General features: G+C 43.6%; 3 protein-coding genes across 12 annotated transcripts; 1 reads left to right on the top strand and 2 right to left on the bottom strand.

The window, feature by feature from the left end:
* Window positions 1-5,310: 5,310 nt before the first annotated feature.
* On the bottom strand, window positions 5,311-39,612 carry CBX5 (chromobox 5). 5 transcript variants are annotated; one of them, XM_057701740.1, is made up of 6 exons: window positions 39,471-39,608; window positions 35,754-35,855; window positions 23,664-23,842; window positions 19,154-19,340; window positions 15,761-15,861; window positions 5,311-14,102 (listed from the first exon to the last, which is right to left on the bottom strand). In XM_057701740.1, exons 3-6 carry the CDS (start codon window positions 23,798-23,800, stop codon window positions 13,952-13,954), a joined length of 576 nt encoding a protein of 191 aa, XP_057557723.1. In that variant the 5' UTR covers window positions 23,801-23,842; window positions 35,754-35,855; window positions 39,471-39,608; the 3' UTR covers window positions 5,311-13,951. The 5 variants fall into 5 exon arrangements, with proteins under 5 accessions (XP_057557723.1, XP_057557721.1, XP_057557722.1 ...); XM_057701738.1 differs by lacking the exon at window positions 35,754-35,855 and having other exon boundaries at window positions 39,471-39,612; XM_057701739.1 differs by lacking the exons at window positions 35,754-35,855; window positions 39,471-39,608 and adding an exon at window positions 25,796-25,868.
* Window positions 39,613-40,176: 564 nt separating this feature from the next.
* Window positions 40,177-46,695, top strand: HNRNPA1 (heterogeneous nuclear ribonucleoprotein A1). 5 transcript variants are annotated; one of them, XR_009048480.1, is made up of 12 exons: window positions 40,177-40,296; window positions 40,859-40,975; window positions 41,250-41,396; window positions 41,553-41,763; window positions 41,861-41,953; window positions 42,038-42,130; window positions 42,375-42,449; window positions 42,668-42,826; window positions 43,357-43,512; window positions 43,794-43,859; window positions 46,277-46,351; window positions 46,554-46,695. XR_009048480.1 is itself a non-coding variant. In XM_057703101.1 (11 exons), exons 1-10 carry the CDS (start codon window positions 40,282-40,284, stop codon window positions 43,847-43,849), a joined length of 1,122 nt encoding a protein of 373 aa, XP_057559084.1. In that variant the 5' UTR covers window positions 40,177-40,281; the 3' UTR covers window positions 43,850-43,859; window positions 46,277-46,547. The 5 variants fall into 5 exon arrangements, 2 of the variants coding, with proteins under 2 accessions (XP_057559084.1, XP_057559083.1); XR_009048481.1 differs by lacking the exon at window positions 42,375-42,449; XR_009048482.1 differs by lacking the exon at window positions 42,668-42,826.
* A 1,708-nt stretch (window positions 46,696-48,403) lies between these two features.
* NFE2 (nuclear factor, erythroid 2) lies at window positions 48,404-55,541 on the bottom strand. 2 transcript variants are annotated; one of them, XM_057703186.1, is made up of 3 exons: window positions 55,246-55,541; window positions 50,900-51,068; window positions 48,404-49,686 (listed from the first exon to the last, which is right to left on the bottom strand). In XM_057703186.1, the coding sequence occupies exons 2-3, from the start codon at window positions 51,011-51,013 to the stop codon at window positions 48,679-48,681; spliced, it is 1,122 nt and encodes a 373-aa protein (XP_057559169.1). In that variant the 5' UTR covers window positions 51,014-51,068; window positions 55,246-55,541; the 3' UTR covers window positions 48,404-48,678. The 2 variants fall into 2 exon arrangements, with proteins under 2 accessions (XP_057559169.1, XP_057559170.1); XM_057703187.1 differs by lacking the exon at window positions 55,246-55,541 and adding an exon at window positions 51,260-51,488.
* Window positions 55,542-59,558: the final 4,017 nt, after the last annotated feature.

Genomic DNA, 59,558 nt, shown 5'->3' with positions numbered 1-59,558 from the left:
AATGGTACACAATGTAAAAATAGGAATTTGTCTCCTGTGGACAAAAATCTGATCAAGCACACAAACATGAAAATGTGTATCATATTAACGTGACAGGAATATGATTTTCCTACTTTTTTCTTTTATCAACTTTCTGTTTTGATTAAAATAAAAGATAAAATATTTGGTGAAAAAGGAAATAATTATTCAACATTTGAGCTGACTCCCCTCAGTAAACTGACACCCAGAAGGGGAAATTAATTTAACCAATATCCCACAGCCTGTGAATGACAAAGCCCAACTTGAATTCTCACCTAATGATTTTTCTCCAGTTCCCAGGCGGTTCTAGGCTGGTACTTTGGCTAATTCCAGAGCAAGGTCAGTTGTGAGCTTCTGTTGCTTCCTAACCTCTCTCAACCCACAATTTATCCTGCCACTCTCTGTGCCCTTGACCTTCCCCCATGCTTGCTAGCCTTGCACTAGCACACTGCCCCTGAGGCCCTTTCTAGGCTCCCTGCCTTTCCACCTGAACAGACTCAGTACCTGCAATTTCTGCTTCTGATCTGTATGGCTGTCCTGGTGCAGAGCTAAGAGTAGCTTTCCTTTGCCTCCATTAATGACTTTCTCCTCTTGGCCCACAAGGCAAGCCTGTCCCTACCGCAGTCCAAAGCACATTTCAATCATATTCATAAATGTTTGGGAGATTATCTGCTGCCTGGAATTACCTAGGCCATTGTTTCCTCTCTGTTAGAGTGACTGAACTTGGACGCCATGGAATTTAACATATTCAGATGAGAAAAACATATAATCAGAGAGTTATACTCAGATTAACACATCCCTCCAACTCTCACACACACAGACCTGCCACTTCCTTGGGGGCAAAAGGGGAGCTGTTTGCCCCATCCCTTCTTTGGAGACAGCCATAGCTATTCAGTTCTGAGAAATCTCTAATACACATTATGCACCCCTATCTACAGCGCATGGGACCCCTGTACGGCCAACCCAACCCCCTCCTCACCCCCAACGCAGACCCTTCCTGGGACCACCTGAAGCTGGATTGGGGACTGAAGGAAGAAACATCAGGGTTCCAGGCCCAATACCTCCCACACCAGTGAGAAATAGAAGTCATTCGGGATGCAGAAGGGGCTTCTGAAGCAATTGAAAACATGTTTTAGATTTTCAGGGCGGTCATCCAGTCCAGAGCAAAGACTATTCTAACTTAGAACACATGAGGGAAAACACTGCGTTGATTTATTGCCCCGAGCTCTTCAGAAGTGAAGTTGCAGTGGGCGGCATCAGAGTGAAGAAGACATTATGCCTGGACACAGGGGATGCAGCCTCGGAGGGCCTCGCATCCTCTGTGCGCATCCACCTCGCATCCTCTGTGCGCATCCACATTCCTCGCATCTGTTTTGGCACATGGCATCCTCGCACGTGCACACACGCATCCACCCCCTGCACGACATATTTTTCCAAGCCTCTCATCTCCCATCCTTCCTCATTCATTTCCAGTCTCCCAGTTTTTCACAAGGACAACTTTGTACGCCCTTCTCTCCCTCTCTCTCTCCCCCACCTCCTCCATCCAAGCTTGCAACTTCATCTCCAACCATGCCTCCTAACCCAGCTCCTTAATCCAAACCAGAAACCCTCTTCTCTGATCCAAACCCTCAAACCTTTAATGATTGAAAGAAGCATGGGATGAAGCAAAGGGAGGGGATGAGAGATCAGATCCCTGTTCCTCACCATCCTCTACAGGCAGGCTGGGTCAGCCTTTTAGGAGTGGGGGAGGGAATTAGGGAACCAGTTCGAATTTGACCTGCCCCATGATCCCCTAGGCTGAGGAATGGGGCAACAGGAGTCCCCCAAGAAGAAAGATTTTACTCCCATGCTGAAAGGCTGCAACAAATTCACACAGAAATAAGGATCCAATTGGCTTAGCTGGACACTAAAGATCAGTGATTTCAGCCTTGTTACAACACTCCAGACTCCAATCATCTCAAGGAGGGTTATGAAATTCGCAAAAGTGATTATCTTAAACATTCTAATGGAAAAATATCACACAGTGAACTGACTTTGTAGGGATGGCAAGGTTTTCTCTCACCTACAAAATCATAAAGAAACCAATAAAAATAGAAAGTGTTTTTCAAGGTTAAGAATCCCTGTTTTAGACATCATTGCTGAGAAAATCAGAAGGGCTGAGGGTGGAGAGGTGTCCCAATCCCAGAAAGAGAAAAATGGGCAATATTCCTCTTCCCCACATCTCCAAAGGGCAAGTGAAAAAAAACTTATGTACTTTTCTTTCCCTCTCAACCCCTTCCCTCAAGCCCTCTTACTAGCTGTCTACTCTTAGTAACATGAAAATAAAAAACAGGGAGAGAAAAAAAGGGAAAAGGAACTGAAAGGATGATTTAAAAAAAAACACGGAAAAACAAAAATTGAGAAAGGATGATGAACAGGAGAAAAAGTCAGAGAGGCAGGTAGTCGAGGAGAGGCAAGAAGGGTGGAGAACACAGGGAAAGAGAGAGCATCCCGTGTCCTGGTCCAGAAGCAGATGTGCCTGCGCCCTCCCCAGCACCTTTGAGGGACAGGTAGCCCCAGCCCTGCTCTCTCCCAGGATCAAAGAGCAAGAGCTCCATCCCCTCTACTGCCCAGCTTCTCCTGCAGACTGGACTGGAATGGTGAGGCAGGAACTAGGGAAAGGGGGTCTGTGATAGAGGACAAAGGAGTACAGTCAGGCTCAGGTCTCTGGGAGCTGGCTCTCCAGCTCTTGCCAGGAAGAGTTGAAACAGAAAGCAGCAGAGGGTTACAGCAGGGGTGAGAAGTAAGGCGGAAACAGGCTGCACAGAGAGGTGCTGTATGGTACTGGAAGTAGCAGGAAGGAATGGTCCATCCCATTCCCACACAGCACAGGCAAGAGTTTCAGTGCCCCTGCCCTCCTCCCCTTCCCTGCAGAACTCACCTGCCCCCACCCACATCCTTGCTGCAGATGTAGAAGCAGAATTTCATAAGAAGCAGCAGCAGCAGCTGTGACCAATACCTCAGCTCCCTACCAGCTTCCTTTCCCAGAAGCCAGCAGCAGCAGCGGGGGGGGGGGGGGGGGGGGGGAGGAAAGGGTGCAATAATAACCCCAAACCTTTTCATCTCAGCAGCCCCCATATTTATCAGCAAGCGCAATTCTCAGCAGCTCTTTCTCTCTCCTTGGCTCATAACCAAATGATCGCACAAGGCTTTGCTAAGAAGAGGCATTGAGGCGGCTGAGCCGACATCCCCTCTCCTAGTCTGGGAGGGGGCATCACATTATACAGAGGAAGAGATGCACCTGTTTCCAGAGGTGGTGTGGGGTAGAAAGAGCTCGTAAAGAGTCCCAGGTTGTTGCAAGAAAGATAATAATTTGATGGAGTTGAAATTAAATGTCCAAATTGAGGCTGCCTATGGACTTTGATGGGGGTGGAGAAAACATAGGGTGCCAACACCAGAAATGAGAAGAAAAAAGACAAAGAAAGAGAAAAACACACAGGATAGAGTACACAAAGGGGAGAGAGAAATCATAAAAAATACAGACGCACAAATAAAGGCAGAAGCTGAGAGAGGAGGGAGCTGGCACCTGGAAAGCAAGATGTTAACAGCTGCAGAGGGGGTGGGGGAAGCAGGAGAGCAGTGGGGAGGAGGAAACAAAGGCTGAGGAGCCAAGGAGCTGAGGATCAGACACTTCCATTTGTGTGTCTTGGCCGTATCCACGACTTTAAGCAGGGGAGTCCATGAGGGTTCTTGCTCACCCTTTACCTCCCACTCTGCTGGAATAACAGAGCCTCCGGTACCCAGCTGGCCCGGCTTTGCTTTGTTTGTCCCCCACCCACCACCCAGGCTTGGGGAGCAGCTTGTGGCGGCGTATCCACAGGCTGTGACGGGCTCCCCTCTGCACATGTGCTGTGCAGCAGCTCTCAACACCGGGGCTCTCAGCCACCCGCTCATGTTTCCTTCCAAAGGTCGGAGGCTGCCTGGGGGGCTGCGTCCTCCCAACAGGGCGATTTCAAGCTGTGCGCTCAGCCATCCAACTAAGCGCAGACTCCCCCACTGAGGTCCTCCATTTTCCCCAGGCTGTTGGGGCTGCATCGATTTCGCGAGCTCTGCAGCCCTTTTGTGGAGACAAAAGTGGAGGCACAACTGGCTGGCTGTGGCCTGGTCCAGCACACTAAGAAGCAGGGTTCCCAGGAGAACAGTGATGAGGGGTGGTGATGAGCTCCTGTCAGTGAGTGCCAGGCAGGCATACCCCGACACACCAGAAAGAACCAACATCAAGACAGAGTTGTTTAGGAGTTGGAGTGGGTGTCAAAACCCCAGTTGTGCTTTCTGATGGGCCCAGGCAGACACAAAGCGGCGAGATGGTGAGAGAATGAGAAAGAGATCGAAAGGGAAGGGGGTGAGCAGTCCCAGGCTTCAGAGGTAGGAAATAAATAATGTCCAGAAAGGTCTGGCTCTGAAGTGGACCAAATGGCTCTCCTGTCCCATGTTTATGGGGTCACGGACCATTAAACCAGCCAACCTACAGATGTCTTCATAAGACTTTACGAGATTAGACTGGGGAGATCCTATAACTCAGCAGCAAGAAGGGAAAACAAGAGGGAGAACTGCAGATAAGAGATGGTGGAAAACAAGAGGCAGCGCCTCTCAGTGCGAGGATGTCTGGGTTCTGGGATCCCTCCGTCTTCACGTCTCACTCTTCTGAGTTTTTGCCCACGTCTCCATTAGATTCAGAACTGCATCAGGCTCATATTACCCAATAAATGCTTTATTATCGACACTTTTTCCTTCCTAATCCAACTTCTAATTGCCCCCCCACCCCCACCATTGACCTGCAATCATTAGATCCTCAGTTTCTTTGGTATTTGTGAAGCAAATCAAAAAGATAAGTTTAAAAATATAATTCACATGTATTGGGAATTTCAAGCCTGATTCAGATTGTCAGTGTGGTTTTCCACAAATTCTAATAACCAGGAGGTGACTTTTCTAGAGGTCCCTTGGTTCCTAAAGGTTAATGTTTATTCTCTGAGCCATTTCAAGCAGACACAAGGGAGACCAGGAAGGCATACCATCTGAAGGGCGTAAGGGAAGGAGCAGAGAACAGGATACACATTCTCTTATTCCCTCAGGCTTGCGCCACCCTGTGGCTATTTGCATAAAGTCAGAGACCAACAATCCTTAGAAAAAAGCCCTTGTTCTCCAAGTCTCCCAGCTCTTTCAGAAACGCACATGCAACCACTGGCTGACATTCGGGCTGAAATTAAGGAAGGAGTGTAAGACTGATTTTCAAACCACCACTCAGGATCCGTATTTGAAAAGCAACCATTTATTAGAACCAATACAAGAGTATGAAAAGAGGGAAAAGAGGAGGGTGGAAGAGGGGGAGAGAATGAGGTCTGCATCAGATGTCAGTTGTGGAAACACATAAATTGCCTACTTTTAAACATTTACATTTAAAAGGCAAACATATATATATATATATATCACTTATCCTAAAAAAAAAAAAATCAAAAGCAGACAAGTTTGGCTGAAATAAAACCAAGAAACACAACCAAAACTCCCCCACAAACCAAAAAGGTCCATAGAGAATTCAATTTCCCATTTCCCATTTTTCCATTCAGAAATCTGGCTACAAAGTGTGATTTGTTTTGCTACTCAGGATGGTACCGAGTGCTGAAAGAAACCCAGCCTCTGGAGTCTCTCAGATCCCATCCTGTGGGAAGGCCTGTGGGCCGTGGGCGAATCAACTCCTGGCTACTTGGCAGGATGTCAGACCGTGCTCTCCATCCTCCAGGACTCCACAGAACTGCCTGGTGCGGCCAGTGCAGTGAACAGAGAAGAGTCCACAAAACACCGAGAACCAGAATGTGACCGCAGCGAGGGGCCAGGACCTTGTGCTTTTTCATGGGTTATACATCTAGGGCCAAGGAGAGGGAAGGAAGAAAGAGCCCTATTGGGAAGAGGAGCTGGCCGAGCCCCTAAACTGAGATGGAGAGTAAGGCTCTCGAGCCCACACCTGGGCAAATAGAAAGTGTCCAAAGTTTTCCCAAACCAGAGGGGAAAAAAGGTCAAAGTCAGGTTCAGACTGTGGACATAGAGAAAGAGAGGACATGCTGAATACAGTGAATTGGATGAAGCTTTCAGGAGTATCAATGTCCAATTCTGGGTGTTAAACTTATTTCTAGAGAAAAAAATTCCAACGTGGCTCTCTTTTGGTGGGGGATGGAGGAAATGGTTGTTTACTGGACCAGCTGGTTCCTAGGGGAAGGTGGAGGCTTGGGTACAGATACCACGAAGGGGTGAAGTGACCCAGCCATCCTGGACTCAGTTCAGGGAGCGATAAGCAATGATACAAATCAAACCCACTGTGTGTGCTTTGCTCCTGAGACAGCCCAAGTCTGTTCCAAGCCCATGGGGTATGGGACCTTCATTCCCAACCTGCAGAGAAACAAGCAGTAGCATCCCTGATTCCCTAATCCAATGCTCTTGGGTCTCAAATAGTCTCTCTTGTGGATGCAAGACAGAAAATACTAAGTGCCTTCCTCCATAACATCCCAAGTAAGTCTGGGCTATTAAGACTCCAACATTCACGAAAACACTGTCAACATCTGAACTAGCAGCTTTGATGAGGGGTGGGGGGCAGAGAATTTGCCGAGGTCACTAAGTAGTTCCAACCTTAGGACAGCTCAATGAGGACAAAAGCCTATGGCAGGCCTAGACTTCGGCTCAGGGCATCCTCCATCGAGGACCCTAAAGTATTCTATCAACTTTGATTTACAATGCCTCACAACACCCCTGTGAGGTAGGTCAGTATTATTACCCCCATTTGACAGATGGGGAACTGAGGCATTGAAAGGAGTGACTTGCCCAAGGTCAGCCATTATGAATCAGTTGAGGAGGTTGGCACGTACAGTCAGCATCCACTCAATTGTTGGTCTACTCCCTGGAGCATTTTACATCTTAAGAGTGCACTTGGAAGCAAAAGGAAGTCAGTAGGCACACCACACCCTACAAACCAGATGAACTCAACCCACAAGTATTAACTGATGGCCTATTATTTATCTAGCATGATGCAAGGAACCTTGGAGAAGAAACAAACTGCTTCTGAAAGTCATGTGTTAATGGGTGTCTTGAAAATAAAATTACAGTTTAAACATTAAGGTCATGAATTCTTTTGTAAAGAAATACTCACTTTACCCTAAGAGGTGAACAACTAAGTCACACCAATTTTTCAAAGTTCTATACTGAGTAACCCAAATTCCTAAAATTCAGAATGAAGCAAGACCACGCTCAAGCAGAAAGCTAAGAACCACTTCCTCAGTGGTGGTCTGAGTAGTGCTTTGAGCTCCAAGGTTGGTGGGGAAAGGCCTGCAACAGTGGTGGCAGCAGCGACATTCTCTACAGGCTAAGCTAGGAATCCTGGCACCGCCAAACCCCCCCTGGGGCCGCTCATCCCTCCCCACAATACCCAGGGCCAGCATCTTTCCAACCCTTCTTCTTCAGCTCAACCTCAGGAGTTGCAGTTTCTTCACAAACAGGTAAGGATATATAGATGGTGACACTTTTCCATTCAGGGAGAGGGTATGAAGTGACCTCTATAACCTAAAAGATGCTTGTAATATTCTTACTTCCTGCCAGAGGCATAAATCTTTAACAAGAGAAAGGCAAAAGAAAACACACTTTTCCCCCCTCCTTTGGATTTACACTGGATTCTGGCAGAAATCACTATGACCCTTATCCTAAAACTAGGGGGAAAAAAAACTAAATCCACAGTCAGTTCTGGTTTAGTATCAAATTGTAAAGCTACTAGAAACTGCAAAACACTGACTTAAGCCTTAAAAGTGCTGTGACATGATGAAACTCTATCTTCTAAGGTCTTCTGGAAGAATCTCCAGGCAGGAAGCCCATCCCTTCCTCCTTACCTACTTGCAATAGCCAGAGCAACAGGATCCTATGGACATCAGAAGCTCGAAGAATTATTTATCAACACACAGTGTAATGTTCACCAGGGATACTCTAGTTCCAGGAAGGACCAACCATGCCAAGATCTAAACAGAAACATTTTTTCATTGATTGCTGATCACAATGGGTAAGACCAGGTGATGAGAAAGTTCAAGACTGATTAAAGCAGCAGTGACAGTTCAGGTTCAGTCTGTGTTGGAATTTCTCAAAAAGCATGACAAAGTGGCCGCTGGGGCCTGGGTCAACTGTGAGGGTTGCACCTGCCAATGCCAGGGGACATCACCAAATTAAAAAAAAAAAAAAAGAAAAAAAGGAGAGGACAGAGAATGACAAGATAAAAAGTTCACTGCATTCAATTTGGCCTAATTTCTTGATAATAGTTTCCTATTAGATTTTCTGATTAATACTGATGGCTCTTACCTAGCCTGTGATAATTAGGTTTTGATCTATTGTGACATTAATGATCACAATAAGTTGACTCTGAAATTGTTTTAATTAATGGCTCTTCCCTTGTAGGCTGCCTCCAGTGCAGGTTCTGTCCCCTCCCCCACCTTGTTTTAACTCCTTCTCTTACTGACCTCAGAGACAAATAGCACTGGAGGATCACTTTCTTCCCATGAACCAAGATTTTAAACTATCTTAAAATATTTCTCTGACAGAGGAGCAATATGAGATGATGTTAGGTGAAATGAGGTTCAGGATAAAAGGCAAGAAAACATGCTCTCAAAGAATAGGAAACATTCCATCCTAGAAAATCACAGTCAAGCATGATGTCAAAGTGGCAACAACAAGCTGAAGTAACTCTAAAAACACGAGATGAGGTAGTTTAAAATTCAAGAAATCCAGCGCAAGCAAAAAGAAACTACGAATTTTATGAAGCTATCCAAAGAATCTTCACACTAGTCAACTTTCAGTTATCCAACTCTCAATTATATAGGTAAAGTATCATTTTTCCTATGGTCACATGGTCAGAACTAGGCCATTTCTTAAGGTCAGACTGTTTCTTGACAGGGCTAGGCCTCACCCCAGACCTCCCTAGACTGATTAAATCCGAAACTCTAGATCATGTGTATTTCTAGGAGAGGTTTCCTCATAATCGAACTCTCTGCTTAAAAATCACCATCTTGGGGACTTCCCTGGTGGCACAGTGGTTAAGAATCTGCCTACCAATGCAGGGGACTCAGGTTCGATCCCTGGTTTTGGAAGATCCCACATGCTGTGGAGCAACTAAGCCCACATGCCACAATGAAGACCAATGCAGCCAATAAATAAATTAATCTAAAAAAAGAAAACATTAAAAAAAAAATCACCATCTTGCAGTGTTAAATAAAATTACACTGCCCAGAAGCCCAGAATAGATGCCCAGGTGTTACCAGATGTGCCCCAGGCCTTCTTTTTAGCAAATCTTTTTTGTCGTTGGAAAGTATGTCCCTGTTTTTTTTTTTTAAATTAATTTATTTATTATTTTTGGGGGGTACACCAAGTTCAATCATCTGTTTTTATACACATATCCCCGTATTCCCTCCCTCCCTTAGTATGTCCGTTTCAAGCTTCAAGCCAGCCTCATGTTAATTCCTTCAAAAGGAATGAGAAACTAAAAAACGTGTGAGCAACTCTGATAAACTACCCATAAGGAATACATTTTACAGAACCCACAATAAAGTAACAACGCATAACTGGATCTGCAATATAGGTAATACTTTCCACAAGCAAGAATGAACTACACCCTTAAATACTTCTGCAAAGAGCCTAGAGTAGAGACTGAAGCCAGGGGTTCTCAACCCCCACTCACCTGTTGTTTTCTTTCGTAGTAGCATTTCTAACCAAACCTCAGCTATCTTTATTTTCTGGAATAAAAACAAGCCCTTGTCGTGGTCCATCTATGGCCAGTTAGATCTGTTCATCCAAGGTTATGTCTTTTCTACACATGAACCAACTGTCACCCTCCTACTTTAGGGCCACAGACTATACCAACCATTTATCTCTGCCCTCAAATCTAAAATGTGTGCCATTTATAGCATTTATCACACTGAACTATTAATAGTTCATCCCACATCTGTATGCAAATTCTGAGGTCAGGGACTGCATCTTTTTGAACTTGGTATCCCCAGGGCCAAAAAATGATTGTTGAATGAAGTGAATGCTGATGCACACTAACATAGCTGGAATGCAGACAGCTCAATACAAATCCACCATGATCAACTGGGGGGAGGGCGGCAATTTTGAGCATATGCTCTTGGGGGCAACGCTGGCAACGTCTCTGTTTTTGAAAGCATAATTTTTATGATCTAGTGGTAAAACCAAAATGAAACTGGAATACACTGGGTCCAGACCTTTTCTCCCGCTGCCCTGACACAGGTATGCTTGCTTGGGAGTCTAATTACAAAGGTACAGATCTCAACACTAACACTCTAAAAACCTAAACCAAAAGGATGACGTCATGCATGCAAAATGAGCTTTTCCTTTGACCTAATTTGTGAGAAACCATTTCCACATTTAGAGTCTAATGACACAACCCTTCCTGAGGTTCTCATGTCACTGCAAACTTATTTTAGGCCCTCAAATTCGAACCCTAAGGGCAAAGACAATCACTTCCCAGACCAAACATGGATCCTTCTGACCCCTCACTGTACCTTAGGTAAGCTGGGCTAAACACAGACTAGACAAAATGACAAGAGGAAAATCACAAGCACCTTCCCCAAGGCCCTAGGATTTGGCCTAAAGATAAGGAAATTGGACTGCAGGGAGGCTACCGCACAGGTGCAAAGAGTTAAGAATAATTTAAAAGTGCAGGAACTACAGGAACAAGACCAACTTTTCTTCAACAACAAAAAGTAGATATATGGCTGGGGGACAGCCAAGGACCATCCAGACTTTTGAGTGTTAAGGAACACCACAGGTCCAAATGCTCCCTTGAGCAGACGAAACTGGACTGCAGGAGGAAAAATGATATGGCTCCCTCTAGGTTAAAAATGGGTGCTTTATCAGGGCTGATGTTCTCTAACAGCTGATCTTAACGTGAGGGCATCTGCCCAGCCCAGGGCTCAGAAAAGCAGCTTTGCTGACCTTGGTAGACTCTGCTGGTCAAAGCTCTGCTTCATTCTGTGGAAAGAGAAATCCTTGAATGCTGATTATAAAAAGAAATGCAGCATTAGAAAGATGTTTTGAAAAAGGAATTTACATAGGAAAAATATACTTTGAGCACCTGAGACCTAAATGTTTTAAGAGTGCTTAGCCCAGGGCTACTAGCTCTTTTGAAAGGAGAAAGCCCCATGAAAGCAGGTTTCTGTTTGAGGCTGCAATTCTCCAAGGGCCTAGACAGCTACTCAACACTAACAAATGCCGGAGGCACAGGAAGGCATCTTTTTTCCTTTCTGCCCAGGGCTGAGATCAGTACTGGCCACTGGCTCCCTCCATTCCTATAGAAGTTAGTAGCTGTGGGTAGGCAGGGAGAGAACAAGTTGTTTGGGAAGCACTCAGTACAAGACCATGATTCAGTAAACTCTGGACAGAAAAAGATGAATGGAGTGAAGGCTAAAGTATTAAAGGGGTGATGAGTAATAGATGATACCGAGGTTTTTTTGTTAAAAGAAATCAGATTTTGATGAATGTCTTAAATATTAACTATAACCCTGGCAGGCAACCATGTGTCCCAGGTTTCTCAAGACCAATCTCAGTACCAAATAATTCGGTCATGTTCTTTGTCCACGGGCTAGATTTGGACTCTAAATACATGGTCACTGTACTTCGTTTAGATGCCCACTGCTCCTGGGAGACACACACTGGCTACATGGATAAGTTGTCATTTTCTCCACCTGCAAACTGAGAGACCTGGATCACCTCCTCAGCAGCTCTGGCCTACTTTTGTCCTATTCCAATACACCCTAATTGACATCCTTAGTTACTTGTACAAAAAATCTCTTTTCTGACCATCCTTTCTTTCTTTCAGACGCCCATCAGATTAAGTACTAACAACTGTCAATTATCCAGCACTTGATCTAGGCCTTTAATTCCTTCAGAGTTAAGGAAGACGGAGATAAAACTCCCACCCACGTGAGGTATGGGTTATGTGTTCTCACCCAATCACATTACCATTCAGAAGGATTTTCCTGGATGGCTGAAACCAAAAGCTTCATTGTTCCAGTCTGTCATGTCACTGCAGCAACAGCTGTCTTCTCAACTGTGCAGTATAATTTTTGACACAATTTATACAAGCACACAGAATTCAATCAGCAGCCGAGCAGGGAAGCAATGTTAAATGCTATGAATGGGTATATGATTTGCATATTATTCAGCTCATCTGTAGACCGGAGCAATCTCTCCAATCCCCTCATCACTCTGAATAATCTAGAAATGGTTGAATGCTCCTGGCCAGACAGCTATATGTTTTAAAAATCAAAAGCAACCACAAAAACAACCTCAGTAGCTGGTGAACTCTAGAGTTAAGGCTATTTCAAGCATTTATTCTTATCTCCTCAGCTTCGGGCTGGAACAAGGATGCTCAAAACCCTGCTTTTTCCTTACTTTTAGTCTTGATTCTCTAGCCCCCTTCAACTACAAGAAAAAAAGGATAAAGAGAAATAGGGCGTTTCTCTGGAGGAACAAATGGAGAAGGATATAATCAGAAAAATAATCTCTCAATATAATGGTAAAGCAGGAAGAAGCCAAAAGGGAAGTATTTTGCTGAGTAAGGAAAGGCCGTGTCAACATGCTAATGCCAGGGCCTGTCACTCTCTGAGGTTGATAGTCTTCCATAGAAATGCATTAAAAAAAAAAAGATACAACTAAGTTTGAGGGTGGAAATAGGGGAGAGCACTAATACTCTGGGGACTCTTGGTGGCAAAGCCAGGAGTCAACAAAGCAGGAAATTTATGATTATAAACACTATGAATATTTAAAATTGATACTGTGGCCAATGGCTCCCCTCCAAGAATTCCCCACTGAAGATAATGGCATGGAGGGGAAACTTGGGTCCACTAAGAAGTGAGGGTCAGGTTTGAAGCCTCTTTGGTAACAGGAATGCTTTGGGAGGCCACAAAAGTTGGCAGGGTTGGAGGGTGCCTAGCACCTTGGCACAAGCAAGCACCAGGCAGTCACTCACACCTACATAAATATATAAGCCAAACGGGAGGGATGGAAGGAAGTAATACATATATACCATATGTGATAATAAAGACGATTGTATCCTACCCCATCATCCTCAAATACTAATAAGCTACAAATCTCCACAGTTAATAATCTTGTCATTTTATGACAGACTACACCAACTTGCAGAAGCAGAATCAGGGATTGCTAAGAAACAAGGCCAAAAGTCCTAGGGCTAAAAGGAGTGCCTTGACACATTTGAATGTAAAATTTCAAGCCCTCCAAAGGATGGAGTTATTCTGGGAGGATGGGTGAGGATGAACAACAGAGGGTGGCCCAGAAGACCACACCAGGAACCCTGTATTCTCCTGGGTAGAGCTGAATGAGGTTGGGAGAGCCCCAACAGGTAGGCAGTTGCTATTGGCTTTTTAAAAAGATGGGCAACATCTTTTCCATTCCAACATCTCAAAACAAAGGCTAGTTGGTCATCAACATGTTCTAAGAGCCAAAGCAAGAAACCAAAATTCACCATCATTATAACAAAATCCCCCATCTAAAAAGCGACCAATTCCGAAAAGATCAAGACTCTAAGGTGATTAAAAAGTTAAAACTCATCTTGAGGTCACAGGGGAGCAGAAGGAAGAGAGCAGGGCAAAGGAAAAAATGGTGGGAATTACACACAGTATGTAAATGCCTGGTCTTCACAGAGAGACACTTATCATGAATCAGACCATCAGTATGTTACAAGAGAACCAATACCAACATTTCTCCTGTGGAGCACAGTGATAAGCACATTTTTTATGGATGTGTTTAGGATAGAAGGGGGGGGGAGGGTAGAAGGGAGAGGAGGCAGGGAGATGAATGTATTATGTACAAAGAGAAATGACAGAGACCACCCCCTCCTTTAGCTCTTTGCTGTTTCTTTCTCTTTGTTTTCCGCATCCTCAGGATACGCATGCCACGTCAGTCTCTCTTCATAAAATGCTATCACAATTTGTGGACATTTAACATTAGCTTCTTTTGCAAGAACCAGGTCTGCTTCATCTGTGTCTTTCCTGGAGAGAAAGAACACGAGACTTAGAATGCGAGGAAGAGTGAGAGTCTGTCCAAACATAGATTTATGTTATTAAATTATGATTTAGCTGACTTGATTTCCTCTCCATCTTGATTTCAAAGGGAAAAAGATCCTAACAGTTCCACATTTTCAAGGAGAAATTTAAGTAAATGAATCAAATTGTTAGTAAATATCATTTAACCACTACATCAGAGAGAAACAAATGTCTTCAGCTAGAATAGATGGAAAACATAGCAGGCTTAATCAAAAGGCTGAAAACTAAACCACTATATAAATTCTGCTTCCACAATTTTTATTTGTGTGTATGAGCACATGAGTGAACACACCATCAAACCCACATTCAGCCCTACTGAATATGCATAAATTGCTCAATCCAGTTTCTGGATCATCTGGATCATGAAAGGGTCCTAACCCTCCTCATCTTGTGGCCTTTTAAACACTCATCTTTTTGGTCAGAACTGTGGATTGGAACAATAAGAAAACAAATTTAAGTCAGCAAGGAATGTAAAATCTAGTCACTAAAATGAAATGTTGGAATTAGCTGCACATTTCACTTACCCAAAGTACACATGCTCTACTAACCAGTATAACAAAAAAATCTAGCAAGTTCCTTAATTAACCAGGATTCCAAATCAAGAAAAAAAATATTTTAAATTAAAATCTCATCGAGATGTGAACAGAGACAACTACCTCCTTTTCTAAAAAACGGAGACATTGAATTCATAGAAATAAGCATTATGGATGAGAAGAGAAGGGGGAAAACACACAGCTTAGATAGAGCAGCTACCCAAATTTGGACTGTGGTAGAAAAAGCTAGTTCATATGCGAATGTAAATCATAAGTCCCACATATGGCTGAGCGGGAAAAGCAGTCAATACAGCTCCTTGCTTCGGACAGAGCACAGTGATTCTTCAAACACAGGCTTCTAGGTAATTTACCAGCAAATTTTCAATCAGATAAAATATTAAACCTCTTGACAATACAACTCTTAAGGTAATTAGCTTCCTTAGTGGCACTGTAGCACAAACCCTCTATTTGTGCCTAAACTTAAATCACAAGCCCAGAACACTTGGAAACAGGGAGGTAGTGAGGGCCATACCGTAAATCACTCTGTCTTTAAGAAACCAAATTGAGGGGAAGTAACTACACTTTCCTCTAAGAGCCATTCCCTCTACCGGATGAAATAACTTGTGCTTTGGCTAGTATTATTCTTAATGCTTTTTCTTAAGATTATTTTTCTCTTTTAGACATTATTCAGCGGTCTTGGTCTTAGTGATGGCAGAAAGCCTCACTCAATTCCTATCCCATGGCCACAGACTCACAGTGTGACGGTAAATGATTCAGAACTGTGTAAGTAAACAGTTAGGTCATGTTTATATGTTTCCTACCTCAGTCCTACCGTTTTCTGGTATGTGGGCTAATATAATTTGGCTTAATACCAAAGCTTTACAATTTCTTAAATCCATTCTGAACCATAATCCCCATTTAATACTGACAGTTGGTATCAGTTAAAAATTTAGATCCCTGACATCAAAATTCTTAGCTGGGGAATATTCAGTCTTCCCTCCCTATCTTCCATACAAATACAAGTCACTGGCAAAGAAACACAATCGCAGAGTGAGGCCCAATCTCTCTCACCATTTCATTAGGAACATTAAATCACCACAGGAATCTGTCGCCCCAATGATCTTTTCTGGTTCCAATCCTCTCTCAAAGCCCCGGGCGATATCATTGCTCTGCTATAAATAGAAGATGAAGAAAGGTTACAGCTTGGAGATAAGAGTAAAAAACCTCCCCACTTCTCAGCTCAACAAAGCACAACCTAAGTTAATATCACCAGATACCAATTTTGTCACCCAATTCATAAAGTTCTTAGAACTCAAGAAATACAATATTGGGTCAGCCAGTGACAATGATGCTAAGAGATATTTTTGCAGGAAGATGCAACTGTCCTTCCAGTATTCCTTCGAAGGATTAGGAGTGGCCCCTAAAACTGCTTAATATCCCTTAAAATATTCTCAGTCATCATTTAGGAACTCCTCTAATCCCCTAATCTAATCTCCTTGATATGATAAATGGACTACCCCTAAACTGTTGCTTCTGAGATGATAAACAAGCCCATCTGAACTAAATCCTTTTTCATTTTATAAACTTCAAATATACCACCTCTCAATCTTTATTTTCTGACTTTTAGTTCACCTAACACTGACCAATATTTTTAATACTTCTTTTCACGTAGCCATCTATATTTATGAAAGAACAGAGAAAGAATGATTCAAGGCACTACCGTAAAAAAGGAAATTTCTTTCTTTTTTTTTTTCTGGCACACGGGCTTAGTTGCTCTGCGGCACGTGGGATCCTCCTGGAGCTGGGATCGAACCCATGACCTCTGCATTGGCAGGCGGATTCCCACCCACTGCGCCACCCAGGAAGCCCCAGGAAATTTCTTTCAGAGCTCACATACTGTAATACCCACGCACTTGGGGAAGAGGCCCTGATCTATGCCTATCCCCTCCTGATGGGGATGGGTCATCAGCTTCAGAGAGCAGAACCAGGCAATGATTTAAAACAAACTGATAATTTTGTAGGGGATTATTCAAACTTGGTCAAACTGCAATCTAGATAAGGAGCACAGGGTCTGATTCAGACGTGATAGCACCAGTGACAGCAAAATGCTGAAATTTTATACAAACCAGGTAATTTTATTTTATTTTATTTTTTGGCGCACGGGCTTAGTTGCTCCGTGGCATGTGGGATCTTCCTGGAGCAGGGATCGAACCCATGTCCTCTGCATTGGCAGGTGGATTCTTAACCACTGTGCCACCAGGGAAGCCCAAACCAGGTAATTTTAAAAACCTTATTATGGAAGATAATGCAAGCTTATCTAGTGCCAACACACAAAAAAGATTCAGAAAGACTGCCCAAATGAACTAAATCTCTGATGTCTGATTTTCATGATAAAATCTCTCTGATCTGACATTCACCTTGCTTTCTTCCAAGAGATACAAAGCATTCAGTGTCCAGGTGGTCCCCAAAGATACCAGAACCCACACTGGGAAGGAAATTCCATGCATGAATCAGGGGACATTCAGACTCAAAAGCATAGCCTCTTTTGGGGGCGCTTAAAGGGAGGAGGTTCCCAGATGTGCACACAGCTGCTCACAGCTGGAATGCTGGCGCATGAACTAAGTCGTAAATCATAGCTGGCGGCTGAAAACAGTTTGCCACATAGGGAGGGAAGGGAAGAAAAATGTTCAAGCTGCTGAAAAGGAGTCGAGGCGAGGAAAATGCTAAAATCATCACACAGGCAGTAATCTTAGATCAGGCATAATGCCGACTAACAAATTTCTTCTGCAGTGGTCTAAAGAAAGAAACGAAATCCCCTCCTGCACCTTTAAAATATAAATCACCTATCTTTTCAGCTGCCTACCTGACAGACGCCAGCACTGCTGAGAATGCTGTCAGGGGCCCCAGATGAACATTACAACGTAAGGGACACATGGGGTGGTTTTCAAGGTCAGCTGCATCAGAACCTGGCCTAGGAACAAACTCTCTGCACTGGCCAGTGTCTCAAAGTCAGACTGCTCCTTTTCAAAAGGACAGAAACTTTAGGTTGAGGAAATACACACTGTATGTCACAAACAGCTACAGAAGTCTTATGCTGTATTGTTTTTTGGTCTTTTTACTTGCTAGAAAATGAACCAAGTGACAAGAGCCAGAATACAAAGGACTAATAAAAGAGAAAAAAGAAAGAACCAAGTCTTAGCTCCTTAGAGAAGAGAAGGCATTCTCAAATTATTTACCAGTAAACTATATCATAATGATATACACACCTCACCAGCATAGGGCAGTTTTAAAAATAAGATTATAAAACATAAAATTAATCAGGGAAACAAATAAGGAGGCGAACAAAAACCTAGAGTCCATTTTCACTGGCAGATTCCAATCTTTCACTCTCATTTCAATTCTTTTTGTAAAGCTGGTCTCCCATTTCCTCTCCTGTGGAGACCAAGAATCACCTGTGTAAGTCTCTAGAAAATAGTGATGCCTAGGTCTGACCCACAGAAATTTGAATTTAATTGCTCTGGGGCACATCTTGGGCACTGGAGGTTTTTGAAGCAGCCCTCCAGCCCCCTGCCATGATTCTAATGTGCTGCCAGGGCTGAGGACTGATGCTCTAGAAAGATGGGGTATCCAAGTTAAATGAAGATAAGTAGGGATGCTTATGGCAGTGATGCTAGAAGATTCAGAAGCAGACTTACACTTTTACTTTATTAAACTTTAAGGGTATGATACATCCTTCACCACAAAAGGCATCACAACCTTGAAATAAATGAAAGGAGTGGCAGCTGGGGGTTGGGGTATGTGTATGTGTGCACAGATGGAAAAGACATAGATGAAAAAAAGAGGCAATAACAGTGCTTATGGCTAGTTACTTGAGAGCTAAATTTCAGAAGAATTAAAGCAACTGAATCAAACCAAAATTTCATAAACACACTTTCCAAAATGAACAATAAAAAGATTCAATAGGAAGATGAAAATTAATTTCTTATTTGGAGTATGTAAAAATATAATAGGATCAAAAGAGAATATACATGCCACTAAACTGTTCACTTTAAAATGGTTAATTGTATGTTATGTGGATTCACCTTAATTTAAAAAAGAAAGAATATAAAGGATTGAAAGTAAGTGCTATCTTTGGAACAAAGGAAAAAAGTGAATTTTTTTAAAAGCTCCTTTCTATCTTTAAAAAATTCACCAAAGACTCTCCATCTCTAGAGTAGCTGAATGTTTTACAGGGATTTTATTTTGCCACCTTAACACAACTCAGCTAGCACATATTAGGGTTTTCACTCAGCCAGGAAGGGGTGCTGTAATTGATCAACATATCTCCCTGGAAGCTCTTTTGTTCAACAATTTACCTTGCAGGCCATCCCTAGAACAGAAATAACCAAAATAATGCCCCATTTTGGGGGGGAGCGAGGAAGGCAGAAGAATAGTTTGTGGGGGGGAAGGAGAAATAGAGCTTACCTCTCTCTTTTTTTTGGATTTAATATCATCAGCACTGTTTGAGAAATTGGATTTCCTCTTGTTAGTTTCTGACTTCTCCCTGGGTTTGTTATTTTCACCCTCCTTCATCTTCTTATACTTTTTCATAAACTCAGAAATTAGCTCAGGGCAATCCAAGTTTTTTTCAGGTTCCCAAGTATTGTGTTCCCTGGGCAAGAACGGAGAAAAAAGGAAAGAAATGAGGGTGAGGGGAGGAGGGGGAAGCCAATAACTTATTTTAAAGAAGACAAGTAGGCAAAAAGGAAAGAATCCCTATGCTTAAAGGAGATAACAAATTTGATCCTAGGCATCTATCCAAGAGAAAAAATATATCCACAAAAAAACCTTGCACACAATTATTTATAGCAGTATTTTAGTAGCCAAAGACAGAAAACAATTCAAATGCCTATCAACTGGTGAGCATATAAACAAAATGTGGTATATCCATACAATGGAATACTATTTAGCAATAAAAAAGGAACACAACACTAATTAATATATGCTACAACATGGAAGAACCTCAAGAACATGCTAAGTGAAAGAAAACAGATGTAAAAGACTATACACTGTCTGACTCCATTTGTACGAAACCTCTAGGAAAGACAAATTTAAAAACAGAAAGCAGATCAGTGATTCCCTGTGTCTAGGGCTTGAGATTAATAAATACAAATAGGTTTAAGGGAATTTTGGGAGGTTACAGAAATGTCCTAAAACTGCAGCATGCTGATGGTCGCATACTCTATTAATTTACTAAAAATCACTGAACTGTATATTTTCAATAAATGAATTCTGTGGTATGTAACTTATACATCAATAAAGCTGTTAAACACAAATATAAGTTCTGCTTTGTAAGTGGCAAAATCATATGATTTCATACATATAATCATCTGTGCACATCATGAAGAGAGGACAATATAATTCTAAATGCATTCCAATTTATACTGTCTTAAATGTTCCTTATATTTTGAAGAAATGCAACAAATTATTGGAAGATTAAAAGAGTTAATTAGAAAAGAAGCAGTAAGGGCTTATAAATCATTAGAATATAGGCGAACCATAAAAAGGAAAAGACTCAAAATTGTAATTTGGAGTGCATTAATTCAACGCTCTGGATTTAACTTAACATCATTAGGTAGTCAAAAAACATTTTTCTATTAATAAGTGAAAATAATCCAAATTAAACCATTGTGTCTAATTAAACTTGGATCAAGGGAGTCCTACTATGAGGAAAACAAATAGTTGGTATTGACAAAGTTGTTCTCTGTATTCCCAACATGGGTTTTAGAAAAGCAAACCACCAACTACCATCAGCAGGTTACCGAATCAAAGCAAGAAACGTATCTACATGGGAAAAACTAGACCAGGCATCCTCCTCATTCCTAGCCAGTGGCAGAGCTTCTTCTGGTTACACAGTAAGAATCAGCTACATTAAGATACATCTGTATATGTATCACAGCAGTTTCTGTAATCTCTTCATTGAGAAAAAATTCTTTACATTTATGCACTATTCATTTTAGTTATTTTATTGTTTTTGTTTTTTGAATAAGGTATCTTTAAATGGGAATGGTTTGAACACATGCCATAATAACTAAACTCAAATAAGAAGCAGAATGATGAAAAATTTGAGATATTTACTCGACTTCTACTTTCTGCAAAAAGAGTTTAAGAATAAAACAAAATTTATTTCTAAGTCATTTGAGCTAAAACTGGAAAAGCCTCTCCCTCATAGCTCTTCTTTCAGCACACACACACACAAAATCCTCACACAATAACTTTCTCCTAAATCCACAGACTATATATATAGTTTACTATCCCAGAAAAAATTAAGGCACTAAAATCAAGAGACGTGCCAACACTGTAGCATAAAAAGTAGATGCGGAGGTAGGAGAGAGTCTCTGTTGCTAGCAAGGAAAGCTAGTCTTCTAATGAGATTACCCCTTTTCCTACCATATTAGTATTGTTGTTTCTGTATCAATCAATTTTCACCCAAAGCATAGTATAATTTTTTTTAAATAAATTTATTTGTTTATTGGCTGCATTGGGTCTTCGTTGCCGCGCGTGGGCTTTCTCTAGCTGTGGCGAGCGGGGGCTACTCTTCCTTGTGGTGTGTGGGCTTCTCATTGTTGTGGCTTCTCTTGTTGCAGAGCACAGGCACTAGGCTCGCGGGATTCAGTAGTTGTGACATGTGGGCTCAATGGTTGTGGCTCGTGGGCTCTATAGAGCAGGCTCAGTAGTTGTGGCACACGGGCTTAGTTGCTCCGCAGCATGTGGGATCTTCCTGGACCAGGGCTCGAACCCCATGTCCCCTGCATTAGCAAGCAGATTCTTAACCACTGCACCACCAGCGAGGCCCAGCATGGTATAATTTATAAAGAATCTGGGTTTTAGTGCCAAAGAAATCTGATGCTGGATCCGTATTTCAGCACGTACCAGTTACGTTTTCTTTGGCAAACAACTAAACTAATTTCCTCATCTGTAAACTGAAAATACTGCTAAAGGCTGTTATGAGAATTAAAGAGAACACATGAAGTAGAATACGACCACTGCTTAGTAAACAGTAGGTACTTAGTTGTAGACAATGGTGAAGAGATACAATCTGTTCCAGTCTTTAACGAAACTTTGGATATCTCTGACAAAGTAAGGACAAATGTTTAATCCATCTACCCTAAACCTTTTCTTTCCCTCTTTTATCTATATACGGTACTAGTGGCTCAATTGCAGTCTTGAAATTCTTCAAAACACCCAACAATTTCCAGTGGTGATTCAATGCGCCAAATAAACACCCTTAAAGTCTTTAGGTATATTCTAATTCCTATCTCATGGTGCTCTAGGTCTCTCATATTCATAGTCCACATCTCTAGAGTATGCTGTGACACCACTCCTCTTTAGAAATATGGAGGGCATATTCTGATCTCTGCGCTACACACATTTAGCACTCTGTGTGCTACAGATGCTAAGCATCGTGCAGTGCATTAACTGTCCCACCTAAAACACTCACAGTGCTCCAGGTGAGAAACTTGATTCACATAGTAAAAGAACCTTAAATATATCCTGAAGGCTCCTGATCACACCTTTGTCCAAAGGTACTGGCAAAACATTCAACCTTTTATTATATTTAAGTCTCACACTTTAAAGCTGTGACGTTCAATATGGTAACTACTAGCCACATGTGGTTCATGAGCATTTGAAACATGGCTCGTATGAACTGCGATGTGCCATAACATGTAAAATATACATCAGGTTTTGAATTCCTAAGCATGAGAAAATAATGTAAAATTTCATCAATAATTAATTAATTTTGAAATAGCATTTTGATGTAGTATATTTAATAAAATATATTATTAAAAGTAATTCCACTTTTCTTAAGCTAGCCACCATAAAATTTAAAATTACATATGTGGCTTGCAATACATTTCTACTGGATAGCACCACTCTAAGGAGCCTAAGCCAGTTCCTATCAGCTCACTGGGGTTCAGAGAAATCCACTCTTTGTTATCAAGCATCCTGGGAAGAGAATTAATGAGAAATTGAGGCAAAATGTCTAATGATTACACAGCTTCATGTATTTCACTTTTCAAGCTACTGCTTCTATGTTTCAATATGTGTCTAGTTTTATTTATTCCAAAGGAAAGAATAATCTATTTTAGCACTTTAACAAAGTCAGTTATTGCCTAACACTGAATAGTCAACACTTCAGTACACTCTTAGAGCTCAATGACCTAAAAAGAGGGGTTTTATGGTCTTTAAAATAAATAATAATAAAAAGATAGATTGAGAGGTAAAGGGATAGATTATATTAAAGTGTTAACTGTAGAAACTAGGTGGTGTGTATCTGAGTATTCACTCAATTTCTTTTGCCTCAGCTGTACATATGTTTGAAATTCTTAAAAATAAATATTGGGGGGAAAAAGTGGTCTCAGATTTAAGTCTCTCATTAAGATAAGCTTCATCCTAGGACACTTTTGAGGTCCAAGGATCATTATGGAAAGCTATGGGCTATGGGATCAACTACGACTTCTTCTGCTTAAATGTATTTATTTTAGCTTATTTATATCCAAAAGAATAGTAACAATAGCAGTTTATACTTACGCTGAGCTTATATGTCAGGCTCTACACATCTCCCCAACATCTCTATGATAGATACTATTTCCTATTCCTACTTTACTGAGGAGGAAAAAAAGACTAAGGAACTTTACCAAGGTCACCCAGCTCATGTCATAAGTGGTGGAGCAAGAATCTGGATCCAGGCAATCTGGCTCCCAGTCTAGGATCCTAACCAGTTCAATTTCACACTGCCAATCAAAAGCATTCTCATTAGAACATCAACTCCAAGAAGGGGGAGACTTGGCTTAGTTTATTTTTGTGTCTTCTTGACTCTTAGAAAGGAGTTCAGGTGGTGAAAGAAAAAGACAAAGATGGTGATGGTTCACAGGGAAATGAACCAAAAGTGTCTACCTATGCAGAGTCCCAAAGCCTGAGAGAAGGCACTTACTCGGAAAAGCCTTTCCACTTCAGTAGATATTCCACCTGCCCCTTAACCACACGCCTGTCTAGCACCTTCTCCACGACGTACTCCTCCTCATCCTCTGAAGAAGAACTGTCAGCTGTCCGCTTGGTTTTCTTTCCCATGTCTCACGCTGTTCCACCTGAAGGACTAAGGCCACCGGGTTCCTGCAAATGGGAAGGACAAAAATGGTCAGAATCTATGTGAGCAGTTAAAACTTCCTGTCTCTTCTTGATGGGATGCAGGGAGTATAATACAAAGTCACCATGGACCTTTTTCTTGGATCTTGAATCATTCTACAAATGAGTCCTAAGCATTTAATCAAAAATGGGCAGAGGGGCTTCCCAGGTGGCGCAGTGGTTAAGAATCCGCTTGCCAATGCAGGGGACACGGGTTCCATCCCTGCTCCAGGAAGATCCCACATGCCGCGGAGCAACTAAGCCCATGTGCCCCCCCCCCCAAAAAAAGGGCAGAACCCCACTTTCCCAATTACAACCTTCTCTTCAGCTAACAAGATCAAAATTATCCAATGACACAATTATCTAACTCTTCTAATTTCAGATTCCATAAGACAAGCAATGTGTGAGATTTTACTAACTACTTCTATAACTGTTTACAAGCCATAAACTCAAAGAGAAATATGGAAAACCTTCAGTTAAAAGAACTACCATAGAATTAAAACCTTTCCCTCCAAAGTGAATAAGGTTTTTTATTAAAAAAAAAAAAGTCACCAAAATCTAACTTTCCTCTGCTCTGAGCACCCTGAACAGTCTCTTAGCAGCACAAAAAAAGGCCTGCTCAGGCATCTTTCACCACATTTTCAGTGACTCGGTACATTTCCCTTAAACAAATTGAGCTTGTCCCTTCAGAGCATCCATCAGCTCACAAAAGCGAGGCTGACATCTCAAACACATTAAGCCCCCTCTTTCATTTGGGGATGGGAGGGAGGCAGGAAGGAGAAAAATATTTTTCAGTCCTAAAAATCAAAATTAGTCATTGGGTTGTTCAGTAATTCTTCAGACTCAACTAATCCAAATACTAAGGAGGTACCTCTCCTCTTAACTGGAGTTGACTTTGGGCCAAAGGAAGAGGAGGAGGAAAAAGAAGTCTGATGTTCCCAGACTCACATCAACATGAAGCCTCAAAACACAGAGGAACCATTCATAGGCCCAAGGAAAGCTGAAGGCAACACAAATGGAAATTGAGTTAAGCTCAGAAATATGCACGACCAGGGGGTACTTAACAGAGAATCTAGATTTTTTAATTCCCACGTTTTTGTTACCATAATCATTTTTAAGAATTTTTCCTTAACCATGTTAAATGGTGCCTAGAGTCTGGATTACAGAGTAGCAGGAATTGTTTTCTTAGCTGAACTCCATTTTTATTTTGCTGTAATCTTTAAACCTTTTTATTCAGCACTCTAAAAATATTTCCAACCCGATCAGAAGATCACCCCAGGAACAGGGAAGGTCACTACTAATCTCAGAATTTTGTTTGAGTAGCATAAAAAGTTGCATCTATCAATTTACCTCAAATTAGCAAAATTTAGGGAATTATTCCAAGAATATATAGTTGGAAACCATATCTCCAGAACTTACTAGCAATAGGCCTGCCCACCCAAAAAACTGTTTGTACCCATTACTGCCCTGTAATAAAACTATGTTTTCATTAACATACTTTATTTGGAAGAGGGGGTGGGAGGGTTAGGGAATGTAGGTAAGGGGTTTCAATATAATTTTTCCATGAATTCAAAGGAAAGTCCCAAGCGTCAAAAAAAAAAAAATCTGATTTGATTTATTTAAAATAAAAGCCTCCAACCTCACCAGAGACAGGAAATGTCATATTCCAGGGAGAATACCCCACCCCCACCCCCACTCACCTTGGAATTTCCGGGAGCTGAGCAGTTTAGGTCAGAGCGCCAGGGTTAAAACCAGCCCCGGGTTAGATGCATGCAGTTAAGCATTGTGGCTATGGCCTCCTCTGCCTCACGAGGAAAAACAAGGATTTACATATGTGTTCTTCAGTTTGAGGGAGGAAAGAGGAAAATCTCCCTTTATACCTTCATGCAGAAGAGGAGCCCCAAAGGTAGAAGATGAATGGGGGTTCCCTCCTTTACCTACCGGATCGCCCCAGTTCTTTCTTTCCCTCTGGGCTAACAGGAGGGGCCTCCCCTCCCAGGTCTGGGGCTTGGCGGGCTGGCAGCTCCCCCGCCCCCACCCAGCTGCCTAGGCGCCACTGCGCAGCTGTCCCAGTCCGTTGCCATGGCAACTGGCAGCCGTACTAGACTAAGGGGGGGAAGAGGCAAACGGAAAAGTTAAAAGGCTTAACTTTCCTTTTCAGTGAAGACTGGGTGGAGAAGTTGGAAGGTACCTCTCTTGGCCTCAAGGCTAAGGCATTCAGAGCTCTAGGGAACTGGATCTTGGGTTTTAAATCCAAAACTTGTGCTTATTCCTCTAAGAGCACTGGGAATTAATCAATAGCATTTTAAGATCTAACAGGATTATAGCTCAACTAGAAGGAGGGGGGGCGGGGAAAGGCTAGATCCTTCTACAACAAGATCAGTACAAACTACCCAGCCTCTAATCCAGCCCACCAGAAGCACTTTAGACAAGGCCTTTTCTACCATCTGTCACTGAACAGTTAATTAAAATGGTGGGGGGTGGGGCAAGGGGGAATAACAGGAAAGGGGGAGGGGAAGAAACTATAGAACTTTCTCTCTTGGGGGATTACTAGACACAGAAACAGAATCTAGAGGCTTGAAGCACTACCAAAGAACCTTTCAACCGAAATTATAGGTAGAAAAAAAAATTTAATTCTTAAGTAGTTTAAAGAAAAGGGGGGGGAGCAGTCCAGTCACAACCATTACTGTTAACTGAAAACCACTTCTCATTCGTTGTTCTTGTAATGTTATAAAACAAATTTTAAAATAATTACCCACCTGGAACATTATATAGTAATTTAAAACTTTGTATATTAAGAATCTTTAATACTTGAGAAAAGGAGGACTGAGATGAAGAGAGAATTAAGAAACTTGCAGTCCCACGAATTTTCCTTTCTCCTGGCCCTAAAGAACATTTTAGAGAGCTCCAAAACTCTGCTCTCTGCTTTACAGATACAGGTCTTTTAGAGATGAGGCTGCTGCCATAGGAGAATAAGAAAAAGGGACAATCAAAAGCAAAGAACCGGACGGAGGAAAAAAAAGAATGGTGATTATTTTGGCTATCAAACAGAAGACACTGTAGAGTATGAAAGCAACTACAACCTTGAATAGACCCATCAGGAAATCTAAGTAAAAACTGCCTTTCTCAACTTTTCCTAACTTTTAAAAACTTTTTGTAGTTAAGGGATATGAAAACAAAGCAAAAGGAATTAGACCAGGGTTGTGATTCTGTGATTAACTTGCCTTGTGTGATCTTGAGTAAATAAATTTTAGATCTAACCCCAGAATCACTAAAAAGGGGGCCAAATAAATCCTCACTGCCTACCTCCTAGGGAAAGAGTGAGTTTATGCTGAAACCAAAGGGCTGTTAAGTCCCCCAAAGAGAAGCTTTTGTAAAAATATTACAGGGCCTAATACAATAGCAGCAGGAAATATGTGACCTTCCAAATTCCTAAGCCATTAAACCATATCACATGCAGTAACTCCTGCAGTTCAACATGTTAAGTTAGAGAGCAAGAAAGGAGGAACTGTGTCTTTGTTAACTAGGTGCTGGTACACTAATAAACCTTCAGAAAAAGGCAGGTAACCTTTTCTCTCAAGGTCAAAATTCTTACTCCTTAAAATTCAGGAAAGCATTGGAGATGGCAGGATGAAAAGACTAACAGCAATTCTGTAAAGGGATAAAAGACAGGAAAGAAGGACAGCAATACTAACATTTCAGTGAAACCTTTCAGAGAAAACAAGGGAATTCAACGAGGAAAGGGACAAAAATATTCTGGTGTCCATCCTTCTTAAAATATCAGGAAATAAAGAGCCAGATCAATTCCCTCCTTCCCACTCTTAAGAACTGCCTAAAAGGAACATGGCTAAGATCGCTTTCTCTTTGGGAAATGGATTTTGTAACCGCTGACAAATCAAATTGGGCCTGATGCCAGGAGTCAGAGTCCAACCATAATATTCTGTAAAGAATGGCATGCAATTGTCTTGTAAATCTCCTGGACAGTCACAGATCAGAAGCTGGCAAGGATGACGACATAGTTCTGATGGAATGTGTCTTATCTTAACCTTGAAGTTACAGATCTGCTCAGGAGCAGCAGTAAGAAATGAGAAATGCACTCAGACACTGGAGGGGACATAATTCTCCTTTAGACAGTGCGACCCAGTGTAGTAGGGTCAAATGAAACACAAAGCCAGACGGACAATTTAAGGGCTAGAGCCTGGAGCAGATAAAGCATCAAGACTGGTGGTTCACGCTGAGCTTGGAAGGAGGGAGCGTTCCAGGGTGAGAAATGAGACATGGCTGGCAGGATGATGGACTGATTAAGGTAGAATCCTGATACCATGACGGAGGAAGGGAGGAAGAGAGGCCGAGCCTCTGAGCAAAACCTTATTATCCTTATGCAAATCTCCATGGGAAGGGGTGAGCGTCTCAAGTTTCTATAGAGTCTTTCAGATATAACAGCTTTCAGCCTTTTCTTGAACATACACAGGAACTCTGTGGTAAAGGCATCAACAACTACAGACAGAGTGCAGCAATTTAACTGCCCATCAGATCACGAGAAAGAGCAGGCCGCACCAGCCCTTCATATCAACGATACAAGGCAAATTCACCTTACAGGTCTCTGAGTGCTGGGGGAAAAAACACCTAAACCAGGAATCTAGTGAGAATTCAGCCTTGGACAAACATCAAAGAGCTCTGCGGTCAGGCACAGTCAGAACCCACATTCCAAGTCGATGACAGGAAACTTCTTTAACAGACGAATCTTCCAGGAAAAAAAGAAAAAAAAAAAAAAGGGAAGAGGTGACGAGGTGAAGCAGAAAGAGAGCAACAACAAAAAAAAACCCCACACATAATAAGGGTAAAAGAAAAAAAAAAAAGGTAAAAACTGCCAGAGCCTAGAAATTACAGAGAGGGTATTATAGAAAGCTGGGGCAATCCAGAGAACGTATATAATGGTTAGCTATCTGCATTAACCAATCAATCCTGGAAGCAGAGAATCACTCACATGACATCTCTGGTATCTGTCTGCTCTGTCCAGTTCAGGCTCTGCGCTAGTCCCTCCCATCACTACTTTTCAATGTCAGCTGTCCTAGTGGCTTTTCTTGGATCTTGGTGTAGCACCCTGTATTTTCATCACGACTTAACACCCAAAAGCGTATATCCTAAGTTTTCCCCTAAGTTTTCTTCATACTGTTTAAAAAGTAATGAAACCAACTGCTAAGTTGCCTCACTGAACTACCTGCTGAACTTCTGATATTAGTCACACCAAATGTCAAAATGCATAATCAATGAACTCTTTTCGAGTTTCAATATAAACTTGATAAGCCCACTAAGAACGCAAAATCTTCTATAAAGAAAGTCATTCTAAAGAATAGAAAAGGGCAAGGGTATATGCAAAGGTCCCTATCACACATATTAATATGCCACTGATGGGTGACTTCAGTAGGTCCAGGCTTGAGAAATTCCCATTTCTCCCCTAAGGCCCTTGGGGAAAGCTGGTAGCTTATGTGAAGATTAAACTGTCAGCTACAGCACTGTCTTCAAGGCGTCCTCTTTATAGCCTTATTGTAGCAAATAAAACAGATGAAAAGAAACCAAATTTACAGAACCATTTTAATCTGGTCTGTGTTCTTTGCTCTTTATAGATCTAGAAGTACCAGTGGTTTTAGGTTTGTAACACATACAGCATAAAAATAAAATACCCTCTATAAAGATGTTTTCTTCCACTAGATTTATGATTTCCAAAGTATTAGCCATGTGGCATTTTAACAAAAACACAGCATAGGGATGCACATTACAGCTGTCCTGGCTGTCTCAGGTTTTGTTAAATGGGCTGATAACTATCACTCCACCACCAGGAAAAGCCTATGAGCACCCAATTCAAGAGGAGTTAAAAGCTTTTTAAATGTCTATTTAAGAGACTGGATTAGGAAAGAGTTGAGGAGGAAGATTAACTGTGGTCGTTAACACCCCTATCATTAACAAGCCACATACAGACAACACCAACTTTATTAATAGAGAGGAGTGTGGAAAGAGGAAATGCTCTCTCCCTTGGCTAGCACAGCTCCAGTTCATGATCCTTTAAAAATCAGGCCAAAGCACTGCTTCAACCAGTCACAGAATTATTCTGGGGCGAAGTATCCTATTTGTTGATTATCTAAGCCTCCTGCTCAAGCGGGCAAGGGAGTAAAGAGCCTTTTGTTCTTTTAGATTAAAACATATACATTATAAATGGAGATAAAGGCTGCCTTATAAATTTCATTTGACTGTACTGTCCTCCAAGCTCTGATGGCCATTAAAAAATATAAATGAATATGTACTACAGCAATTCTCAGAACTGCTCAAAGTGTTAAGTCTGGTTCACTGGTATATTTAGCAGTAACACACAAATTCTTGATAACATTACCAGATCACAATTCCACAAAACAATAATTTTACATGGGATTTGTCTTTTTCCTTTATTCAAATCTACTGAATTTTTTCTCTCAAGTGTCCATCTTCTCTAAATTTAGTTAGGGCACACCTAAACCCATCACTGGGCAAGAGGTTAGATATTCAATTGTTCCAAGATTCATGAGAAAGTAGAATTTAGTACCACTATGAGCAAATGTCTTCCAGGTGGTGCCTTCCAACAACTCTATCCCTGGAATGTACTGAATTCATCTCAAAGCACCAGTCTCTGGTGAGTGTCAATCTCACCTTCATTTCTCTCTATTAATTTAATGTAATGAAGCATGAACTAGTAGATCTTGTCACCTTTCATGAAGAACCTGGCAATTTCATCATGTCTTAAGAAAAATGGATAAGAGCAATATTTGAGTAGATTACCATGAATCTTAGATTTTAACATACCACTTTGGCAAATCATGTTCACAAAATATGGAAGGGTTAAAAGGGAATTGAAATATCCACCCCCAAATAAAGTTATGGTCATAATGCATTTTCCAAATGGCCATAAAATTAAGACTCATGCATATCTAGCTTATACAGATTTTTGGCCATCAGCAGCTTAAGGGTTACAAGGGCCCCTTCAGGTCAGTTCAACAAATCCTCTATTTGAAGGAAGAGCTTCTACTATGCCAAACAATTTACATTCCTATCACAGTCTTAGATTAGCAAAGACATTCAAGAGTCATAAAAATTAATTTGCATAACCATAAACTAATATCTCTAAAAATCTCTAATGTAACTGTTGAGATGGTATTAGACTTCCAATCAATATGCTAAAATCTGATTAATACATCCTGATACAAAAAAGGAGTTTTTATATAATTGGAATAAGAAAGATATCTGACTGTAAAACTTCAGGGAGTAAAAGAGAGCATTCCTTCAACATATGGCATAGTTTTCTGCTCTGCCATTACCTTGGTGTATTAGTGACATGAATTATATTGAAGTCACAGCCTACAATTTAGATAAATAAAATCAAGCCAATATTGAACTTTTTCCCATCCCATACAACAGTATCCTTGGCAGCTCCTTGGCCATCTATTATGATCCTGACCAATTTCTCTCTGTGGCAATTTAAAAGCTGTAAAAAAATACATAATGGGTGATGACAGGAGAAACAAACCCACACCAGAAATTATTGAACCTTGTATGTCTTTGCAAGCATCTCTATTGACATTTAAGTTTGAGTTACTATGCCACAATATCATAAAAGTGTGCTCTACACTTCAGATATATTGATAGTTAAATGCAAAGAAAGGCCACCATCAGATAAACAGCTAAAGGGATGGCCAATCTCAGACCACCCAGCTCTTCCACTGAGCATTCTGACACATTGCTTAAGCCAAATAAGATGTTTCTCTCTTTTTGTCCAGCTTCCAACCATCATCCCAACTCAGATCCTGTGCCAAAAGGATGATATAGTAATACGGATCCTTGCTTTAAAATTGTTTGGTTGGTTATGGGACATTTATTGAGGGCCAAGTAGGTGTCAAGCACTGCATGAGCACTTAGTCTAGCCCAGTGTTCAACTTAAGGACTAAGGATTTTAAGTTTCTCCTTGGTTAAGTCAGCACTGGTTAGCACCATCCTCAAAGGTTGTTACAAGAAAGCTATCAAAGGGGCAACTAGTTAACCGGCAATATCAGGACTAGGAAGATGTGGGTCCTGAAAGGTTGGACAGTTCACTTAACCTTAAGGGTATTATTAGTTATTTGCCCTACTTATCTCAAAGATCTGCTGTCAGGGGTGGGGGCGGGGATTAGAAAACACTTAAAAATATGAAGCAGGGAAGTTAAATGTCTGATAGTAGATGAAGTTAAAAATAATGAACACTTTGCTAAGTCTTCCCTCCTCTTCTATTTTCTGGAAGAGTTTGTGTAGAATTGATAGTATGTCTTCCATAGAAGTTGGGAAAATTCACCTGTGAAGCCATCTGGATCTGGAGTTTTCTTTGTGGGAAGGCTTTTAACTACAAATTCCATTCCCTTGATACATACAGGGCTAGTGAGGTTCTGAGTTTCTTCTGAAGTGAGCTTTGGTTGTTTGTCTTTCAAGAAAGCTATTCATTTTACCTTAGACACTGAATGCACTGGCATAGTTGTTCATAATACTCCCTTATTACCCTTTTAGTGTCTGTAGGATCAGTAGTGATATTCCTTTTCTTATTCCTGATATTAGTAATTTGTGTCTTTTTTCCCCTGATCAGACTTGCCCTTTCACTTTATCATCTCAAGAAACCAACTTTCAGTTTCATTGATTTTTCTCTGCTTTATACTTCAACTGCTTACTGCTTTTACCTTCACTCTTTCCTTTCTTCTGCTTACTTTGGGTTTAATTTGCTTTTTCTTTTTAATTGAATAAAATTTACACTTAACACTATATAAGTTTAAGGTGTACAGTGTGTTACTTTGATACATTTGTATATTGTAACACAGTGGACAATGTAGTAACATTTATGTTCTATAACTACAGTACAATATTATTGTCTATATTTGTTATACCATGTATTAGGTCTTTAGAGTTTATTTACTACTTGTTACAAGTTTGTACCCTTAAACACCATCACTCTTATACCTTTTCTTCCTAGGTGCTTAAGATAGAAACAGACTCTAGATCTTTTTGCCTTTTTAATTAAAGCATTTAATACTATAAATATTCCTCTAAGCACTGCCTTGGCTATATCCCACAAATTTTGACGTCATTCTTTTTATTCAGTTCAAAATATTTTCTACTTTTCTGTGTGTGATCTCTTCTTTGATCCATGGGTAACTTAGAAATGTGTTTAGTTTCAAATATCTGGGGATTTTCCAGATGTCTTTCAGTTATTGATTTCTAATTTAATTCATTTGTGGCCAGAAAACATACTCTGTATGATCAAATCCTTTTAATTTTAAAATGTGTTTTATGACAGAAGATGGTCTTGGTAAATGTTCCCGGGCACTTGAAAAGAATGTGTTGGGCTGAATACCCCATGAATGTCAAGTGCATCATGTTGGTTGATAGTGTTTTCCTAAGTCTATTCCTTATTTTCTATTTGTTCTACTAATTACTAAAAGAGGGTGTTGAAATCTTCAATATAATTGCAGTATCTATTATTTCAGTTGTATTGTTTAACTAAAAGAGGGTGTTGTAGTCTCCAATATAATTACAGATGTTTATTATTTAGTTCTTTTTTTTCTTGTATTTTGATGCTTATTATTAGTTGTGTAAAATTTAGAATCATTGTGTCCTTTTAATGACTCGATCCCTTTATCATCTAACCTAGTGTTAGCTATTTGCCCTACCTACCTCATGCTTGTTATGGAAAAAGAAGAAAACACTGGAAAATACACAGGAGACAGAAGGTAAAATGTTTGGTGACAGTAGTTAAAAATAACTTTAAAGAATTTTCTGAACTATCGGTAAGTTTTATTTATGATTGTCTCCAACTACACATATAAATGAGGTTTGCCTATGTTTTATCAGATTCCTAGATATAATTTATTGTTTTGAAATACTGAACAAATTAGCAGTATATTACCCTCTACAACTCCCTGTGAGGTGAGTCTTACTGATTTAGGGATGAGAAACAAGGCACAAGGAGTTCAAGGATTTGCCTCAGAAACCAAACTTCATTGACCTCTTTAGCAGAGGGCATTTTATTCCGACATAATTATGACTGCTGGCTCAGATATGAACTTGCTTTATTCTAAGAATTGTAGATTACAATCAGAGAAATACTTGAATTCAATTTGGTTCCTCATCTCCATGGAAGAAATAAATAAGTGTGTGTTATAAAACTTGATCTTGAAGTAGTTCTTTCAATGACATCATCTCAAGCCCATGCATTCTGGTGTCCTTCCTAGCAACGAAACATGATGGAACGGGCACTTAGTAAGACTGAAGAATAAGACTGCACGTTGGGACTTCCCTGGTGGTCCAGTGGTTAAGAATCTGCACTTTCACTGCAGGGGGCATGGATTCGATCCCTGGTCAAGGAACTAAGATCTGGAATGCCCCGTGGCCAAAACAAATTTTTTAAACTAGGGCCATGACCTAGTTTCAGGTAGAAAAATCTGTCAGTGCTTTTTTTTCCCCCTTAAAACACTGCTTACTCTCCTCTCTTTAAAAAAATTTTAAATTGACTGTGTTTAAATTTGATGAACTATTCTTACTGGATAGGAAATCCAGACTACATAGTCCACAGCCTCATTAGAATGAGTGAAAAGTGGCCCAGCTAGTCCATTACATTCTTTTTAGAAAATCACACACAATTAACAAGTACAGGTTTGTTATCCTGTGTTAACACCCTGAGGAGCTAAAAACCAGCCAATAACCCAGCCTCTGTCCCTCAAGTCCTAGGCAAAACCACCAGTGGACTACACTGGCCCAAAATATGAGTTCTTGACTTGCATTTAAAATTAACTTCAAAAAATAAATAAAATAAAAAAATAAACTTCAAAAAATAAACTCGGACACAATTTAGGAGTCACTTCACAAAAGTCTTAGGTCTAGAGGGCTGTTAGTTATCACCTACCCAATTCCTTCCATATAAGAAACTAAGAACTAAAGAGGGCAAATGGCTCACCTGGGTTTCCTGAGCCTTGCCCCCACCCCCACTTGCCCCTCATTTTTAAAAATAACCTTTTCTTTTTTTGAATTAGGTAAAGTTTATTTGGATAGGGGTTAGAGAACCAGGGTATAATAGTCTGAATGATGCCCCCCCCCCAAGTTATCCATGACCTAATCCCTCAAACCTGTGAATATTACTTTATGTGGCAAAAGATGTGATTTAAAGATGTGAAAGGAGATATTTATCCCGGATTATCAGGTGGGCCTTAATTGCAATCATGCGTATCTTTTTAAGAGCGGCAGGAGTTCTGAGACAGACACAGAAAGAAGGCAATGTCAAGACTGAGCAGGGAGAGATGACGCCATAAGCCAAGGAACACTGACAACCACCAGAAGCTGGAAAGGCAAGAAAGGAACTCTCCCCTAGGCCTCCAGAATGGGCTCAACACCTTGATTGTAGACTTCTGGGCTCCAGATTTGTGAGAGAATAAATTCCTGTTGTTTGAAGCCACCAGGTTTGTGGTAATTGCAGCCACAAGAAACTAAGACACAGGAAATAAAATTTTAAAAATCATAAACCGGACATACATAAAACCAATTACTGATGCAAAAAGAATTGTGCTTTAAATGATCCAAAGAATGCCTAAACCCTTTAATCTTTCATTTCAAAGGATAAGTTGAGGCAATCACAGGATGCAATTTACCGAAAAGCATGGCAGATCTGAGAAGACAAATTCACAAAGGTCTAATATTTACATAGCTTCTAACAAGAACAGTGTAGGCTTTCCCCCAAACATGCTAGCTGGTAGAGCTCCCGGACAGACTAAACATAGGCAACAGTTGTCACTGTGGGTGTTCCGCCAACACAAGTGTAAAGTTGTCATCAGAAATGAATATGTGGCTTCGAGTGGCTTACAGAAATCCAACAAATCTGCGTCCTGGACTCTGCACAAGCCAACTCTTCTCAGGATGACCTGGACTCCTTCCCATTAGTACAATGATCAGCTAAAGCCATCCTCTACAAGGAAGGAAGGAGAATCAAAGTTTATGTCAGGGAAAAAAACTGCCTAGAGTCCAAGTTCATCAGTAACAACGTGTAAATATCAGCCCTACTGAGTCAGTTGTAAGTGATATCTCACACTGTAATTTATTGTTTTTTAAATCAACATCCAGAGCATTCAGTCCCAATTTCATGTAAGGTGAAAGGAAATTAAAATAAACCAAGTAAAAGGACAAGAAAAAATGCTTTACCAGGGGATGTTAAATGGGCTATTTCAATAAGATATATAAATCATGCTATGTGGTTAAATAAAATTCTTCAATAAAAGCAAAAAATACTAGTCTTCCTCAGAAACCTTTGTACCCTGGACACCTTTCTCTCTTTTCCAGAGGTACTGTCAAGGGCTCTAAAAATCACCAGAACTTTTCCAGATAATATAAAAATCCAGTCACTTCAGAGGTATGTTCTTTCTTTCTCTTTCCCCAGTTATCATTCTGCTCACTTCCTACCCAGATAGAAGCTTCTACATACTGGATTTTAGACAAACCAGTGAAGATGTGTTATTTTTCCTTTTAGTGAATAATCACTTTATGTTTGGATGCAATAGTATGCCTCTAAATTCTAAGCACAAGTGCCTGAATTTAATTTTTGTAACACAGGTTCAGCATTTTATATCGTTAACAGAGTGGTACAAGTTAACAACCAAACCAGGTTCTCCAAAGGCAAGAAATGAAAGTCTAAACTTAGAATTTTCAATGTGATAAGTCTCAGAATTTCAATGAAAAATTACCCACCAAAATTTCCCCACCAGAAAGAAATGTTTATCAGACCTATTAACTATAACACTGTGAGAGAACTTACAATAAAACAAGCAACTTTTCTTTGCACACCACAGTAAACCAAAAAGTCTAGGTTCAAGTTCTGAAATTCTTCAAATTAAAATATACCATTAAAAACATCAAATAAGGGATCACTGATTAATTTGTTTATAGACCCAAGGAGCTGGGGCTGGAGATGAGCGGAATCTACTCAGAGAGTAATCTAGGGTGGCATGATTTGGTTACCTATTCTTCAGGTCAGTATTTCTTTCCCCCAAAGTATGGGTCTCTACACAGCTGAAAAATCAGCTCAGCAGAAATCGACCTGTGTTTTTAAGAAAATGAAATAGAGTACTACAAATGAGAAAATGTCAGAGTGCTCTGCATATTTATTTGCATAATGAAACTTTAACTCAGATGAGAATGTAAGATGCATCTGAAGCAAAGTCTACCTTCTTCAAAAACATATTTGCCATTATTTTAGGAAGACAAACAAACGCAAGATGCAATCAATGTTTAAATTGCAAGAAATGGTAAAAACCTTAATGAAATTTTCCTTTTATCCAATCACTGATCACACCATATATATATCTGAAGAGAGAATCATAAAGATTTAGTGACCCATTTACCAAAGGACACTTCCTCAGCACTTCACCCATCTTCTCCCTCTAAATAAAATTTTGACCAGATAATCGACTCTACCATCTGTCATTTCAGATCAATGGTTTTCAAGTGGAGACTTTGCACCCCTCCCTCCCAGGACATCTGGTGACATTTTGATTGTCACAAGTGGGGGTGTAGGGGAGGTGAGATGCATTTATCAGCCTCAAAATGTCAATAGTGCTGAGGTTGAGGAACCCTGTAGTAGTTCAAGATTGTGTTCCTTTCAAACCTAAATAAGTTAGGGACAGATATCCTTAATCTATATCACTTTAGTTCTTATAAACTAAGTAGCTGCATTATTAGCATAACTACGAACAGCTTATAAATAAATACGAAATAGGTTTTCCTTCTGCAAGTGCCAAAGAACATGAAAATCTCGCTGCTGTTCACGATAAGCTCGGCTAAAATCATCTTCCTTTTGCACAATGTCAGCAGTCTCTACTTATAACAGTACCTCATATGTATTTGAACCTATTACAGTATTTAAACATTTTCCCCTCGACACTAAATAAATCAGTAAATAATAGCAGTATATCAGATTCTGTTACTTGCATGCGTAATCCCCTATAATAAACTTGGGTGCTCAAAAAAAATAAATAAATAATAGCAGTATAAACTCTGATACAGTCAACATGTAATGAAAATTTGTTTTACTAAAATATATTGGACTGAGTAGAATGGGCATTACCAACAGGATATGGACTGCATATAAAATATTTTGAAGGAAATAAAATCAAAAGGCAAAAAATAACCCAGGTGATGGATGAGTCCTCCTGTCTCCAATACACTAAGTATCATCCTCCTCAAGCAACTTCCTTTTTATCCAAATCCAGATATCCTTAAAGGAACAGCAGAAAGAGCTTAGGAAATCTGTAATGGTGTAAAGAGACATACATGGAGAGAAAAGTTCCACAGAGAGGAGCCTAAGATAAAGGCACTGGGGATACGGACAATGCTTGCAAAGCGCTTAGCATAATGCATAGCAGGTAGTAAGTACTCAAAAAAAGTTACCTTTTAAAAATTTGTATTTTAAACCGAGGATCACCTTAGCTTTTAACGGAAAAATAGCACTTTTTTGAGGTGTAAAGAGTAAGGGGGTGTTGAGAAGTACTCGCTTATAACTGAAAACACAAAAACAATTGGCTTTTAAATTTAACTTTAATCACAAATTATTATCCCTCCAAAGATTTAAAAGCTGGAGATCCGACCAGTCTCTATCCTACTGTATCCCTAGAGGTAACACACTTCGGTATGTAGCTTTCCAAAACTTTTCCTATAGATATACAAATCTCTTTGTCCGCGGAAATATGCATTACTACTGTTATGTTGATTTTTCTTGGGTACCTTTCCACAACAATACAAAGAGATTTATCCCACTCGTTCTAACATTTCAAGTCGGTCTTCCTAAAGAAGCGAGTTCTCAAAGTCCAAAGACCTCCCTTGTTCCCCCCCCAAAACTTAAACAGTGCTAGATGGTGGGATGTACCGATGTGGGGAAATAAAAGCCAAACTCGAGGCATACAGGAGCAAACTTACAGCTTCCCTACCAGAGAAGTGTGTGGCCTGGAGGCCCAAAGGCTTCGTTCAAGTCTTTGTGGATAAAATACCCACCCACACACGCCACCGCAGGCAGTGACTCCCCAACCAAGTATCCCCGAATCTAAGACCTCCTCTTCTGCAGCGCTGATTGGACGGCCAGCCCGAGCGCTTTCCGCAGGCTGTCCGCCTACCGGCTCCAGATTGCGCCCATCCATCTAACCGCCCAAGTCCCGCATCCCCCACTGGAGTTCAAACCGCTGCCTCTTGGAGGAGCCCAACCTACCGCGCGCTTCGTGCTCACTGGCTCTGTGAGCGGCTGCTCAGGAGGAGAAAGCCCGCCTCCCACATACCAATGGCCCAAGGACCGGTCAGTCGGCAGCTAAAGGCAGACCCAATTGGCCTATACACTCGCCAGTCAAACTCTTCGGCTGCAAAGCTCCACAGAACCTACGGGGATAAAACATCCCGCCCCTGTTCTTCCATTGGCTGGGTGGACCCACCGCTCCCCCCTTCACGAGCCCCCACCCCGCGGTCCATTCATTTCACACAATAATGGGGCCAGCTGGAGTCGGTTCAAGACCTCGTATGCGTAGGCAAGACTGTCGCCACTTACCCGGGATAGAGACCGATCACTCACGCTAACGTTTCCCCTGTTCCTCTGTGGTAAGGCCGCACCACAAGCCACCGCCGCCGCCGCCTTCTGCGCAACGCCAACCGCCCGCCAAAACGGATCCTTCCCTGCGCCTGCGCGACCAATCCTAGGAGTGGACCCTTTCCCCGCCCATTACGCCTGCGCAAAAAGCGGCCCAGCTCCCGCCACTACGCAGGCGCTTGAGGTTCGCGGCTGTCTCCTGCCCGCCATTTCACGTGTTCCAAGCGCCAAGCGGAACTTCTTAATGCGCCTGCGTAAACTCGCCATTTTACTACACATGCGCTCAGCAGGCAGTCGTTGCCCGACCCCCCCCCCAAAATTGTGACATGCTAACTACTTTCCTGATACATAGTATTAATCGTGGTTTGCCAGATGAGCTTCATATAAAATTCGGGGCGTAAAGGATTAAAAAGTTATTTAAATACCCAAAGTACATTCAAACATGAATGACTGGTTGACTAGCCAATCAGACTAGTTAAGAATAATATTACTCCGGAGCCAATAGACCCCGAGGGGTGGAGACTGCGTAGAACGCCCAAACGGATGACGTTACACAGCAATGCAGTACCAGAGACCAATGGTAGGGGGAAGCTGTTTCAAATGTCCAATCAGAGCTACTCAGGGGCGGAGTCTACCAATGCCGAAAGCGAGGAGGCGGGATAAAAAAGCGAGGCCGAAGGTAGGCTGGCAGATGCGCTGGATAGGTTACTCCTTTCTGCCCGTGGACACCGCCGAGTAAGCATCGTTGACGTCTCCCCCCTCCACTGCCGTCATGTCCAAGTCAGAGGTGAGTAAGACGCTCTCTCCCGCTAAATTTTCTTTCTCTCGCTTTCTTGAGCTCAGTAGGGTGCGGCCTGGTTTGGCTGCTTGCCGCAGCCCGTTCAGCGGTTCTTCGGTCGCTGCCTGGGCCTACCCCTCCCTAAGTTGAGGTCGCCATTTTGTTCTCCTCGCCATGAGGCTGTCGTGCTGCTACTGTTCGCTATCACGCCGGGCTCGGTCTTCCTTGGAAAACTTTTAAGCACATTCAGTCTGTTTTTTACCTTGTCTCAGTGGGCGACTTTTTTAAAGAGCAGTTATAGTCCGATATTTGCGATGTAGTCCTTCCTCCCAGTCCTTTTGTTGCGCCTGCGTCGAAGGGAGAGTAAGGGACGCATGCGCTCGGCCGTTTTCAGCCCACCCAGCCCCCAACGTACCGCCTCCCCCTATGGGGAGAAGCACGTGGCTTGCTGCGACCCGAGGGAACAATAAGTGCTTCGTACGTTGCCATCTAGCTTTCGTTTTGCTTCTTGGAACTGAAAGGTGCTTTGCGTTATAGCCCCCCTTAATCGCTTTTTTCCCCCTACTCCTAGTCTCCCAAAGAGCCCGAACAGCTGCGGAAGCTCTTCATCGGAGGTTTGAGCTTTGAAACAACCGATGAGAGTCTGAGGAGCCATTTTGAGCAATGGGGAACGCTCACAGACTGTGTGGTAAGACTTGAAGGAGACAAAGGGGTCGTAGGACTAGTTGATTTCCTTGGCGTAGCTTGCTGTAAGTTACTGTCTGAAAGCTAATGGGATTACAGTTGTAAGTAAGGTGTGGCTCTAACTGATTTGAAAGTGCCCAACTGATTTACTTTAGGTGGTTAGTGGGAAATTGAAGGCTTTCAGGTAAAGAGTTGGTATAAAGTTTCCTCTTGTCTTTCTCGAAGTAGAAAAGGTAGTCGTTTCTGCGATCTTACTTACCACCTATTAAATATTTAAGGTAATGAGGGATCCAAACACGAAGCGCTCCAGAGGCTTCGGGTTTGTCACCTATGCCACTGTGGAGGAGGTGGATGCGGCCATGAATGCAAGGCCACACAAGGTGGATGGAAGAGTTGTGGAACCAAAGAGGGCCGTCTCAAGAGAAGTGAGTGATTTTTTTTTTTTCCCCCCGACCATTAGTCATTTGGAAGTGTGCCACTAGGGGGACTTAGCATTTCGGGGTGTAACAGACTTAACATTTTTAACTTGGGGATGGGTTTTGCAAATACAAGTAAAGTTAACTTAATGTTTTTGGTGTTAGGATTCTCAAAGACCTGGTGCCCACTTAACTGTGAAAAAGATTTTTGTCGGTGGCATTAAAGAAGACACTGAGGAACATCACTTAAGAGATTATTTTGAACAGTATGGGAAAATTGAAGTGATTGAAATCATGACTGACCGAGGCAGTGGCAAAAAGAGAGGCTTTGCTTTCGTAACCTTTGATGACCATGACTCCGTAGACAAGATTGTCAGTAAGTATTAGGTGGCTGGCACTTGCCAAGGGTTCTGAAATCCCTGCTGTAATCTAAACCCTGAAATGGTGTTCTCTTTATCTTCAAAATTTTTTAGTTCAGAAGTACCATACTGTGAATGGCCACAACTGTGAAGTAAGGAAAGCCCTATCTAAGCAAGAGATGGCTAGTGCTTCATCGAGTCAGAGAGGTGTGTTTGTTACTTACTTAACCCTTAAACATAATTTTGAGTAATCCAACTTGTATAGCCTAACACTTAAACCTGTTTCTTCAGGTCGAAGTGGTTCTGGAAACTTTGGTGGTGGTCGTGGAGGTGGTTTTGGTGGGAATGACAACTTTGGTCGTGGAGGAAACTTCAGTGGTCGAGGTATGTATGGTTATAGTTTACTAATAAGAGTTAATATTAATAGTAAGTTATAATTACCCCCAGATGACTTGTTTGAAATTAAATTTTAATTCAAATGTTCTGGCTTCTCACTAACCAGTAGTTAGTCTTACATATGGAAATAATTTACTAATTTAATGCTTTATAAAATTTAGACTTAGAAGGGGATAATTTGTATGCAGTCCACATACTTCAAACCTGGTTTTTGAATTCCACTTTTTTCCAGGTGGCTTTGGTGGCAGCCGCGGTGGTGGTGGATATGGTGGCAGTGGGGATGGCTATAATGGATTTGGTAATGATGGTAAGTTTTGTATGTTTTCTAAGGAACCACAGGTAGAAAGTTTTGGTAACCTTTAGAATAGGCTAGTAGAGACTAAAACTCTAGTGCATGATAAGCTCAACTCTGACCTAATAATAGCATGTTATGAGATGTTGTGAGCAGGCCTTTAGCCACCATGCTTGCACAGAATTTGATTGTTGAATACTTTTGTCTTATTGAGAAGAATTGTATCCTTGTAGGTGGTTATGGAGGAGGCGGCCCTGGTTACTCTGGAGGAAGCAGAGGCTATGGAAGTGGTGGACAGGGTTATGGAAACCAGGGCAGTGGCTATGGCGGGAGTGGCAGCTATGACAGCTATAACAACGGAGGAGGCGGAGGCGGCTTTGGCGGTGGTAGTGGTAGGTATCCAGTGATCCAAGTACTTGGTGCAATAGCTAGATTAGCCTTTTAGAGTTTATCTATATGGAAACTTGACGCTCTTAAAGCATTGTGTGTTACGCTGCATGGTACTTTTTTAATGGGCTTGTAATGCTACCTCCTCCTAGCTTTAAGCTGGGGCCGCCTCACTCCCAAATAGATGGATAAGTGGATAGTGGTGTTTTCAACTGGAATTAGGTTAGCTTCCAGCAGGATTTAACTATTGGGATCTTAGGCACTTAGTTGATGTATCCAGCATGTGTTTGCTGTGCCCCATATGGGTAAAGGCCTTGAAGGCAAGAGAACAGACTGTTGACTATACCATGGTGAGTCAGGTAAACTTTTTTTAAATTATTGGATTATTCAACTGAATGCCTGGCCCAGAAAGGATGAAATACAAAGATAGTTTGGGAGCAAGGCAGATCAAGCAACATTTTTCACTCTGAACACTAGAGTTTTATCATACCATTTTCCCCGAGTAACAAATAAAGGCCCTCTTTTCCATCCTTAGGAAGCAATTTTGGAGGTGGTGGAAGCTACAATGATTTTGGCAATTACAACAATCAATCTTCAAATTTTGGACCCATGAAAGGAGGGAACTTTGGAGGCAGAAGCTCTGGCCCCTATGGCGGTGGAGGCCAATACTTTGCCAAACCACGAAACCAAGGTATGGTATATATGCGGTATTGGAGGGCTAAACTGTTACCGTTGAGGAAGACGTTAGATCTTTAGGCAGTGCAGATGTAGAAAGTGAAAAACTGACAATTTTAGATCTTGAGGAGATTTTAAATGACTGGTAACTTGTAGTTGAGTTGGGAAAATCATGTGAGCCCAAACTTGTGAATTTGAACTTACATATATAATACCAATATATATAAGCCCCAAATATGAAAGCATTACTGTTACTGTTGGTACTTCTAATGCTTAAGGGGACAAATTTGTTCTTAGGTGGCTATGGCGGTTCCAGCAGCAGCAGTAGCTATGGCAGCGGCAGAAGGTTTTAATTACTGCCAGGTAAGTGAACACCTTTTTTTGTTTTCACTTAATTTTCTTGTAATTAATAATGAACCCAGTAACCCTAATGTAGCTGAGCAGTGCAACATAGTTAACATTATAATTACAGTAAAATTGTGGATATTAAGTTAATATTCAGATCAGCAAAATTTGTGGGAAACAACTTGCTATTGGATTGTAGCCTTGAGTCTTAATATGTTTAGATTAACAACTTTATTCCATATTGTTCAACAGGAAACAAAGCTTAGCAGGAGAGGAGAGCCAGAGAAGTGACAGGGAAGCTACAGGTTACAACAGATTTGTGAACTCAGCCAAGCACAGTGGTGGCAGGGCCTAGCTGCTACAAAGAAGACATGTTTTAGACAATACTCATGTGTATGGGCAAAAAAAACTCGAGGACTGTATTTGTGACTAATTGTATAACAGGTTATTTTAGTTTCTGTTTTGTGGAAAGTGTAAAGCATTCCAACAAAGGGTTTTAATGTAGATTTTTTTTTTTTTTTTTTTTTTTTTGCACCCATGCTGTTGATTGCTAAATGTAATAGTCTGATCATGACGCTGAATAAATGTGTCTTTTTTTAAACGTGCTGTGTAAAGTTAGTCTACTCTGAAGCCATTTTGGTAAATTACCCCAACAGTGTGAAGTTAGAATTCCTTCAGGGTGATGCCAGGTTCCATTTGAAATTGATTTACAACCTGCTTTGGTGGAGAAGCTATTGTCTTCAGAAACCGTGGTGTAGTTGAACTGACAGTTACTGTGTTGTGACCTGGAGTTCACCTTTAAAAGGGTCACCCAAGCAAAGTCACGGAATTTTTTTGGTTATTAATATTATGATTGTTGGCACATCCTATGCAATATATCTAAATTGAATTATGGTACCAGATAAAGTTACAGATGGGAATGAAGCTTGTGTATCATCCATTATCATGTGTAATCAATAAACGATTTAATACCCTCTTGAATGGAATGACAACTGTATGGATTTGGGACTGGCAGAGCTTTGGACCTTCCCTACCCGCTACCCCTGATAATGTTGAATGCTTTTTATCACAAGTCAAGTTCAAAACTCTGCCAGAGAATAGAAACCAGCTGCTGGCTAATGCCACCCCATAAATCCACAAGATAGAAGTTTTGGGGAGACCTTTTTAAACTGACCAGTACCAGTAAGAATTTTACTCTTAACACAAAAACAGGCTTACATTAAAGGAAAACTGCAGTTTTTGTGGTGGGGTGGGTCTTAATGTAGGTTTCTGGATTGACCACACTAGTAGTTCTCTGTATGAAGATAAAAATTAATGTGATAAGGAACCAAATTATCTACTTAAATTCATGCTAACTGCAGTTTTCCTTTAAACGTGGTACAAGAGCACACAACCATCCTAAAATGTTGATTGTATAGAAAATGATTTCTAAAGCTTTATAACAGTTTACTTAATATCCAATCATTGTTATTTGTATATAGCTTCCTTTGAGCCCTCCCTTTGGTGCCCTCAATTTCAGTGCCATTGTACCTAGTAGCATAGAGATTTGTTTATTACTAGGACTGTGTATTCCATCCCGTGGGTGTGTTACTTGGAAGTTTGGGGAGGGGTTGGGTGGGAGGTGGGTGGGTGTTGGAGGTGGGTGGGAAAGCATGGGATAATAGTTCCATGGGCTTGATACTGGCTGAGTTTGCAATGGCAGGTGGAACCTTAACTATTGAGGGAGTTTGCAGATACCTCAGGATTCGTGACAATGCCTTTAAAGATCCAGGAGAGATGTTCAGCTACTAGGAACTGCTAGCAAGTATAGCGCGAATGGCTCCGAGCTCAGACACTCTACAGCTGAGAGTAGACACTTGTGGTATGTGGAGTACAGATAAGCCAGGGGCAGGCCACGGCACCTCCATGAAAGCTAGGAGGGAGTGAAGTTTCAGTGACCATCGCAAGGAAGGAGGCAGACAAGAGTAAGGCACACCTGACTCTTAGGACTAGCAGTCAGAACCAGGAGAAAAGGTTTTATTGCTATGCTGGTAGGTAAGAACAGATTTTACTTACATCCATATAGCTCTCTAAAATCCAGCTTTCTCTTATATTTTCTTTAATATATTGAGCCAAAACTAGTCCAGTTAAGCTGAACTTGGTTTTTCTGGAAATGAATTGCTTTAAATTGATACCCTACTTTTGGTGGCTCCCAATTGAAGGAAGTGAGCACTTTAATTACTTCTATTGTGATATATTTTTACCCTTTAATTTCTGTATTTCCTACTTTCCTTTGACCTATTTACTTAAAACAATGGCTCAAAGTAATGCATTAGAATCTTCCCCAAAGTGGTGGCGGGAGGGTGGGTGGACCATTAGTGGGGGGTGGGAGGTTTAGCCTGAGATGGACCTTGTCTCTGAAGAAAGCTAGTTCTAAAGGCTGTTTACTTTTCTAGGGAGGAGTGTGCTACTACAGGCTTATCAACTCTTAAAAAAACACAGAAACTCCGGTTCAAGCTCATGGCTAAAAGGTAAGTTTTCATGAAGTAACAGTTGCTTAGTATTCCCAAGGTAAAATGGCAGGCTGTGCCTCAGAACCAAAAAAAAGATCTCAGAATTTGGCCTTTTGTCTAATAGACACTGTGAAAGCAATTGGATTCTCAGTAAAGATAATGGACGTAATTGTAGAATCTTTCACCTGATTATGTAAATACTTTTTTCTTCTTTTTGCAGGACCATCCTTACAAGGACCTTTATCTGAGCCACTGTGCTTCATTTACATTATTACTGCTATGCAGTAGTCATTAGCTGCTGTGCAGCTTGAATTAATCATTCGATTTTGTGAATGGGCTTTTTAAAAATAAAATACATTTAACTTGGTTTCATTTCTTGTTTTCTTTGTCTCCCTTTGATATTTATGGTAAATAACTTGCTATTGCATGTTCTTTAGCAGATGAAGTTTGAGGACAGGAAATAACAGGAGTTAATGGCAAACCAGAATTTTATCCTCATTCCTTACCAATGTTTCCCTGTAGTCACTGTAGCTATTTAAAGAATACTGCGATATAAATGCTTTAGGCAAAGCTGCATGTTAATTCAGGTGGTGAGGGACTGGGTTTGTTGGAAGTGATTCTAACGCTATATATCACTATTGTTTGTCCCATCAGCATGTGTGGTTTAGTGAAGTCAGAAACTGGTTTACTTTCACTGCAGGAATAAATCTTGACCCATTTAGAAGCAGGCTGTTCACTATTGCTCCTGTTGAACATGTCTGTTTTGTAGCTTTCCTGGCAAAGGAAAATCAAATTGTAGTAAAGGCCAACAGGTGCTGTTGAATCAAAATTACAAGTAAGAATCTCCATTTATTAAATGAGTCTTCACCCAACCATGGTTTGGAGGGATAGAATAACTCAGGCTACCAGTTTGCTAAAAAGTAAATTCCCTGTATAAATTTTCAGATGGGGGAAATAATCTCAAGAAAGATAATTACCACATTCAAATTCTTGTGACCCACCCTTTAATCTTTTGCCCTAGGTACTGATAAATATGTGTATCTGAGGGTCTTCCCCACTACAGTGTACCTCCATGAGAGGTGTCGCCTGTTCACTGTATCTCCAATGCCTGGAACAATACCTAGAGCTTATTAGGTGCCTAGTAAATATTTGTCGAATAAATGTCTAAATTTGCCTCCGAATTAACTTGTGAGTTTGCTTAAAATGATATCTGATATCCCTTAAGCAAACTAATCAAATGGAACTAATTTCATTACTAGACAATCTCATTACCACTTGATCCCACGTTTTCAAGTTTTTGAGAAAGCTGAGAAGTTGGGCTGTTTTCTATTACAAATAGGAAGCTTTCCCTAGAGACCACATTTTTCTGAATCTGTAAGCATGAAGATTCCACTCTGAGCATTTCTGTCTGCTACGCTAATAGAAGGCCCTAGATCTTCAAGGATGGGGCTGGGGGGCACCAAAACAAGAACTGGGTAACATCTGTCTAACATACCCGGGGAGGTGGAAGATTTTGCCAAAATGCATACTGTGCTCCACTGTGGAACAGGTTTTACCCAGACCTGGATGTGAAATCCCCTGAAACTTGGGTATCCAATCAGGTTCTCTCATTTCAATCAAGAACAGCTCACTCAGTCTTCTAAGAGACCTGTGGCACATCAGGACCCAGGCTGAGCGAGTCCCTTAGAAGTAGGCACGAGGAGGGGAAAACAGAAAAAAAGGCCCGTGAGCATTCCAGGTTTTTCAGTGCTCCAAGTTTGAAAAGGAGAGGCCTAACCCTCAGGGACCTCTCAGAGAGGGTCTAGCCAGCTCTGGAAGCAATCCCAGCTCTATAAAGGGGGCCACCCCAGAAGGTGGGGCTCCTCCAATCATCCACGACCCCTGGCTGTGAGATGAAGGTGGTAGATCACGTGCTCAGGCCCAAGCACCAGGTGTCCCATCCTCATACAGAGCCTCAGGGGAAAGAAGCAAGCTCAGCAGAACTCGCTCCCACCACCAACAGGCAGTGAGCTCTGAGGAGCACTCCGCTTCATCAACTGCCCTCAAGAAGGAAGACACAGCGGAAGGCTATTTCTGTAGAGTGCTTTATATACCAAAGCTCAAACAAGAGATTGGAGACCTAGGAAACTGAATCACAGAAGAGAGATTCCAGCCCTCCCCTCACATCCTCGCCTCCAGGCAAGCCTCACTGAACACACATTGGACCTTCTAAATGCCAGATTTGCCACTGGGGTCCCTTCCTGGTCTACAGAACCCAGCTCATTCTGGGCCTCAGAGGTTGGGAGTACCTTTATCAGAAGAGAATGAAGGAAACCTCCATCACCAGTCCCCCACCTCTGGCCAGCTCAGTCTGTGGCCTCCATCTTGGTGCCCCGGGGCACCAGGAAGATGGCCCCATCAGCAGCCTGGTGCAGCGCATACTCTTCAGGGGAGTAGCTGTTGCCTGCTTCATCCCGCAGGTGCTGGAAAATGTCACGGTACAACTCGGTCAGCTGTTGGCGCATGACCTCCAGGGTCCGGTCGGCCTCGCCTCTGGCCTGGAGAAGCCGCTCCCGCTCGCTGCCCAGCCGCTCCAGTTCCCGCTCCAGCTGCACGATGGTCTCCAGCTTTCTCTTGCGACAGTTCTGGGCGGCCACCTTGTTCTTGCCCCGCCTTCGGATGTCCCGGACTAGTGCCAGCTGGCTCTCCGTCAGCGGGTACCGCGCCAACAGCTCGTTGAAGTCATCTACCGGCAAGTTGACGATCTTGTCCGTGGGGAAGGGGATCTTCATGGCCAGAGCCCGACGCTCGTCCCGACTCCCCGCCTCCCCCCGTGCCGTGGGCTTGGCCCGCACGGGGCCCGAGGAAGGCTCTAAGGCTAAGGGGTTCTCGGCAGGTGGCAAGGCATAGTTGGGGTGGGCCAAGGAGTTGGGCATTAGTGAGTAGGGGTACTCCACTGGGTACATCTCTACATACTCGCTGCGACGCCGGCCAGCCTCTGTCCCCTCCAGCTCAAGAGATTCGGCGTCGCTATAGTTGAGGGATAATCCTGAGTCGGATTCTGGGTCTTCCTGAGGCTTGGATGGCCCCGCTGACAACCCAATGTCCAGGAGGGCCAAGGGGTCTGGGAGGGGGTCACTGAGTAGGCCTGAGAGGGTCAGTGGCTTGGAGGCCGGTACAGTCATGTTGCCATAGGAGTATGGGGGGTCTGGGACATGAGATGTGGGTGCCGGGAGCTCATAAGGTGGTGGAGGGAGGGGGAAGCCAGCTTCCGGGTGGATTGAGCAGGGGCAGTAACTCGGAGGTGGCGGGGCCGCAGGGTATGGGACTGGGGCTGGGGGCTCAAACGATGGTTCATTTGGAGCATTTAGGCCCTGCAAGAAAAGATACCAAGAGGTTTGGAGACAGGCTGAGGAAGAGAAGAAAGCAGCTCTCTCTCAGAACCAAGCTGGACCCCTCTGAAAGACCCAGTGAGGTGATCACAAAGGAAACGAATGGTGCTAAGAATCATTGAAAGCTTCTGGCGAAGTTGTGATACAGCTAGTTCACGAGGAAAGCAGCGTAAACAGGAAGGGACGTCTCTGAGGTCAGACTGCAGAAAGGACTACCTAACCCTGCAACAATTGTGGAATCCCTTCTTCTTCAGGAGGAGTTCTTACTGGATTGAAATGGCTCATGTCCCTTTATTTCCTTCAGGAAGATAAGGAGTCCCTCCAGGATGACCCTTGGAACCCTTTTCCTGCTGCCGTTTTCTAGGGTCCAAGGGTCAAGTTCAGACCCTGGCCATGCCCTGGGTGCCCAGCAGAGGGAGCTGCTGTGTGGGAAGAGGGCTTAGGGCAGATCCTGAGGGGCCAGGCATGGTGGCAGGGGAGAGAAAGGGGTGGGCGCAGAGCCAGCTCTGGGGCTGAGAGTTACCTTGGGGAGCCAGCACAAGCTCTGCCCTCTCCTCTTCCGTCCCTCTGTCCCTGCCCAGGTGCAGAGAGGAGGAGAGAACATGCTGGAAACAGGGCCCCCAACCCACATCGGGGAGCCACCCTGCTCCAGCCCAGCTGGGGACAAAGGGATCATTGTTAGGCCAACAGACACCCCTTTGTCCAACTGGCAGGAGGAGAGGACCCCGGCATAGTCTGACCCCCCTTCCCAAGGCCCCTGAACTACAGCTCTTCTACCTGAGGGAAAGGGGCCCAGCTGCTGAGGGCAGGGGGAGGAAATGAGGGAAGAAGATGGGCAGGATTGGAGCAGGTCACAACACAAGAAGGTGAGGAAGGGAAGGCGGGGCAGGAGGTGGGGTAGCGAGACCTGAGTAGAGTGGCTGCCGAGAGAGCTTACACCCCCAATCAGATCCTTCCTTCCCCACCACGCCTATCTCCTGCTCATCCACACCCCCTCCCCCTCAGTGCTCCGGTCTTCCATCCAGAGGGCCCTCGACTCCAGATTCTGGCCCTTCCTTTTACAGTGCCTGGATCATTTCCCTCTCGAGACCCTGGGCTCTGCTTGCTCCAGGCCCCCCACCGTCTCAGTGCCAGCCAGAATCCCTGTTTCTCTGCTTTTCCCTCTCCCCACTGCCGCCCCCACAACCCTGCTCACCTGCAGCTCAGTGATGGACATGATCTCTTGCCAAGTCAGTTCCATCTCACCCAGCTCCGGAGTGGGCAGCTGTGTCACCCTGTTCCTGCTCTGCTGGGGAGGACACGGGGGCATCCTACTGGGCCAGGGCCTGGTCCAAGGTCCCGAAAGCCCGAATGATTCCAGCAATCTGTGTCAAAGGAGAAACAGGGGTTAGGACCGCTCCTGCCGTGGGTCAGCAGTTTTGTCCTCCTCCGTGGAGATGCTCCCTCCAGCTTGACCTGAGGGAAAGAGACACCTCATCCCCCACCATTCATGCTGGACTAATAACCAGCTCCTTGAGCCAGAAAGCCTTTTTCTGCCCTGTTATCTCTATCTCACCTGCTATGGCTGTAGGCAGTTCCTTTGGGAGCACAGTAGGTGTTTATCTTCTTCTTAGACAAGATGCCTTCTCATTCCCCTCTGTTTTACTCCTCAAAACTGTATCACTGGCCAGGACAAAAGTCACATCATCTAGGGTTTTTTATTTCTCCTGTTTCCTGCAGCCACATCAGGGATCACTCCTGCTCTCCTCCTCTGCCTTCAGTTTTAGGATCTCAGTCTTTTCTTTCCAAGATGAGAGTGAGTGCTTGGGGATCCCCAAGGAGTGTGTTGTGGGAAGAGCCAAGCAGACAGCCCCTCCCCTTCTCTGAGATATGGCCCAGGCCTGGTGGCTGATAGCAGCCCTGCCCTCTCCTCCTATCCCGGCCCTGGCTTCCCTGCCTGGGCCAGATAAGAGGTTTATCGGCAGCAGGCAGCAGAGGAGGAATGGTCCCTGGAGACACCGGACCTCTGCCCTGTGTCCCACAGGGTCATCTTGGCTATACCCCACCCCACACAACCAGGGGTCTTTTCTCTCCTTACGTCATGTAATAACCACAGCAGAGACGTATTCGGCATTTGTCAAGAACTGAGCTGGTGGTTTATAAGTATTCATTTATGAGATTGATTTTCACAAAGATCCTATAAGGTCCATTCAGAAGTTGAGAAGCTGATAAACAGCAGGGTCAGTTGCTAGCTCTACTAGCCTATCCCACCTTCCAGGCGCCCTCCCGCTCCTGCTCCTGCTCCCGTGTCTCCAGACGCCGAGACTCTATTGGTGGTTGACAACAGTCAACTCTTTTTGTGGAATCTCAATCTCTTTTCTCTTCTAGGGAATATTTCTTTAGAGGCTCGAATACTTCCCGCCAGCCCCTTTTCTTCGGATCTGGGCTCTAGCTGCAGCTCTGCCGCAGAGCACAGCGTGATGTCGGACAAGCCGTCGCATTTCTCTGAGCCTCTGTTTCCTCATTTGTAAAACCAGGGAGTGAGACACGTTGAACTAAGAGGTCCCTCTCTGCTTGGACAGCTCAACGTTCTCAGCAACCCCTCACCCCTGCCTTCATCGTCTCTCTGGCAGCCTCTCTCTTCATCCCACCTCCCTATTCCCTGACACCCATCTCACCCTCATCTGTTCTCCATGCCTTCAGCAAGAGAGTTCAAGTAGATGCGGCAGGGGCCTCCTGATCTCTTAGGGTCAGACACTGCACCCTACCTTTGCCATGTAAGTAAAGGCAGGCAGGCTGGGTGGGTGGGGGAGACGGATAGGACAGAACATAGGACTGGGTGACCTTAGATCACTACAAGGATGGCCCAGCACAGCTGTTTCATATAGAATCCACTCTTTGACTCACCACAAAATTAGTGAGAACGGCAAATTGTCCTTCTGAAGGAGGATCTCCCCTAGCCCCTGCCCCTACCCCCTTGTTCTACTGCCATCCCCAGAGCTGGGAGTTGGTATAGGCACAGGCCCTTGGCCAGTGGGCAGAGGGTGGGGTGTTTATGTCTGTCCAGGATGCCATTTCAACACCGGAACCCCACCTTCCCCCACCCAGGTTCTGGCGGAAATTGCCCAAAGGCAAAGTGAATGGAGAAGGGGTTTAGGGGGCAGGGACAATGACTCTTGCCTCATAGTCCTTCACACACACATACACACACACACACACACACACACACACCCCGTTTTGTCCCTCCTTATAGTTTCCCGGATCTGACTCTTAGGTGCAGTACAAAGATCCTGCCCTAGGAGGCAGGAGACCAGGTTCTCTGGCCTTCCAGTTGCATGACCTGGGGGCAAATCGCTTCCTATTCAGCCTCTCCCGTTAAATGGAGACAGACCTGAAGAACCTCCTTGCTGTAGATTGCATCCGGCTCAGACAATCACAAACTTTATGGTGGGCTGCATTCACCTGAGGTGCTTGTGAAAATACAGAATACTGAAAGCCACCCCGGACCTGTCGAGTTGAATTCATAGGTGCAGGTACCCAGCAATCAGCATTTTAACAAGTGGCCTGGTGTTTCTGATGCCAGAGGGCCACCCTACTTTGAAAACTACTAAACTGGTCCAACACTATGGATTTACTTGAAAGAACACAAAGCCAGAAAGGAGCCTGGCAAGTAATCTCTAGACCTCTAGCTTCACACCCTTGACCTAGGCAAAGCTGGGTTCTAGGCTGCCCCAGTCTCTGAGACTAGGTATCAGCCCCTCTTCATAAAGACCAGAAATTTAATCTTCCCCTCACCCTGGGACAGGGAAATGAGTATCCAGAAGGGCCACTGGGGAGGCAGGAGGTTAGGAAAGAGGTGGTTAAGGAGAACCTCAGGATCAGCTCCAACCAGCTCTCTGGTGCAATGGCAAGTTTGCACCAGGCCAAAAAGGAGTAGTCTGTTTTTGCCCAGACATTCAGGGATGGGTGGTGGTCTACACAACAAACATATGCCCCTCTGGGTCTTAAGAGCCTGCCTTCCTGAAGACGGGCCAGGGGGCTGGCAGCCAGTGGGGTAGCTCAGGGAGGAGGGTATAGTCAGAACTGGATCAAATAGAACATCACAGAGGGTACAGAAGCTGGAGAGATACTGGGAAAGTGGAGCATCCCTCCCTGTGTACTTTTCTTTCACAACAAACAGTTCCCACTTTCCAGTTTAGCCCACACTTTGAGGTCACACTCCCCAACACTGCATCCAGGTGGGATGAACACCACCTCCAGGAACTATAACCCATCCTCTTTACTCCCATCCTGATGGGCTTACCCGGAAAGATCTTATCAGAATCCCTGAGTACACGCAGAGTGACCTGGATATGTTTAGGGTATAGAATAAGGAGCATTTGGGGAGGGATGCTGGGGAGATGAAGGTATTTGGCCTCATCTGCTGCCCCAGGGCTCTAACACCTTGACAAGGGGGAGAGACAGAGAGAGGGCTGCCTCTGGGACCCTGTTTTGAGGCTTATTAGACCACCCCTCATCTCCAGGTGTCAGTAGAGGCAGTGAAAGAATGGGGAGGGATCAGTAAAACTTGGGGTGTGGCGTGGCAGGTGAGCAGCCTATTTAGAAAGATTAGGAAGGATCCCCAAAGAGGGAGAGGCACGTAGAAGTGAGAGAAAGAAAGAGAACAGAGGGAAAAGGGGGTGAGGCAGAAGTGGGAAGAGGGAGTGAGTGGGGTGGGGGGAGAGATTCGATCACAGTAACATTCAGTCTCCTGGGGCCAAACATGACTCAAATAGGTGTATGGGAACAAGGGAGAGAGGGACAAGTTTCTACGATCCTGTCACTTGGTCACTAGACCCCAACTCCAGTCCTTCAGGGGCCAATGACTAGAGAATCTCAGCCCCAGCAGATGTGACCCCCGACCTCTTCTCTTCCACTGCTTCCCAGCCGTCTACCTCCCAAGCTGCCAAGATTCCCAGTCAGAAGGAACTAAGCTGGGGTGGGATGCCTTCCTCTTCCTTCCAGTTCCAGCTGATACCTACTGCTCCAGGCCCAGAGAAGAGAACGGGCAAAGAGAAGCAAGAACTCAGTACACCCTACCCCCAGCAGTCCATCCTGCCGCAACAACACGTCTTGGCGATCTAGGCATCCACTGCCTCAGATTCCTCAGCTTCCCCCAAACCTCCCCAGATGGCTGGATGCGGCAGTGTGATAGAATGGAGTAGAGGAGAGGTTGGTACCATACACTTGAGAGTCTACTGGCTGCCCCAGCACAGCCAACCTGCCAAAGGGTTACTCAGGGTCACTCTGCAGCCCCTCAGGCATGCTTCAGGGGACCACAGTCTGGTCTCCATCCACAGCCTTTCACCCCAAGAATCGCAGCGTGCTCATGAAGCCATCTAGGTCTTCTCCTAGAGAAATTCCCGAAGATGTCAAATTCCTAAACCAGGGGTAGCCTGGAAAGGTCTGAGATCTCCTAGGAATATGCGGCAAGTTGTTTTTTTTCTCCCTCTGCCTCCTCCACCTCCCCAGCTTGCCCCTGGATCCCCCTGGGATGCTCCCCCCACCCTGGCCCTCAGGCACCTGTGGCGGGGTCCAAGCAGGGTGAGGAGAGAGATGAGGCTCCTGATGCTGTCTCTGGGGAGGCTGGGCCTGGGCTGACACCTCCTGGGTGAGGATCCCTGCTACCTCTGAGAACCGAGGAAGGCCGTGCCCCGCCCCTGGGCCATCGCTGAGCGCCCAGTGTAGAGGCTTGGGCGGAGTGCGGGGAGCTCCGGGGCCGGCGCACCAGCCTCCTCTCTGCAGCCCTCGGCTTGAGTTCTCAGTCCTTCCTCCAACCCTCCCCTTTCCCCGTGGCCCTCCTCTCCTCCTGCCCCTTCTGGCCAAGAGAGGAAACTTGAGCCCGGTGTGGTTTCTGCCCACACCCCGCCCCTACCATGCTCCCGGCCAGCGGGGGCACGCATGGCTCCAAGTCTCTCCCAGCCCTCCTTCTGAGCCCAGGAGTCCAGCCAGTTCTGTGTTTCTCCCATGCATATGGTGAATTCCGACCTGATGATCCGTAGTAGCGTGACCTCTAAACTTTATACAAGTTGTAACCTCCTTCCCTTCGCCCCCTTGACTCCCTTAGGGACAGGGAAACTGAGTCCTGGCAGGTGGAGGGCAGCTGAAGAAAAGGACAAGAAGTCTAGCATCCCAGCTGTTAGACAGGTGGGCATTCAGGGCACTGCTTTTATTTCAGGAAAGCCTAGGTTCTGGGAAAGGGGTAGGGGAGATTTTGGGGAGGAGGGGCCGGCTGCTTTGATGTGTCCTTTCACCTGCAGCCTTCTCCCCTCCCCCTGCAGCCTCAGATGTCCTAGGACAAAAGCCTCTTTCTTGGCCAGGTCTGTTGTCAGTGTGTGAGGGGAGATGGGGGGGGGGGGTGCCCAGCAGGGACATTATTCACGTCCCTTCAAGGGGACCCTAGATGCCCTCTGTCCTTTCTTCCAGGCAAGGCACCCCAGCCACATGGCAGCCACATACCCTGGACAAACCAGGACACGTGTATAGGATATCAGGTCCATCCCCCAGCACCCACGGCTGCTCTGAGGCAGGCCAGTAAGTACCCCCAGAAGTCACTCATTCATCCATTTGCCTCCAATTCACAACCCAAGTTCCAGGCCAAACAGATCTCTCTCCAGAGACTAGGGAAAAGTCTTGCTTCCTCCTAACTTTTAGTGACTTTAAGCTCTAAGGAAAGTCCTTTCTATGTCTAGCTTCACTCCTTATAGCTGCAGCTTACACTTTTTTTCTAATTTTTCTTCTTATGATGTTCAAGTTAAATTGGAAACAATTACAGACTGGGGAGGGAGGCAGGTGCCCCCCTAAGGCAGAGCTGACATTCAGCCAGCGTTCTTTGATACGGTTGTGTTCACTATTAAAATGATGAAAATATTCTCTCCCAGGTGGTAAAGAATAGCTTATGGAGTCTTCCAAGTGTTCCCTACCATTACACCACTAGGTCAGCCACCCTGCTTCTCTCTCAGGACCCCCCACAACCCAATAACACAACCAAGCAACTCAAGAGGCAACGTGATACCCACCTCTTTGCAGCCTCCTTGCAGCCTGGGTGTGTGGGTTTGATAAACGCCCATGCCATACCCTTGGTTCAATGTTTTGAATTCCATCCCCATCCCAGGAAATCATAATTCTCTGTGCATGATCTGTGTAGGGCGGGAGGTGACCCATGGCTTCACTGCATGTTACATGCAGGTTCAGAATTTTTTGAAGACCGGGGTATGAATCTGGGTCACATTCATGAGCATTCAGATAGCTTGCTCACTTGTATACTTATTTGGATCCCTGGGAAGGGGTGAAGGGTGGTGATAGTCACACTTGTCGCTGATTCAATAATGAGATCAGGTTACAGCTAGTCAACGAACATTTATTGAATGAAAGCTACCGGTTCAGGACACTGTGTGTGGCATTGCAAATACAACTATGGATAACATGAGTTACCCAATGAATGAATGGATGTTTATTGTCTACTCATTATTCATTCATTCATTCATTCATTCATTTTACAAACATTTATTGTGTGTCTACAATGTCTCCCACTCCAGGAACACAAAGATGAATAAGACATAGTCTGTGTCCTCGTTAACAGTCTAGGCAGGGAATTACAGTAATCAAGGTCTATATAAAGTTCTATGGAGCTGAACGACTGCTGGTGAAATTCAGAGATGGCTTCACAGAGGAGGTGACAATTGAGCTGGGCTGTGGAGAATGACTCTGGGTTCACCAGGAAAAGAAGGGGAGAAGAGTGTCCCAAGCAAAGGTGTGAAGGCACAGAGGCAGCAAACACAGAGGAGTACTCTAGGTTTCCTAGGGTGGAGTGTAGGGTAGGAAGTAGTAAAAGATAAGCCTGGGAAGTTTGATTGGGGCTAAACATAAAGTCTTGAAAGTCAAACTAGAGCGGTTGTAGTTCATCCCATGTGTGAGTCATAGGCGTGTTTGAAGCAGTTTACTTGTTTGCGGGGACAGACATGATCATGCAGGTTGAGGTAAGTCAACAGACAGCTTTCATTTGGGCGACTGGCCAGGGTATCTCTCCCACCTCACCCCACTCCCCTCCCATAGGAAGAGGCTGTTACTTTGGTTCCCAGGCTGTGTCCTGCCTCCAGAACACTTTACAGCCCTCGGGGGTGGAGATTGTTTCTTTAGCCCCCTCCTCCCAGATTCCTGGTGTCCAGAATCATCCTCCTTCTATCTTAAATCTCCTTTGCTTGATGTAAGACTAGCAGAGGATTAGGAGCCTGAATGGGTTGAATAGTGCCTGTGGCTGGGCAAGCCAGGATACCTAAGATTTTCCTATCCCCAAGATTCTCCTGCTTCAGCAAAAGTGGCAGAGACAGAATATGGAGAAGAACATGGCCACATATCTTTACTGTTATACCCTTCTCCATCCATGCTGCTCACACGCCCCCGAAAGGCTGACTTGTTGTCACCCCCCCCCGTCAATCCACCCACCCTCACCCCAGTGTGTGCACACCACCACCAGCATCGGGCAAGCCACAAGCAATGTTGCCAAACACCCCACTGGGTTATGCAACCAGCTTCCCGAGTAGGGCGGGGTGGGTAGAGGTGGAACCAGGGGAGGGCCCCAGGTCCCGGAGGGAGCTGGCTGCCTTGCCTTCTTGCCTGCTGGGCTGACCGCAGTGGCCCCGGGGGGCGGGGGCAGGGCTGGCCCTTTTATCAGTGCCCTGCAGGGTTGCACCCGCCACCCCCTAGCTTCCTCTCTCAACAGACGGAAAGGGGAGGCAGCCACAGGGTGCAAGGGAGGGCTGGGCGTTATCCTAGGCTGCAGAGCCTGGCGGTTACCCCGGATGGCTGGGGGAGGTGTTGGAGGGGGTCTGGGACCAGGGAATAGTGAGGCCCCTCTTACTAAAGTAAGGCAAGGGAGATATAAACTGAGGCCCAGATGGTGGAGCCAGATCTCCTAAGCCATCCACTGGTTTTTCCTCGTGTTCTAGTTTGGGGGAGGCTAGGATAAAAAAGTCTTTGAAGAGGTTCCTTTCCACAGATAAGAATTCTTGGAGGATTGACTCAAGAGTTGAGGACACTGAGCCCCACTCTCAGGCCAAAAGAGCTTGTGGCTTTCAAGGGTCCAGAGAGTCAGGCAGGACTGAGGTTCCCAGACCTTGGCATTGGTGAGTGATGCCCTGCTAGCAGAGTCCAACACTGAACCCAAAACAGATGAAGGCTGATAGATGAGTCCGGAATAGTCCAAAAGAAATAACCCCTGGAGCTTAATTCCAAATCTAGAGAGAGGAGTAGGTTGCATAGTGTAGAGTAGACTGAGGGAGGATGAGATCTTGAATCTTAAGACCTGGACTTGAGTCCCTGCATTCACTGGTTACATGGCTTTGGTCAACTCAACCTTTCTGAGCTTTGTTTGGTCACAGGGTAGGGGTGGGAGATGGAGATAATGATGATAACATCTATCCAGTGGAGTTTTGGGGAAGATAAAAGGAGATCAATAAGAAAGTGAGTCTGTTATTATTAGGAGATAGAAGCTTAGAAACCTGGAGGCCAGAGGTCTCAGGGGCTCAGGAATTGAGAATAGTCTGCCTGGAAGCCAGACTCTGGTGGAGAGATACCTGGGATAGAACTGAAGCCAGTAACCAGCCTGGTTCTGGGAGAGAACCAGGACTAGGATGCAGCCGTGTTTGGGGTTGGTGGGTGGTAGACTTCCAGGAACTAGCCCTGGGGCCGTGGCTCTCCCACCCCAGCACTATTGGGCGGGGCCAGTTTTAGCCACACAATGGGCATAGTGCCAGCCTTACGGGCTTCAGTCACCTTCCAGGAACCCCAGAACCCCCACCCCACCCCATCCTGTTGCAATTCTCTGCAATGGGCGG

Source organism: Hippopotamus amphibius, chromosome 12, assembly GCF_030028045.1.
Source record: "Hippopotamus amphibius kiboko isolate mHipAmp2 chromosome 12, mHipAmp2.hap2, whole genome shotgun sequence".
NCBI classification, from domain to species: Eukaryota; Metazoa; Chordata; class Mammalia; order Artiodactyla; family Hippopotamidae; genus Hippopotamus; species Hippopotamus amphibius.
This window is presented reverse-complemented; position numbering and strand designations above follow the sequence as displayed.

What these genes read in the sequence shown, in the direction of transcription:
- HNRNPA1 (XM_057703101.1), top strand. An exon ending in GAACGCTCACAGACTGTGTG is followed by an intron (nt 40,976 to 41,249) that starts GTAAGACTTGAA and finishes TAAATATTTAAG; the next exon opens with GTAATGAGGGATCCAAACAC. An exon ending in AGAGGGCCGTCTCAAGAGAA is followed by an intron (nt 41,397 to 41,552) that starts GTGAGTGATTTT and finishes TTTTGGTGTTAG; the next exon opens with GATTCTCAAAGACCTGGTGC.
- NFE2 (XM_057703186.1), bottom strand. Translation starts at nt 51,013, where the DNA reads ATGCCCCCGTGTCCTCCCCAGCAGAGCAGGAACAGGGTGACACAGCTG. An exon ending in TGTCCATCACTGAGCTGCAG is followed by an intron (nt 49,687 to 50,899) that starts GTGAGCAGGGTT and finishes CTTTTCTTGCAG; the next exon opens with GGCCTAAATGCTCCAAATGA.
- CBX5 (XM_057701738.1), bottom strand. Translation starts at nt 23,800, where the DNA reads ATGGGAAAGAAAACCAAGCGGACAGCTGACAGTTCTTCTTCAGAGGAT. An exon ending in AATCCAAAAAAAAGAGAGAG is followed by an intron (nt 15,862 to 19,153) that starts GTAAGCTCTATT and finishes TTCTATTTATAG; the next exon opens with CAGAGCAATGATATCGCCCG. An exon ending in TTAATGTTCCTAATGAAATG is followed by an intron (nt 14,103 to 15,760) that starts GTGAGAGAGATT and finishes CTTTCTCTCCAG; the next exon opens with GAAAGACACAGATGAAGCAG.